The sequence below is a fragment of the Bombus bifarius genome, unplaced genomic scaffold, assembly GCF_011952205.1.
Source record: "Bombus bifarius isolate JDL3187 unplaced genomic scaffold, Bbif_JDL3187 scf7180000009739, whole genome shotgun sequence".
NCBI lineage: Eukaryota > Metazoa > Arthropoda > Insecta > Hymenoptera > Apidae > Bombus > Bombus bifarius.
Window position 1 is genome coordinate 12,744 of NW_022885307.1, and position 72,089 is coordinate 84,832.

At 35.6% G+C, this 72,089-nt stretch overlaps 3 protein-coding genes and 1 pseudogene across 3 annotated transcripts; all 4 read right to left on the minus strand.

The window, feature by feature from the left end:
• Nucleotides 1-21,913: 21,913 nt before the first annotated feature.
• On the minus strand, nucleotides 21,914-22,848 carry LOC117215577. The gene is made up of 3 exons (XM_033461928.1): nucleotides 22,584-22,848; nucleotides 22,370-22,506; nucleotides 21,914-22,064 (listed from the first exon to the last, which is right to left on the minus strand). Exons 1-3 carry the CDS (start codon nucleotides 22,611-22,613, stop codon nucleotides 21,914-21,916), a joined length of 318 nt encoding a protein of 105 aa, XP_033317819.1. The 5' UTR covers nucleotides 22,614-22,848.
• Nucleotides 22,849-26,452: 3,604 nt separating this feature from the next.
• On the minus strand, nucleotides 26,453-34,142 carry LOC117215578. Its single transcript, XM_033461929.1, has 5 exons — nucleotides 33,996-34,142; nucleotides 33,329-33,445; nucleotides 33,151-33,268; nucleotides 32,338-32,602; nucleotides 26,453-26,600 (listed from the first exon to the last, which is right to left on the minus strand). The coding sequence occupies exons 1-5, from the start codon at nucleotides 34,140-34,142 to the stop codon at nucleotides 26,453-26,455; spliced, it is 795 nt and encodes a 264-aa protein (XP_033317820.1).
• Nucleotides 34,143-43,814: 9,672 nt separating this feature from the next.
• On the minus strand, nucleotides 43,815-43,933 carry LOC117215591 (annotated as a pseudogene).
• Nucleotides 43,934-47,568: 3,635 nt separating this feature from the next.
• On the minus strand, nucleotides 47,569-53,623 carry LOC117215575 (phospholipase B1, membrane-associated-like). The gene is made up of 7 exons (XM_033461925.1): nucleotides 53,338-53,623; nucleotides 51,914-52,003; nucleotides 50,329-50,540; nucleotides 50,025-50,201; nucleotides 49,647-49,945; nucleotides 48,487-48,665; nucleotides 47,569-48,406 (listed from the first exon to the last, which is right to left on the minus strand). The coding sequence occupies exons 1-7, from the start codon at nucleotides 53,465-53,467 to the stop codon at nucleotides 48,240-48,242; spliced, it is 1,254 nt and encodes a 417-aa protein (XP_033317816.1). The 5' UTR covers nucleotides 53,468-53,623; the 3' UTR covers nucleotides 47,569-48,239.
• Nucleotides 53,624-72,089: the final 18,466 nt, after the last annotated feature.

Sequence of the window (72,089 nt, forward strand, 5' to 3'; positions counted from 1 at the left end):
TGGAAGAATACAATAACACCAGACAGTGTCACAGGATTTGCTCCGAATTACTTACTGCACGGAAAAAGAATTGAGATCGCTCCTAAAGGAACAATTGAAAATAAGATAGACTTAGAAAGAGACAGAGAAGAAGCATTTAAAAACTCAATGAGAAACTTCGAAATTAACAAACAGAAATACGATAAAAAAAAAGAGAGCATGAATTTAAAATTGGCGATTTGATCTTCACTCACAGTGGGAACAAATTAAATAGAAATAAATTGGAGGAAATCCGGAAAGGGCCTTTCAAAATTCTAAAAAGGATCTCAAATTCTATGTACGAAGTGGATAACGATAATCGTAGACCTGGAGGAAATTTCTTCCACGCGTGTAAACTAATTCTTTATGAAAAGGACAATTAGCGATGCAATTGTCAACACGAGGAGGTGAGGTGTAAACTCCCTAAGAGTTCAAACGCGGATAAATAAAGGGACTTTCTCTGTTTAACGGAAAGTGTGGCCTTATTTGTTGTTACGGACAACCGATTTGCCGAACAGTCATTTCACAGACGGGCGGTTAGAGAAGAAGAAGGATTTTGAGCGTTATAAATAGACACGATCATAAGAGAGAAATTATTATTTAGAGTATTGAAGATTGACAGAGGAAAAGTGGTAGTTTAGGACGTGGAAAATCGATTCTCGGTTTTCAGGTAGATCTTGTACAAAGCTTTGTTATTTATTATTATTTATTGTTATTAATTATCATTCATTGTTATTTACCTCTGTATTTTATTTAAGTATTGTTACAATAAACTCGATTTTTAGATTTTCAGAATCGATCCCTGAATTATCCTAGAATTGAACATTATATATGTCGGGTTATTATTAGAATTTAAGGCGCGTAACGATTCTTCGTTTGAATTAGCCATCGTTTTACGAAACAGAGATTACATTTACGCGAATATACAAGATTTTACAAAATATTATGAATAATGAGTTTAATGAATGATAAGATTAACAAACGATAAGTTTAACTAATGATTAGATTAAAGAATAATAAGTTTAACGAATAATAAGGGAAACGAATAATATGTCTTACGAATAATAAATTTAACGAATAATGAGATTAACGATTAATAGGTTTTACGAATAATAAATGTAATTAACGCTATTAACAATGTTCCTGGGTTCAAACGAATGCACGGTCAACGGGATAACTCTTTACTATGCGTAGAATAATTTTAAACACAAAAAAATACGATTGCTGAGACACTCGGTAAATTGCTCGATGTGTAACTTTCCAAGGCGATCGTACGAATAACAGACTGATGAAAATTTTCCACTCTTTACAATTGCGTTCGTTTATTGTATACGCGTTAGAAGCATCGAAAAAGCTCCAATCCCCGTTGCTAGGCAGTTTCTGCCTGGAATTTGATTCCTAATACAACGTGTGTCCCATTATATCGACATCTCCAAAGTACAATTCTATGTGATTTCTAGGGAGAACAATACAACCGATCCACACCTTCGTCAGGCAAAATGTTTATCCCGTGACCGTGGCTACGTTCGGCGACCAGTTGTCACCTCGAACCCACTTTCGCTATCACAAATATCAAACAATTACAAATGACAACAATTGCTTAATTACAGCTATGATAATATCTAGGCTAAAGCATTAGAAGACTTTCCCAAAATTGCAAAGGGAAGGCTCCGGTTTTCCTTTCATCTCCGACATATATATATGACAGAAGGCAGAAACAACCACGTCCGGGGTTTTTTTACACAATGCCGTTAAACAACGAACCTTAAATTCCCAATTGAAGCACCTTGCCTTGAACAAATTGAGCCTCGTCTGCTTATTGAGAACGTTAGTTTCGCCACGATGGTTTTTAGACCAGCTATTACGACCGTGATTATGGTTTCGAAAAACCGACAGAACGCATATGCGTGTTATTGCCTTGTGGCGGCACTTAACAGCAAATACCACCACTCGACACTAACTAGAGTCGGATGACGGCAGCGCAGTGGTTAGCGCCTTAGGTTACGAACGTTCGGGGCCCGGGCTCAAATCCCGGCGACCAGAGTCCGATTTTTCTTCCACGCATCTAAATTAGAAGAAAAATAGCAGTACCCCATCAGTGACATCTTACAGCCAGCATCTACAATCATTACGGACAACACATACGCCTCAGCCTTACCAGTCTCTCAAAGAAGAAAAAGAGAAGGTACAAGCTCCTTCAATGACGTGTCTAAGTGCCCGTTACGTATTTGTCCAGATCGGTGCACGGACACAAAGTTTTTAATATTTAGCGTAATTTGTAATGTATTTGAAATATTCTCTGTGCCACGTCTCGCGCCCCGCACGATCCGTAGCGCGAAAGTAAAATTGGTAATTTCTTTCAAATCAAGGTAATTTAAAACGTTTATTTGAAACCGTGTTTACAGTATTTGAAGTGAAAGGCAGTTAAAGCCGCTAAAAGCTATATCTTGCGATAAATTTATCAAACTATGCTTTTATAATTACCTAATTATGTTATCATAACGATATTAAGATAGTTTAAAACTGTAAACAAAGTCAGCAGTTTCAACAAACGTTGGAATCTTCCCAAACATTTTCAAAAGAAAGACCCCGACGTTTTTTCATCTCCGACGGATATAAATAAATGTAGCGACTCAGAAAAGTCAGTAATAATAATTACCGTTCGTCTATCGAATAATTAATTACCGTTCGCCAACCAAATAATTACCATTGTCTATCGAAGAGTTAGTTATCATTTTGTCTACCGGAGAGTTAGTTATCATTTTGTCAACCGAAGAATTTTATATTTGCCAGTCTGTCAGTCAATTGCTGAGTAACATTTGAATAAATCATAACATATTTGTTACGTCAGTTCGCTGTGGAGTGCCGAAGCGTGCAGACGTGTCTCTAGTGCCCAGTGTAGTCCGAAAACAACACGTGTCGCCCAACCGTCGAAAGTGAACACAGCCAAGTGTTTCCTACCCTTTAGGGAGAAGAAAATTCCACGCACCTAACCCCAACCCGAATGCTAGCCTCATAGCCTCACGACTAGTTATTCATTTCGAATTAACTAGCTCGATGATGGCCCAGCAATCGCGACCAGGCTCTCCGGAGCAGACTCGCAACTACCCCGCGCTACCTCCCCCGTGGCAGAAGTGTAGCAGAACTCTCCGCACCAACGAAGCTAATATTACAAAGAAACGGAAAATAGAAACAGCAAAACTATACACAATCGACACCCGGAACGAACAATCAACGATACAAATAAACACCCACAACAGGTTCGCCGTACTGCAATCCACTAACGACGCCATGGAAATCGCAGACCCGCCGCCAAACCAACAATCACAGAGAATCCCCCCTCCCCCACCAATATTTGTGGATGACGTCATCGACATACAGACAATGATCAAGTCCTTAGAGAGAGATATCTTCAAGGAGGACTACAACTTAAAGATAAATAACAATAAAGTAAAAATACTGCCGAGAAACCCAGATGTTACGCCCTGCGGCTTGCCATAGATCATATTCTTAACTGTCGGTCGCGGCACTATAATGTCGCGGACGGATCGTCGCGGCTGCCCGACAAACAAACATTGTAGTGGCAAGCGCATGGTTCATTAAGCAGAGCGACCTCCAGAAACGTCGATTCGTGGCCGTTATTTTATCTGGCGTAAACGAACGTGGCGTGATCCGAACGTAGTGGGGGTTGCCTTCCAGAAAAAACTAACAAATCGAAGGGCGGGCAGAACGTTTCGAGAAGCCAAACAGTCAATACATATCTTATATCGCGCATTACGTAGTTACATTTCTTTTGTTGTTCCATTTATATCTTTCTAATTAATAAGTTGTTGAAATAAACGTTAATTTATTAGTGTTAACACAGTGCTATATTCATTAAACCACCTCTGTTATCCTAAACGAAACAGGGGAACGACTATTTCGCGGCGTCGATTAACATGATCGTAGCGAGAATTTACAACTCTCGTTGACGTGCTATCTCGCGATCACGTCTCTCCGCGAACGGTCGTAACACCAGAAGCTTACAGAAAACTCACCAAGATACTTAGGACCCTGAACGCCAACTTCCACACCTACCAACTCAAACAGGAAAGGCCTTTCCGGGTGGTCCTACGAAACATCCAGCACTCAGCAGACATAGACGAACTCAAATACGAACTCTCAAAACTCGGCCACGAAGTCATCAACGTAAGTAATATAAGGCATAGAGTCTCGAAAGACCCGTTATCCTTATTTTTCATAGATATAAAACAAAAGCCCAACAATAAGGAAATCTACAATATCAGTCGCCTAATGAACGCGATAGTAAAATTCGAACCACCGCTTGTGAAAAAAGAAATAGTGCAATGCAAAAGGTGCCAAAGGTACGGTCATACGCAGAAATACTGCAACCATACTTTCCGCTGCGTTAAATGTGCAGGCACTCACTCCACTGACCAGTGCGCCAAATCACCGGAAACCCCAGCGAAATGCATCCACTGTCAAGGTGACCATCCTGCCAACTACAAAGGCAGCTCAGCCAATAAAACTCTATACACAAACAGGTACCCTAAACTCAGAGCAAAAGAGGTAACCAACCAAACACCCAGCCCGCCGAAATTCACGACTACCCCAATCCCCTCAACCAACCAAACACCCAGTCCTACCAAATTCATTACCACCTCAACCTCCTATGGCCAAGCAGTACAAGGCATCCAAAATAACCCGAATAGCCAAAGGGATCTTCCCCAAAATAGTGTCCCCAACCCACCTAACACAGACAACTTCTCTAGGCTTGAAAAACTAATAGAGAAACAATCAGAGCAAATAAATAATTTGCTATCGCTACTAACACTCATCATGGATAAATTAATACGCCCCGACGCAAAATAAAACCAAGGCGCATAGCTCTTTGGAACGCCAACGGACTAGCGCAACACAAACTTGAACTAGAAGTCTTCCTAAAACACCAGCAAATCGACGTAATGCTCGTATCGGAAACCCACTTCACCGACAAAAACTACCTGAAAACAAATGGTTACAAATTCTACCATACCCAACACCCCAGCGGAAAGACCCACGGTGGCATCGGAATAATAATCAAGGCAAGTATTAAGCACTACGAACTTCCATCATTCCAGAAAGACTACCTCCAAGCAACAAACGTAGCAATAGAAGACTGTCATGGCACAATCACCACTTCAGCAGTATACTGCCCTCCCAGACACACCATCGCCAAAGAAAACTTTGATAACTTCCTGGACACCCTGGGCAATAGATTCATAGCTGGAGGAGACTATAACGCCAAGCACATCCAATGGGGCAGCAGACTGGTTACAGTAAGAGGCAAAAACCTCTTAAACAGCCTAATAAACAACAACCTCAACTACCTCACCACATACGAACCCACATACTGGCCCACTGACACTAACAAAATACCCGACCTTTTCGACTTCTTCGTAACTAAAAATATCTCATCAAGACACGTCCAGATCAACTCCTCGGCTGATCTCTCCTCCGATCATTCCCCCGTGATAGCAACAGTCAGTTCAACATTCATCGAGAATACACCTAATGGCTCCATTCACAACCAACACACCAACTGGCAGCTCTTTAGAGAAGTCTTTACACACTCAACTTCAGCCTTAACTCCACTAAAAACTAAGGAAGAAATCGAAGCAGCCACGGAATACTTAAACACGAGCATAATAAACGCAATCCGCCTCTCCACACCGACAAAGACGTCTATCAGCAAACAAGAATATCCCCAATACATACTAAAAAAAATAGCAGAAAAACGTAGACTAAGGAGAGTATGGCAGACCCATAGAACACTGGATGACAAACGCAAACTAAATAACGCAACTAGAAAGCTATCCAAAACCATAAAAAATTATAAAGACGACTGTTTCCAAAAATACCTCGCCAGCTTATCCCCCACAGCCGACTCCAACTACTCACTGTGGAAGGCCTCCAGGAAACTCACACGCCCCCCACAAATAATCCCACCTATCCGCCGTCCGCAAGGTGGATGGGCGCGAAGCCCTATAGAAAAAGCCGACCTGTTTGCTAAATACTTGTCTAAAGTATTCAAACTCCATTCCCCCAAAGCTGCCGCGGACGTTACTGAATACTTGCACACCCCCTTCTAAATGTCCCCTCTTATCGAACCCTTCACTTCTGCAGAGACTATAGAAACAATCAGTCGCCTAAACCCCAACAAAGCAGCAGGGCACGACCTAATGGGCAATAAAGCAATCAAGGAACTTCCCATAAAAGGGATTGCACTCATCACATCGATTTTTAACGCTATCCTTCGCCTTGAACACTTTCCTAAGGCCTGGAAAATTTCATTGATTACCCTCATCCCTAAACCCGGTAAACCGATATACGAAACCAGCTCCTATCGCCCAATCAGTCTTTTACCTACCCTGTCTAAACTATTCGAGAAGATGCTCACGAATCGACTCCTTCCACTCCTAGAGGACTTGAAAACACTCCCAGATCACCAATTCGGCTTCCGAAAACAACATTCAACAGTAGAGCAAATCCACCGCATAACTCATATGATCAGCCAAACACTCGAAAAGAAAAAATATTGCTCAGCGGTTTTCCTAGACATCCAACAGGCATTCGACAAAGTATGGCATGAAGGGCTACTATACAAGCTTAAAAAGATCCTACCTCACCCCTTCTACTCCATCCTAAAATCCTACCTAACCAATAGACAATTCATGATTAAATACTTAGACGCTATAACCGCAACATTCCCAATAGAATCCGGCATACCCCAAGGTAGTGTCCTCGGACCCCTACTGTACTCCATCTACGCTGCCGACCTACCTATATCAAACGAGATAACAATAGCGACATTTGCAGACGACACAGCGCTATTAGCTACCCACGCAGACCCGGTAATAGCCTCATCCACTCTCCAGCAAAGTCTCGACTCCATGGAAAAGTGGTTTCATAAATGGGGCTTCAAAATTAACGAAAAGAAATCCTCACATGTAACCTTGTTAAGGAAATTCGAGGATTTGGGAATACAAATTATTGACTATATTTCACGCACTACAGTTATACATCTATATTACACTCTGAAGAACGTCTTGCACTCACGCTTGTCGCCAACCGACTATCCTAGATTCTTCTAACATCTGGCAACAGTCTTTTGTCTCCACTAAGACCTTGACGCCCTCTGACCCTTACACACATACTCTCATGTACAGTGTAAATGAATCACTTCCCTAACACGCCTCCTTACATTTATACTGTACACTTAATTTTATTTACATACTTGTCGAATTAACAAAATATTTAACATTTATCGCTTTATTTATATTTCTCTTATTTTACATTCATCCATGACCTAAACATTTCAAATTTCTCTCTACACAGTATATAGGCACAGCTCTATATTGTTCTTCTTAAAACCTAATCTCGTCACATACTTATCAAAATACTCATACCAGTCCCTCGGACTTTCTTTTAACCCATAAAGCGCTTTCGATAATTTACAAACTCTATTCGTTCCGTCCGCATATCCCTTTGGTTGATTTACATATACCTCCGAGGTTACTTCACCATTTAAAAAGGCAGTTTCTACATCCATTTGCTCAATTATTAATCCATTTTGACAACAATATGATAGCAATATCTTAAAGGTCTGATTACTCGCCACTGGAGAATATATGTCATCGGCTACGTTTCTTTGTTGAAATCCCCTTACCACTAATCTAGCCTTATACCTGTCCTCTGATTTTTTCGTGTAAACCCATTTTACATCTAATACTTCTTTGCCTTTTACCCTTTCTACCAATTTCCAAATTTTATTCTTATAGAGACATTCTATTTCCTTATCCATGGCCTGTTTCCAAACTTCATTATTTTCGCAACAAATCGCCTCCTCAAATGTACAAGGGATATCTACTTTACAATAATTTGCATGAATCTCGCAAATATTTTCCTTTTCTGGATACCTTACTGGAGTTTTCTTAATACGTGTAGATCTCCTAGGAGTGTTTGAGCTTTCAATACTACTATTATTTTCATCTTTCCTACCTTCTAACTCTTCCTTATCCATACCATCCAATGAATAGTTATCTTCGCTATCATTTCTATCTGCCTCTAATGAATTTTCCTCAAAACCGATACATTTAGTGTCTGTCTCTATGACCTCTACATGTCTAGCTATTGTTATTTTCCCACCTAATAAGACTCTGTATCCTACTTCACTATATCCTAATAGAATTCCCATATCTGCCTTCTTGTCCCATTTGGAAACTCTTTTTTGTTCTGGCCTTCTTACAAAAGCTTTACTTCCATATAGATGTAGATTTTTAACACTTGGTTTTCTCCCGAAGAATATTTCAAATGGTGTCTTTCTCTCTATAGTATTCGCTAATATTCGATTTTTCAAGTATACCGCTGTACAAACTATTTCCGGCCAGTACCTTTTATGTACTTTCGCTTCCGCTAACAAGCACCGCGCCATATCCATCACTGTTCTATTATACCTTTCCGCTGTCCCGTTTAATTCATGTACGTATGTTGGGCAATTATTTATTCTTATACCTTTATCCCTAGTAAATTTATAAATTCGATTATTTAAATATTCTTTACTATTATCGCATCTTAATATTTTTAACCTCTTGCCCGTTAAAGTTTCGGCTTCATTTACGAACTGTACGAAAGAATCAAAGACCTCATCTTTTGATTTTATACAATAGATCCTAGCTATTTTATTATAATCATCGATAAATGAAATGAAATATTTTTCTCCATTGAATCCGGTAGCCTTAAAGGGACCACATACGTCCGTATGAATAATTTCCATTATTTCCCTAGCCTTAGTTCGATTATTTTTGAAAGGTAAGTTATGCATTTTGCTTTCTATACACACCCTACATTTCAAAAGTTCCTTTTCAAATTCATTCGGTATGCCAGTCACTAGCTGCTCTTTACCCAAAATCTCTAAATATTTAAAATTTACGTGTCCTAGCATCCTATGCCATCTTTCCTTTTTACTCATACCACTACGTTCGGCGCTGTTTACTAAGTGCTTCTTCCCTTTCAATATACTTTTTATTCTATATGTCCCATTCTCTTTGAACGCTACAGCTGTAAGTTTATTATCCTCATCTATTACTTTCGCAATATTTCCTTTGGAAATAACCGTATTCTTATTGTCTGTTAGTTTACCTAAACTAATCAAATTTGCGGACATTTCTTTCGCGTAAAATACTTTCCTCATATTTATTTTATTTTGTTTTCCGAATGCTTCAAAATAACTTATAACATTCCCAACTTTTGTCGCTTTTATCGGTCTATTATCGCCTAAATATATATTTACCGGTTCTTTTAGGTCGATAGATTTATCGAAATAATTTATATTATTAATTATGTGATCGGTACAACCGCTATCTAATAGCCACACTATTTCGTTCTTACTTATTTCATTCGTCTCATGCTGTTTGCTGCGTGCGCCGTTGCTATCCATATGCCTGCTCTTGAGTTTCCATGCTCGCCCGTGCCGGTTGTTGATTGACGATGAAAGTTTCCACGTCCTCTGCTCGTATTGCCTTTGTTCCCTCTTCCTCTGTTTCGACCACGTGTTGGCCCATGCCAATAGCCGTTACTGCTTCCCGCTTGGACGCCATTTTGACACTCTCTCGCAAAGTGTCCTAATCTTCCACATCTGAAGCATCCTTCCTTTTTTGCAGAAAAGGCGTTGGTTTGCCTTTCTCCTCGATTGGATTTATTTTTCTTCTCTGCTATCTCTATTTTATTTTTCACATACGCTACCGTTTGATTCTCTTCTTTCAATGCGTCTATTATGTCCGCTATGTAGCTGTATTCTTCGGGTAACGTATTCAGCATGTAATTCAGCTTTTCCCTCTCACTTACTTGTGCGCCCGCACTTTTTAATTCATTGATTAATTTTTCGAAATCGTTAAAGAATGATGCTGAATCACTGTAGTTCTCCAGTCTTATGTTTTCCAATCTCCTTCTGCATACGATCTGCAGTGCCGTCGACTCTTTCAAGTACATTTCATCGAACCTTTTTATTATATCATACGCCGTTTTTCCTTCCCTAACATACTCCAATTGTCTGTTCGATATTGCACTATAAATTATATTTATCGCCTTCAAATCCTTTTTGTCCCAGTCTTCATCGTCTCTTTCGTTCTTCATTCTAGTTGTAACAACCTCGCATTCCTTATATTTGAGAAACATCGTGATTCTTTGCTTCCACATTCCATAATCCTCACCATCGAATATAGGTATCATGATTTCCGATCTCTCCATTTTAATTGATTCTTCTTTTTTTTCTTTTCTTACTCAAGCGTTCCTACGTGCTCGAAGTATATTTTTTTCCTCTGAAAGTTTTTTTTTCTTTACTGAAAACTCACTCGCAAGATCGTAACCACGCACTAAATATCTTGCAAAACTAGTAACCACGCTCTGCTACCATGTTAAGGAAATTCGAGGATTTGGGAATACAAATTATTGACTGTTACGACCGATCGCGGAGAGACGCGGTCGCGAGGAAAACGCGTCAGCGAGAGGCGTAAATTCTCGCTACGATTCGGTGAATCGACGCCGCAAAGTAGTCGTTCCCCTGTTTCGGGTAGGATAACAGAGGTGGTTGATTGAATCTGACACAGTAGTAAGTTATATTTCACCGTTTATTCCACAACTTATAACGAGGATAGTTACACTGGTGCGTATAGACGAGATTGGTAGAGAGCCAGCTCGAAGGATGCTGCTCGTTCGAAGGTTGCAAAAACACTGTACCTGGGAGACGATGATGTCTCGGAGCGAAGCTAAGGATCCGTCCCGTCCCCGGGACCATCGGCATTTTTTCGTGCCGATGTTATGTAGGAGAGCGAGGGATTAGCCTTCGTTTTTAATTGCTCAAACGAAGGGTCTTAATTGCCCTCGAGAGAAAGTGATTAATGGGGGAAAAGTTGCCGCGTACGTGACAAAAAACAACTTTCCCTTGTCCTGCCGTGGTAGACAATAGTGTTTAGAAACTCCTCGGGACCAGATGTTTGTTTTGTTTAAAGGACCTTTTCTCGTAAATCTATGATTTATGGACGGTGCTTAAGGATAATGAGGGTACGCCGTGCGGACGAGCGGACCTCTGGTGTCCGTCTGGCCCGCGGTGTGTGACCTGGGCCAGGCAGAGAGTCGCGCGGCGTAACATTGACTATATTTCACACACTACAGTTATACATCTATATTACACACTGAAGAACGTCTTGCACGCACGCTTGTCGCCAACCGACTATCCTAGATTCTTCTAACATCTGGCAACAGTCTTTTGTCTCCACTAAGACCTTGACGCCCTCTGACCCTTACACACACACTCTCATGTACAGTGTAAATGTACCACTTACCTAACAAACCTTCACGCTCCGAAAACAAACCTGCCCCCAGGTCACCATTAACAACACAATAATTCCTAGCAAGGACTCAGTCAGATACCTGGGCATGACCCTGGACAGGAGGCTAACTTGGAAAAATCACATCACAGACAAAACAAAGCAACTCAAGGACAAACTCAAGAAATTCTATTGGCTCACTGGCCGACGCTCCAACCTAAGCACACAGAACAAAATTAGCCTCTACAAGACTGCAATAAAACCTGTCTGGACCTACGGAATCCAACTATGGGGAACAGCAAGTAACTCCAACATTGAAATACTTCAACGCTTCCAATCGAAAACGCTAAGATCCTTAATTGATGCACCTTGGTATGTAACCAAGGAGACAATACACCGCGACCTCAAGATACCTACAGTCAAAGAGGAAATAGCAAAATATAGCGACAGATATAGCAAAAGAGTCAACAAACACCGAAATCTCCTAATCACTGGACTACTTGATACGACGGACCAGATTCGCAGGCTGAAGAGGCACTACCCGCTAGACCTAAACGCTTGATTCATTTAGTTATCCAAACTAAGCATATGCATTTACTTATAATACTTATAATACTTATAAATTATACCTATCTATAATAAGTATTAACTTATTGTAAATAAACAGCCATGTCACTGCGCCACGCCGGAAAAATTACTGAAAATTCTCAACGCGAGAATTGATTGTAATTTCAACAAATAAATAAAAAAAAAAAATATTTGTTACATCGCGTAACACCCTACCTAGCCCAGGCCACACACCGGGGGCAAGATGGCAACTAGATGTCTTCGGATACTCACTGCGTACCCTCAATAGTCTCAAGTACCTTCCATAAATCTTAGGAATTTCCTAGTCGAGGTCCTTCAAACCAAACAAACGTCTGTTTCCGAAGCATTTCTAAAGGCCATTGTCTACTACAGCTTGACAAGGGAAAGTTAGTTTTTCTCACGTATGATGCAACTTTCCTCCCACTAACCACTTTCTCTCGAGGGCGATTAAGACCCTTCGTTTAACCAATTAACAACGAAGCCTATTTCCCTCGCTCTCTTAGCCAAAATCGTCACCGACAAATCCGATGGTCCCGTACGCTAGACACACCCATCCTTAGCTTTCCTCCGCCACAGCATCGTCTCCGAACAGTACTGATTTTACATCCTTCGAACGGTCAACATCCTTCAACCGGGTATACACACCCGTAGATCAGTCACTCACTCGTCTCGTACATACGCACCAGCGTAACTGTCTTCGTTATAAGTTGTTAGAATAAACGGTGAAATATAACTTACTAGACTGTGTCATATTCATTTAACCACCTCTGTTATCTTAACCGAAACAGAGGAACGACTAATTCGCGGCGTCGATTAACCGAATCGTAGCGAGAATTCACGCCTCTCGCTGACGCGTTTTCCTCGCGACCGCGTCTCTCCGCGAACGGTCGTAACAATATTGTTAATTTACTTTCGAACAACTTTAATCCTCTCCCGTGCCAGTATTCCCGCACATAGCAGGTTAGCCGAAAGTAGAACTTATTGCCAGTTGCATTAAACGTCAGTTAACGCTACCGAACGCGGCAACTGAATAGAACGTGACACTCGAAAATTTTCAATTCATTTCTTTTCTATTTATCGTCCAATAGATCATCAAACAATAAATCAGCATATTTTTTTTAGCTACTTGTCACAATATCGTAAAAGCATATAACATAAAATATTACAATAAAAAATCTGTTAATGTAAAATACTGTTTCTTAACAACAATTACAAGATAAACCAAAGAATAATGCACTTTTAATTTGCAAGAATATTGAGATATCACAAATTTAAGTTATCAAACTAAGATACCGAAAACAGTGTTTTTACAGAAGTACAACCTTCCCTATGGAATGAACTAGATCGTAGAATTGGTAAAAAGCAATAGTAAAGACTTACGAAAAATGATACATTCGTCTCAATAGAGAAATAAAATACAGCACCGATTACTAGCAAAAATAATCTTTATAATAATAATCTTATTATATCTTAATAATAATCTTAATAATATCTTAATCTTAATAATTATCTTAATCTTAATAATAATCTTTAAGAACATGTTATTGAACAAAAAGATTATCGAACAAAATATTAAACTGTTACAAAAATATTGCCATTTTAGTTTTGTTAACGTCAATGTAAGAAGTATTAATACTTTGGACTGCTCAGGATTCACTTTTCTGCAACATTTCTTTTAGTATTTAAATGCCATTTATCTCTTAATAAAAGGTGCCTGATGAAATGTACATGTTAATTGAATTTTTTATATTTCTTAAAATGTTGTACAGGCAGACATAAGCACTACATACGTAATGAAAATACCCACTTTCACTATTCATAGGAGATTGAAAAAGAACGTATTTGTCGTGGGGGCACCCAAATAGTGAGGGAAATTCCATAATTCGTCATGTCTATTTGCTAACAATTCTTGCGTTTTCGGTATCTGCGAAATGAGAAGTAATTTCAATTTTCTAGGAGTAATTCCCCAGTAGAAATTTGAAATTATTTAAACCCTAGGGTATTTCAAAGTTTTTTTCATTATGTAATATCTAATTGTAACAACAATATTTCGGGTTTTGGTCGAAAGTTAATCGAAAAATAATCGGAAACTTTTAGATTTCATGCTAATTGAAATTAATATTTTTCGCATTCAAATTAGGGGTACAACTAAAAACGATGCAGAATTTTCAAAAAAAGCGGTGGTTATACTTTAAGAGGAAGTTTCGCTTGCAATATCTCAAGCGTAACAAAAAATCCTCAAGAACAAGAACCTATTCAGTGTGCAATACAAAACGTAATTATGATATATATCTTCAATGCGGGTAGAGGTTTCTATAATCAGATACGTTTTCCTTCTGTACAGACAAAGACTCAACCCTATGCAGTCTTCGTCTATCAAACAAAGATCTGCACAACCATCACCTGCTTTTTTTTGCTACTTCCACCTCTAAAATGATTTCTGTTAAAGCGGGAGATGATTTAAATCATAGAAAATTTAACATAAGTAAAAGATAAGTGTTAACATTCGTTCAGTTGGTTAATTATAAAACTTTAAATTAGAAACTGTTGTACTTCCACACAGACTGTATGGAACTACTTTGTTTTTGCAAAGATGTGTATTTTTCTCCCACATATGTTCAACCTAGTAAACTATGTTTTAGCAAAATTCGTGTCATTTCATAAGTATTGCACTCAATCCATCCACTACAAGATCTACAGACACAGTCACCCATACAACTTACGTCTATGTGCTTTGGAATCCTGCAATGACAGTTTGAGAGTTTGCTTGGAAGCCTTAAATAAAAATTGATAGTTGGTATACGAATCTCCATTCGCCAAGAAATCGAAAGTTATTGCCATTCATTCCTGGACAGTCATGACCTTTGTGAAAAAGATCAAACTCGAATTGTCTGCCCTGATCTGTTATGATCCTCAATGACATTCCGAACCATATAAGTCAATCCTCATAAAAGACTCGGATTATGGTACCTGCTTTCTGATCACAAAAGGGTATTGCCACGGGTCAACGCGCGGGATGGTCGACGTAAATCTTGTTGGTGGTCGTGAGGAGAAGACGAGAGCCGTCGATACGTTCCCAAGACCTTTAGAACGTTGGCATGGCGGGCAAATCTGAGCCCATCTTTTTCAACCTGCTATCATCGATTGTCAGACGTAACGTTGAGTCATGAGTTTGGCTGTCGCCTTGATCGCTCGATGTATTGCGTTTGGTAAGATGTCGAAAGCACGTCGGCAGAAGAATTTCTCTGAGAAAGCAATACACCTATTTCCTGGTTCCAGCCTACTTTTGCACATATCTCTTCGCCTTCTTCTTGTGAATTAATCAACACTCCAAAGTCCAACGCCGCATCGATTTCGCCGATCCTTGATAGCGCATTAGCCACAACGATGTTCTTTTCTGATATGTGTCGGATATTAATGCTGAGCTCATTAATAAAGTTTAAATGTCAGATTTATTTGGCGATGAATTTTTCCGGCTTTTGTTGAAAACAGTTTCTCCGACTATGCGCCGAAAGTGTATGATTGCAATATAGATGGCAAGCAATTCTCTGTCGTAGATTGCGAATTTCTGTGTTGCTGTGGATCATTTTTTTGAGAAAAGAGCCAAAGGATTTTCCAATCGTTGCAGTCTCGCGAGCGCGAACAAGGCTCCATGTCTCTTCGGGGGCGGGAAGGAGGTAATCATCGGGCACCTCCTGACGGACCACAACAATTTTATATTGAAATGTAGAAATGATTCAAGAGAGTTGGTATCTGCATTCACTACCTGCATTGGACGACACGATGTTTTAGCAACATACTATTGTGACAATGTTTCGGCGATGACGTTTGCTAGTTCAGTCGCTGTATCGAGATTTGCGTCCTTCTGTGTGGATTACCTGGATGTTAGTCAGCAACTTATATAGTCATAAGGTTCACACTAATCCTTCAAAAAATTGCGACCCAGTGAGACGACGCAGGTGCCAAAGAAACTGCGAGTATCTCTGGTCGCTAAGTTTTACTTGTTCTAGAAAAGCGACGTGTCTCCTATTCTTGTGACACGCCAGTGGATCAGTTCCGTTTTTAATTTCTCGAGTAGTCCCGTCGGTAGTGGGTTCTTAATAATGGTTTTCCCTCCGTTGCGTGTTGGGCGCACAGAGCACTCATGACGTATTTGGTGCTTGCCGTAGTTATTCCAAAGACGTCTAACGGTATTCCACTGATGTTCACCTGCACAAAACCACAAAACCACAAAACCACAAAACCCTGGTACGATAACGCGATCGAATGCTATTCACGTTGATCATCAAGTTATTATACCGAATACTAAATTGCACTCAAAAAAACAAATTTGGTTTTAACACGAGTCACGTCGGGGTCACCAGATGATTCTACTGTGCACTTGATTTTCTATAAAACAAGGTTTTCAATTGTAAGTCAAACTATAGATAAGACTAGTTATTTAGAACGGGTGTTTGTGCGGGTGCGTTGTATGTTTGGATAATTTCCTCAGCGGCGGTGAGATATTTATTGCCTCTGCGCCGAGAATCCCCCTTTTTACGGTTTTGCGTGGAGAATGATAAATAGGGAAAGGTAGAAGAAGGATAGAGAAGGAAGAGTACGGAGGAAAAAGTGGAAATTGAGAAAGTTTATAGGTGGGTCCGTCAGTTCCGTCAGGGTTATCAAATATGTAAGATTGATAATATCCAGGGCGGGTGAATCCTAAGAATAAAATTGGAGAAAGAATATGTTTAGGAATGTACAAGAAAGAGAATATTTCAGGATACTATGGCCAAATTTCAGAAGCAACAGTGTCATTATGGACATTTACATGGAGCACCTCGAAGAATATATCTTAGAAGAATATATCTATGTATATGATATGATGATATGACCCCATGGCACTAAAAATCTATCCAATTTTCTTGTCCTCCTCAACTCATTCCACACAAATATATATGTCGGGTTTACATTAGAATTAGGGTTAGGGGCGTGAAACGAATCTCCCTTTGGATTACACATTGTCGTTATGCAATGGAGAAGACATTGACTAGTGCAAATACGATTATTATAGAACCGGACAAGTAACCGCGGTAGTTAGGTGCTCGAGAAACTAATGACAATGATCCTAGGTTCAATAACGAATCCGCGGTCGACGGGATGATAGATGAACGTACTCACAAAATCTAAGTCGGACGCGTAATATTCACTGGTTGTAAAGAGTTACTCCTTTCATCAATGAGATCGCGAGAAAGAATGCCTTTCCCGTCCCGATGATGCCACAGAGGAAAACTATAATGGGGTGTGTCTAAGGACACGAGATCATCGGATTCGTCGAGAAAAGCCTTCGTTCAGAAAGTAAGGGAAATTGGCGTTGCTGCTAATTGGTCAATCTCCATATTGGTGGTTAGAAAAGGATGTTAGCCGCCCTCGAGGGAAAGTTGCTAGTGGGAGACGCCACTAGTTGAAAAATATGTCTCCCCTATCTTTCCGTAGTTGGGACAAAGACTGTTTGTCTGTTTGAAGGACTTTAGTTAACTAAACCTTAAGATTTATAACGGGCTCTCGGGCTAGCCGAACATGTCCTGCGGAGACGCATCGACATCTGGCAATCATCTTACTCGAAGAATAGGGTCTGCACGTGGCGAGCCACGGGACAGAAACCGTTGGAATGTTTATTGTCTCGTGTCGCCCCGAATATTTCTTTTAAGGAGAGCTATAGAATTACTCCATACCTTGTTAGGCAAAACGTTCATCCCGTAACCGCGGCTACGTTCGGCGACTGACTGTCGCCTCGAGCCCAAGCTCATTATCACGACTCTCGAACAATTACAATCGGGTTGAATAACTACAATTGTTCAATTACAGCTATAGTAGGCTCTAGGTTACAATGTTGCGGGATTATCCAAAATTCCAAAGGCTCCGGTGTTCTTTCATCTCCGACATATATTTCACTATGAAGATAAAAGCCAACCTCCAACTATGGCGACGGAAACTCATTCTCTCGTGAGGTCTCATTAGCGAGTTACATAGCGTCTTTACGCTTGGTGAATATTTTACGTTTTAAGAAAGAGCTAGTTTAGTAATACTTGTATCGTAGACAAGTAAATCGAGTCCAACTTAGACTTTGGAAGAAAGTACATTTGTTATCCCGTTGACCGCGAATTCGTTTTCGACCCTAGGACCATTGTCATTGTTGTCTAATCACCGCAGTTACTTGTCAATTCTGGAATATCTACACTTGTACTAATAATTATATTTATACTAGTCAATGTCTTCTCTATTGCATAACGACAATGTGTAATCCAAATGAAGATTCATTTCACGCCCCTAACCCTAATCATAATGTAAACCCGACATACATAAACATGATGTACATTGATACATGTTCTAGATGTATATATGTACTTAACTTAGATTCTAAATGACATACAGTGAGTCGTGAAAATCTACATGTAGCTATTTAACTTTGTGTATCCGACTTATCAAAGAAAGTAGAACCGCGCTTTGCAAAATTATTTATACATCTTTACATATCAATACAATTATCTGTACATACTGTTGCGAGCATGTGGTAACCACACTGTGGAATTCGAGCATTTGGCAGCCACAGTAAGCAATATCAGAGCCAATGCGAAACGTGACGGAATAGAAAGAGAACGATCGGTCGTCGGTGACATCCATTAAATATACGAGGACAGTGAGACATCTCTGATCCATGGTAGTGAGAGGTCGTGCTTACCAAATAGTTTTACTAGTCCAAATAGTTTTAATAGTCTTACAAATAGCTTAGCTTGCATTATCAAATAGTTGTGTAAACGATAAGTAATTACACATATAAGTTTTCTAATCCTTAACGCTCCGACTTTTAATTGTGAATATCGACCGGCAACTCCAACTTATTCTCATCATACTTCGACTTGCAAGTTTTTAAGTTTCAGATTTTAAATGCTACAATGACGTATAAATAATAATATTAAAGTCATTCAAAACAATCTTTATTCATCTCAGAAGTAATATAATTTTGATTACAATATTTATATTAATTATAATTGAGTAATGTGTGAAATTTTTTAAAACATTCATTGGGATGCAAATCGGGGTTGCGTTCACAGATCTCACAGTAGAAAAGTGTTTGTTGTTTTACCGCATTACTTCTTTTTGGTGAACAAACAAAATATTTTTTCTTTTTCCTTTTCGGCAACTGATTTATTATATGGAGTTTCGCACCGAAACGTTGTTCCTTATCTGTTCCGGAAAACCTGCCATACACATTGTTATTCCGAAAGTTACTTACGAGCTGACTTACGAACAGAAGCGAACACCTTAAATGCGAAGCCAATATGAGTTCCAACTCGAGATATGGCGCAGTCGACATCAGGAATGAACTCTCTCGGGAGAGAGAGAGAGTCTCAAAACACTCAGGAAAGCTACTGAACGGATTTTGATAGAACTACCCGTGTTATATAATTTAGCGTCCAAGAAAAAAAAACAGGCTAGATTTCATCTCGATTCATTTTGTATTTTATCCATAAAAATTATCTACTTAAAGTTAAAGTTCCATATATTAGTAGCTCACGTGAACGAAGTCGCGGACAAAAGCTAGAATTTAATAAGCGAAACTGATCAAACACTGTTCTTTAATTATGTTTATAAAAATATAAACTCGCATAAGTATCGGCAGTTTAAAAATTACATTAGATAAACTGAAATGTAAATAATACTCGCGTGGTCACATCAATGATTCTTTTCATTTGTTTGTTTAATCCTGGATACTGTTTTGTCAATAATCTTCATGTCCACCACTGTTCAAACTGCAGTAGTCGAGTAGGCCAAATTCAATTGTATAGCTTCATAACATCAATAATAGTAGTAGTTTTATTATCGTTTTAATATAAATTAATTGCACTCGCTTTCACCGAAAATTTCCGGTTTGATTAATTTGTATGGAAAATGAAATCGTTTTGTATCGGGTGATAGAGGCGGTAATGATATTCCTTTTTCTCTTATACTATCCATGCCATTGCCAATGTGAGAAAGGTTTCAAGAACAGTTTATTGTAATTTAATTTCACATAGACTGTTATGTCAAAGAAAATAATTTATTAGGTTTTCCGAAAAGTTTCTTTCGTTTCATAAGATTATAATAGATGAACAATAATTTCTGTTTTATATTATTTTATTGAATTAGGTATGATCTATTTCGTTATATTTCTATTATTATGTTCGTGCATAATTCAATAAATTAATATAAAACAAAAAACACTGTGCGTCTATTTTTTCCTTATAAAACGAAAGAAAATTTTCAAACAACCTAATATATGCGATGAATAGGTAAGTCGGTCTGGTAAGTGCTGTAGTATAGTAAGATATAGTATGACACGGTTTGTATTTCAGCAGCGATCAATCAATTTGTATTCGTTGCATTCTGTGTTTAGTCAAAGTGCTTGTACAGAAAAACCATAAACCTTCCTATGATATTTCATTGCAAATGATGACAGATATCAGTTCTAAATTCAATTCAAACTCCAATGATGTGCTAAGTTTTGTATTAGTGCGGTTCTCAGCTGTAAGGGTTAAAAATTTGTTTTGAGTGTAGTTTAGTGATCCCCATAAATTGGCATACTTGATAAGGAATTTATATATACGACATTTACATAAATATTATTGTACATCTAAAACATTGTACCAGTATTCAAAATTATTCATTGGCACTTTTCAAATCGCAGACAAGATTCTGTTTGCAACTGATGTGAGGTGATTAAAATTTGAGAACTTAAGTGGGTATACTAGTCTACAAATTTGAAAAAATCGAAAAATTTTTTTCATATTTCCAAAACTTAGATATTCAAGAATATGCCCTTAAAGGGAGTTTTCAAAATTTTAATTATTTTATGAGTTACAGCCATTTTTGTGACGCGGTATCTGCTCCGATCCGACCGGAACACATTTGTCCATTGACAGTAGACGGTAGACGTTGTCCGAGTAAACTTGTCTCAAAACTTTAAACGCGTTTTTCTCAAAACTACATTTTTCGAGTTGGCGTGCACAGTATCTCAAGTTCTAATGAACTGATTTATTTGAAATTTGGTGTGAATGTTCTTTATACATTTTTCTATCGCCTCAACCAGGGTCAGATCAAAATTTTTAATTTTACTATTTTTAAAAAATTCGGAATTGCCAAAAAAACATGTCAAAAAGGAAAATTTTTTTCAAACGGCCGCCATTTTATGAAAAAATATTTTTTTTTTTTTGCTTTTCCAAGGATCACGCTATAGCCGCATCTAATTAAGAATGCGTTCGGCTTTATTGCTTCAGATAACCAGAAGAATTGAAATCATGCACGTCAGGACACCCTTTTTTTTGGACCCCTCACTTTGCCAGTTCATAACTTTGTGAATTTTAAGATTTTTCAGTTAATTTTTTATGTAATCTTAAAGTATCAATAAACAAATGATAAAAAATGGATAGTAAAAATATTTTTTGTTTCGTTTGTACAGAGCTTCAAAAACCGCCCGAAGTTCATGTCTCTAGACTAGAATACCCCCTTAAACTCAGACGTGGTACAAATTCCCGTTGTTTAGACATTCTGAAATTTCATATCATTTCCTCACCAAGTGTTATACTGTAGGGGTGTAAAATAAAAAGAATTCGGTGGTTGAAAAGCATAGAACATCCTGATTAAATGCGTATCTCATCCGTAAAACTTTATTCATTCTGGAATTTGATTCCATCGCCTTTGTCGGATACGTTACATACTTCACGTGGTTTTTAGTACGGTGAAATATGAAAAAGATGTTTTTAGAATCTGAAAAATACGATGTCGTGTACATTGATTTAAAAAAGATATTCTTCAAATACTTCCACATTATTGGGTTGGCAACTAAGTGATTGCGGATTCTGTCATTAGGTGGTATTAACAAAATTCGTAATCACTTAGTTGCCAACTCAATAATTGTGGATTCAAGAAGAGATACTTGCCTCTGAGAAGTTTTTCAAATTGAACACTAACAGCCCTCCAGCTGATAGATTAGGAGCACTTGAGCAACTTCTTAGTACTAATACAAGCAACAGTTTCGTTCTCGTATTAGTATTATACCAGAACGTATTATATCTGTGAACAAAGTTAATTCAGTAAAAAAAGTCGTTCATTTAGGATAATGATAATGAAGGATTTAATTCAGTTCATAATTTTAGTATCAACAACACAACAGAAATAAAGGAATCCTGCAGGTTTGATAGATCGACGTATTATTCGTATAACACTGTAACAAAAATGATTTCCAGACAATTTTATAATTGACATTCTCATAACCTCGCGAATTAGAAAAAAATGTACAGACATGTGTAATGGGTTTTGCAACTATAAGAAAGTACTTAGAACAACGTATATTCTATTCATATTTACAGATTACATACATCGATTCGGCAAATTCATCGTTTGCATTCAGTACGAATTGTCCTTGTAATAAAAAAAAAAATATATGTACCAGTTGAGCCAAGAGAAATACAATATCCTTAATAAGTTGTCCAGAGATATTCGCTTGCGATGCAACCTGTTTTGAAGAACAGTAATTACGAATAATTACGAATTGATGTCGAACAGTGTGATTTTTTAAATTTAAAAGTTCACCTTTACTAATGTGACGCTAAGAGTTATCATTCCCAAGGCAACGGTGATGAAAAGATAAGCGGAATGACTGCTTTGAATAGTTCTGAGGTAACTGCTTTGAGGTCATTAAAACCGGACCAGTAGATCGTCGTCGATAAAAAATTCAATAATATACATGTAAGTCACATGCAAGTACACAAATTAAATTCTCTCAAAAGTATTGAGATTATACTGGATATTGTTTGAGAATTTTCAAGAATACGTGTTAGGCAATTGTTGTGCTATAGCGCGGTAAATGTTCAATTAATGAAATAAAATCATTGATACTATTTATCAGCAATTAAACGAATACGTCACATTATGGCGTTTGAATTATATATTTTAATAAAACAAATAAATCTTTTTATTCTTTTATATATACATGTTATACACCTCAACTATCTTCTCAAAATTCCACAGCTGTTGTCAGAGATCTCGTTCCTTTTTATTTTCCGCAGAATTCCCGTTTCTCTCGGTCGTTTAATATTTATATTTATTATTTATTTATTCGTGGCTGAGCACTTCTGGGAATTGAGCTAAATCTATCTTTTCTTTTCTAACCTTCTGACAATATCTGCTACGGTGCCCTTTTTTCAATTAAGCACATTAACAATTTTCTCGCGATGAGATACGACAGGTTCAGTCCGGAGATCAAACGAAGTATTCTTGTCTTCACGCAAAGTCGGTATACCAATTGACTACACAGTAACAAACTTGATGAAACCCGTTTATAAAGAAACACTATGTTTCGAGTCAAACGCTTTCAAGAAAATTGCGAAAGAAAATTGCGATGTGTCTGAACGTTTTTGTCGCGCTTAAATTGAATACGATCTCTCTTAATTTCTAATATTGTTTAATTATATTATGTTAACTAAAAAACTTCATCCAGATTTCAAAGTATTAGCTTATCCCAAAAGTTTTTTTCGTTTTATAAGAAAATAATAGATGCACAACATTTTTTGTTTTATATTATTTTATTGAATTATGTTTCTATTGTTTCAATAGAACAAAATGATCGTACATAATTCAATAATATAATATAAAACAAAAAGACATCTGTTATATCCTTATAAAACGAAAGAAACTTCTAGAATAACCTAATACAATAAATGATCTATCAATAAGAACATTTGCAAATTTATTAACAGAGATATAACACGTCAGAATCAAATGTGCGTTAATGTGCGAATATTTTGGGAATTCACTGTACATAATGCATTAAAAAAATTTAGAATTTTGCGAAAAATTCAGGGAACGTCACAATGCTTGTGTGTGATTACTAATGCAGTGCGTTTATTAGCATAGTAGGTACATAAATATGCATCAATAAACCAAAGTTTCTATAGAGTACTTTGATTATAAATTAATATTTACGTACCTGTGTAACAAGAGATAACACACTAATGATATATATAATTATTCGTGTGAACAGTTTCGAAACTTTACTCTGATCAGACCAAATTCCAGCGATCATACTGCATGTCTTCACTACTTTCAGATACTTTTTTTCTATCGTCGTTTTGTTCATAGTAAAATGAAAAATGGCATCGATATTAAACAACTGTATGTACGACCGACAAGTGAAGAATGGCAGTAAAGTTTGTTAAATGATTGAAGTTGACGTGTATACTCCTACTTCCTTTCAGCCATAAAAATTTATCGGAATGACGCTCGTAAATAATGCGTACTTGCTGCTATCGTGACCCTCGTAAAACGGAATGACGATTTAGTTATTCATTCCTCCCTGTTAAGTCTGTGCCTCTAATGTATACCTTAACAACCTTTCACAAAAAAAGAAAAAAACATTTCGAAGTATTATTCTCGAAGCTATTTTGTCTGAAAGGTCAATTACGATTAATAAAAATCGACTTAAAAAGAATAGATACTATAGTATGGATATACCGTGAACCAATTTGAATAATTAAAAGCATGGGAAAGCTTTTTGGCCATGAGACGTAAAAGGATAAAGTATAGCTGAATATCAGAGTGAACTGCAGATTTTGAACTCGTTATCTTTATCATCCAGCCACGAATATCCAACATACGTTTTGTCTTCCATCCGTCTTCTCTCCGCAAAAAAGTACCGCGAGCTTCGTACTTAAAGCTGTTCTACTCCCCACATTCCAGGTTACACATTCCAGGTTAATACTTTGCAACGAGATTAATGTGTGTATGAATATTCAACCTCTTGTCATGATTAATACTAATATTTTTCTTAGTGTTAGTGGTGCTACCGTATTACTTTAAAAAATGCCGAAACTAATTGGTCACATAAGCTAAATCATGCATAATTTCTGTATGTATTCTACGTATTATGCGAAACATTTTAGAATTTCATTAACATTGTAAAGGGACATATTGGTAACATCTGAAACTAATTTAAAAAAATATATGTATGGAGTTACAAAGAGTTTACTGCAAACAAATATTTAATATGACATTAATATGCAGCCTGAGATATATATGTCGGGTTTACCTTAGAATTAGGGTTAGGGGCGTGAAACGAATCTCCCTTTGGATTACACATTGTCGTCATGCGATAGAGAAGACATTGACTAGCGCAAATATGATTATCATAGTACTGGGCAAGTAACCGTGGTAATTAGATACTCGAGAAACTAATGACAATGATCCTAGGTTCAATAAGGAATCCGCGGTCGGCGGGATGATAGGTGAACGTGCTCACAAAATCTAAGTCGGACGCGTAATATTCACTGATCGTAAGGTGTTACTCTATTCGTTGATGGAACCGCAAGAAAGAATGACTTTCCGTCCCGACGATGCCACAGAGGAAAACTATGATGGGGTGTGTCTAAGGACACGAGATCATTGGATTCGTCGGGAATAGCCTTCGTTCGGAAAGTAAGGGAAATTGACGTTGCTGCTAATTGGTCAATCTCCATATCGGTAGTTAGAAAAAGACGCTAACCGCACTTGAGGAAAAGTTGCTAGTGGGAGACGTCGTTCGTTGAAAAAAATAGATCTCCCCTATCTTCCCGTAGTTGGGACAAAGACTGTGTGTTTGAAGGACTAGCTCAGGCTAGCTGAACATGTACTGCGGAGACGCATCGACATCTGGTAATCATCTTACTCGAAGAATAAGGTCTGCGTGTGGCGAGCCACGGGACAGAAACCGTTGGAATATTTACTGTCGCGTGCCGCCACAAATATTTCCTTTAAGGAGAGCTATAGAATTACTCCATACCTTTGTTAGACAAAGCGTTCAACCCGTGACCGCGGCTACGTTTGGCGACTGGCTGTCGCCTCGAGCCCAAGCTCATTATCACAACTCTCGAACAATTACAATCGGATTAAATAACTACAATTGTTTAATTACAGCTATAGTAGACTCTAGATTACAATGTTGCGGGATTATCCAAAATTCCAAAGGCTCCGGTGTTCTTTCATCTCCGACATATATATATCTTTATATAGACTTAAAATTTTAGGAATGTAATCGTGATTGTTAAGATTCGTAACAGCGTGAATGAAATTTCAAAATGTTGTGTGTGGTACACATAATATATTCACAAAAGTATCCACAAGTGTCCAGATATTTTTGTATGTTTCTGTACGTAGAAACAAAATTATTATTTTCTAATTGATTATTTCCATAATACTCGTATGTATATCGTGTATCGAGATTATATAAGAACAGTTTTATTAAGTTATTCTACAATATCGTAGTGATATTGATAAAACGATCGCTCTCAATAATGCGTCTACTGTGAATCACTGGATATCAATCCGTTTTTCATGTCGATCTCAACACTGTATAATATGAAACACATAGTTTTATCACCTGAAATTTACCAATATTGTTACAGCGGATGTAATTATTGAAGATAACATTATTGATACATTACTTCTGAAAAGCTTTGCATGTTCAATTGTATTAAACCGCCGGCAGTTAAATAGCATGGAGTTAGACTTCGCCGCAACGCTAATATGTATAATGCTTGCGTTTTTGTACTCATCTTGTACCATGATGCCTCGTATCTACGAATTTCATTATAATCTATAAATTAATATTATATTAATAAATGTTAAATATAAACATTTCAATCGTACAAACAACCATTCGAATGAAGCGAAAATAAAATAGTAGATGTTTCTTGTTTACACCACTCAATAGCAAGCATGATTATTTTATATTTATTTTAATTGGGAAAGAACAATTATAGAGGACAATTATAGAGGACAATTTGAAAAATCATAAATGAATAAAAGAACTAGCAAATTACATAACATGCTTTACACTGTATAGAAATACATGCATATTCATAATTTGTTACTCTTTTACGTTATTAATAAGCCAAGCAAGTGGTTGATAAGATTACAAGTAATGAGAATGTTGTTATAATATATGTTATACTTACATTGCATCGTAAATCTCATCGGACGAATTTATAACAAACTGACCCTGCATCGTTAGGTAGAACAGATGCAAGAATTGAATAATCAGAAAGCTGGTAAACTTATAAAAATCCATACATATTTCCATCGCAGCGATCTAATTTCAAACAATGATAGTCCATTGACGAATCATATTCAACGATACAAAGTCGATTAAAAGAAGCTCACCTGTACCATCGTAATACTAACGCACAAGACTATTATGCCCATACACATAAAGAGATATGTAACGTGTGCGCTCTCAATTTTTTCCAGAAACCTGCTTTACAAGTAAAATCAAAGAAAATATTTCTTGATTACAACAGAAGTATTTCAGAAAAATACATAATTAGAAATGAAAACGTAATACCGAAGTAGGGCCAAAAAATGTCAGTCGCTTAAAAAGTTATGAGAAGATTAATTTTTGTTTCAATGGGAGATAATTATTACCAAACATTCAAAAGATTTATTAAAAACTGAAATCATAAAGGATATCTATCTAATTCAATGTTGACGATGGTTGAAAGTAATTGAATATCAAAAGTAACCAAAAACAATTTCCGTCTCCCATAATGATTAACATTAACAGAAAATAATCAAATCATTTATCATGGTTATTCGCACCCAAAGTCATTAAAATTAAAATATGAATTCTTATATCATATTTTTTTCAATTTACGTTATAAGTCCAGAGACCAAAAATATATCCTTAAGATTTGTGAGAAAAAGGTTATTGACAAAAAATAAATAAAATCGTTGAAATAACAGGCAGCGATCACTAAATCTTGAATAAATTAAAAAAAAAATACACGATAAAAAAATAATTTTTAAGCATTACGAATAACCGTTATAAATAATCAATGTTTTTTTTGTTTTAGCGACAATCATTATTTATGAGAGAATTCTTTTTTGGTTCCTGATGATCATCATGGATAAAAGAATTTCATTTTGATTCACGATGACCATTATACTACTAAAAGTGGTCGAATGCTGTCTTGCATGAACCGCACACATTTTCCACATAAATTACTGATCACTACATATTACAATATTGACATACATACACGTGAAACAAAAACTGAAGAAAAATTGCATTTATCGCGTTGAGTAGCACTTTTAAGTTTTCGTTTTCGTTGTTGAAATCGTACTATCTTTGCAAGGCAGTTTACCCATTTTTAAACACATCTAGTGAAGAGCCTGTTTGTGTTTTCAATAGGCATACCCAACAATGCTTCTAAAAGATACCTCATATATCTGACTGTCCCTATCTAATTTCGGGAAAATGCTACGAAGAAAACGAAAGCTTTGGCGAAGAATATCATAAATTTTTTTCTGAATGAACTCTTCACTACTACCTTGTTACGTAACATATATTAACGATTTTAGAAATTTGATAGGAGGATAAAACACTTCTGGAAGGACAGAATCATTTCGAAAACCAAAGAAAAATATGGGAATTGTACAAACATAAAGTTGCACTTAATTGTAAATTTAGTATAGGTTTAAGTTATTCTAATGTAAATTTCTTTGGGTCTTTTCATTTTTAGTTCTTTGAACTTTTTTATTCTCTTCATTTTTGTATTTTTTGTTATTTTTTAAATCCTTTTTATTTAGTTCCAATACGAGTAATTTAGATGTGTAATGTGTACAGTGCGTGTTGTATCTATCGTGCTTATTGTGTATTTTGTTTGGAAGAAAACAGAGACTATATTAAGTTATGTTTACTGTAATATAAACCTTTTGCTATTTTCGTTACGATTTTTCTGTTAACAGGGAACACATTCGCAGTGGGTGTGTGATACTTCTCTGGACATCCGCGAACGGGATGATCGCGATGCGTGTGTTCAATTTGTATAAATATTAATTATTTATGAAAGGAAAGGATTGGAAGAAACTACTCGAAAATTTCATGAGATAGATTTCGATATGTTGTTATAGATGTTAATGAGTAGGCAGGTATTGCAAAACATCACGAAGAATGGTTTAAGCTTCAAATGTCATAATCCTCTCTACACCGACAAAGACGTCTATCAGCAAACATGAATATCCCCATTACATATTAAAAAAATAGCAGAAAAACGTAGACTAAGAAGAGTATGACAGACCCATAGAACACTGGAGGACAAACGCAAACTAAACAACGCAACTAGAAAGCTATCCAAAACCATAAAAAACTATAAAAACGACTGCTTCCATAAATATCTCGCCAGTTTGTCCCCCACAGCTGACTCCAACTACTCACTATGGAAGGCCTCCAGGAAACTTACGCTCCCCCCACAAATAATCCCTCCAATCCGCTGTCCGCAAGGTGGATGGGCGCGTAGCCCTATAGAAAAAGCCAACCTGTTTGCTAAATACTTGTCTAAAGTATTCAAACCCCATTCCTCCCTTCACTTCTGCAGAGATTATAGAATCAATCAGTCGCCTAAATCCCAAGAAAGCAGCAGGGCACGACCTAATAGGCAATAAAGCAATCAAGGAACTTCCCATAAAAGGGATTGCACTCATCACATCGATTTTTAACGCTATCCTTCGCCTTGAACACTTTCCTAAGGCCTGGAAAATCTCACTGATTACACTCATCCCTAAACCCGGTAAACCGATATACGAAACCAGCTCCTATCGCCCAATCAGTCTTTTACCTACCCTGTCTAAACTATTCGAGAAGATGCTCACGAATCGACTCCTTCCACTCCTAGAGGACTTGAAAACACTCCCAGATCACCAATTCGGCTTCCGAAAACAACATTCAACAATAGAGCAAATCCACCGCATAACTCATACGATCAGCCAAACACTCGAAAAGAAAAAATATTGCTCAGCGGTTTTCCTAGACATCCAACAGGCATTCGACAAAGTATGGCATGAAGGGCTACTATACAAGCTTAAAAAGATCCTACCTCACCCCTTCTACTCCATCCTAAAATCCTACCTAACCGATAGACAATTCATGGTTAAATGCCTAGACACACTAGGCAATATTCCCAACATTCCCAATAGAATCCAGCATACCCCAAGGTAGTGTCCTCGGACCCCTACTGTACTCCATCTACACTGCCGACTTACCTATATCAAACGAGATAACAATAGCAACATTTGCAGACGACACAGCGCTATTAGCTACCCACGCAGACCCGGTAATAGCCTCATCCACTCTCCAGCGAAGTCTCGACTCCATGGAAAAGTGGTTTCACAAATGGGGCTTCAAAGTCAACGAAAAAAAATCCTCACATGTAACCTTCACGCTCCGAAAACAAACCTGCCCCCAGGTCATCATTAACAATACAATAATTCCTAGCAAGGACTCAGTCAGATACCTGGGCATGACCCTGGACAGGAGGCTAACTTGGAAAAATCACATCACAGACAAAACAAAGCAACTCAAGGACAAACTCAAGAAATTCTATTGGCTCACTGGCCGACGCTCCAACCTAAGCACACAGAACAAAATTAGCCTCTACAAGACCGCAATAAAACCTGTCTGGACCTACGGAATCCAACTATGGGGAACAGCAAGTAACTCCAACATTGAAATACTTCAACGCTTCCAATCGAAAACGCTAAGATCCTTAATTGATGCACCTTGGTATGTAACCAAGGAGACAATACACCGCGACCTCAAGATACCCACAGTCAAAGAGGAAATAGCAAAATATAGCGACAGATATAACAAAAGAGTCAACAAACACCGAAACCCCCTAATCACTGGATTACTTGATACGACGGACCAGATTCGCAGGCTGAAGAGGCACTACCCGCTAGACCTAAACGCTAGATTCAATTAGTTATCTAAATTAAGTAATATTTACTTATTTACAATACTTACTTATAAATTATGCTTATCTATAATAAGTATTAACTTATTATAAATAATCAGCCATGTCACTGCGCCAGAAAAATTACTGAAAATTCTCAACGCGAAAATTGATTGTAATTTTAATAAATAAATAAATAATAATAATAAAAAAAACAGTAACCATTATTCATGGCGGAATTTTTTGTTGGTCATGGATAATCATTATGGATGATAGAACTTCTTTTACCAATAATCCTTATCGAATCGTTATCGACGAAATTCATTTTTGGCTACTTTCGGCCATTGTTCGTTTCCATTAACATTACTGATACACCACAGGTGATCGAGAATTGTATTTATCCCCTTAGGTACGGCTGAATTTAGCGCTGAGCTGTTTTTTTGTACGACAGAATTTGACGCGAATTACACGTAAATGATACAACACTCCAATGTGTGACAGATAATACTGTTCCCTAGCACATCGGAACGAAGTTTTTGATAACTAAATTATAATTCTTCTTAAAGATATGATGCATATACTTTAACTTTAATAATTTACTTTAATAATTAATAATATAATTGAGTTTGATATATTTTAAAGCACGGTACCACATAGACCCACGTCACAGTTTTCACACTCATAGCGCGATAGTGTTTTTCAAATTGCTCTTCGTTTTCTACTTTGAATCGACATTTTGAGGTTGAAAATTCTAAACAATTAAACAATTATAAGGGCATGTTAATAAGAGCATCTAATAATGGTATATTTATATTAAAGAGAAGCAACAATTGATACCTGACACTTGCGTAAAGATTATATATTCTGTTTGTATATTGTTAACACTGTTATAAAACGTTGTGAGGGCAAGAGAAGTGTGAGGCAAGACTAATGAAAGAGATCATTTACTTCAAACGATGAGCGAATGAGCCAGTAGGATGAGCTAATATAGTGGCGCATCGTAATATAATGGCATCCGCGAAAGCCACTATAGTGGCGCATCGTACCTAAGAGGTTAAAGCTCTTCTATCCAAATGTTAATAAAAATTAACGATAGTCGCAAGTAATTAAAAAAAAAATTCCGTCACCGATAATGGATATCAGCACACAAAAAAGAATTCTCTCATCTATAATGGTAGTCGCTAAGTAAGAAAAATTTCGTTAGTCGATGTTTATCGGTAACCAAAAAAGAATTCTTCCGCGTATAATAGTTATCGGCAACCATATTTATGTTGATCATATATTGCGGGTATTCGTAAACAAAACCAGATAAACTTATCTACTAATTCTTATATTGCAATCTTTAGTCTTTTGTTTATAACTGTCCCTGGTTATAACAGTTAGAAACGCTGGCTAATACTGACATTATTGCCCGTTGGTGTCCCTGTATAGAGAAGCGTACTCTGTCATATGTCTCCTTCGCCTTCTTTTCAGAAATCTTCGTATTGAAAGAAAAGTCATTGATAGCATTCTTGAAGCGATATCTAGAAACAGTACAATTTATTCGATAACATTTAAAATATGCAGGAAATTTTCGATTTGCTTACCCAGCCACAGTCAACAGTCCGCAAGCATGCTGCACGAGGACCATGTAACAAGTGTCACAACTGACGAATACGATTAGTACCACATATATAGCGAGGCCCAGATATATTTGAATGTAGTAATAATATTTGAGGTCATCCTCGACAAAATAGTATGCTGGTATAGTGTATAACATGGGTGGCGATGTATTGTGTGGTTTTATCATGTGTACCAGACGCATTGTCCATGGCAGTTGTACGAAAAGGAATGCGCATATACACGCGTTTACTGAAAACAAATGATTACTATCTTAATTCACTACGGATATTTATGCAAATACATAAATATTGTTGCAAACGTATGTAGAAGGATAGGACATAAAAAAAGATTTGTGTTACTCATGAAATTGCAGAGCATTGAGTGCTGTTCTTTGGACATATTCTATTTTTCTACATATTACGTGCATTTCATGCATTTTAGCAGCTCTGAGTTTCCCATTAATACATAAATATTCGTATTCTATTAATTAAATTACAAAATATAAAATAATGAACAGTGTAGACAGTCGGCATCCATTTTTATATTATTCCTGTCAAGTATTTTATCTTCTAATAAATATATCACGAAACGACAGCGGGTTGTTATTCATTACGTATTTTTACATCGAAAATGCAACAGTTTTCAATATTAACCCTTCAAATTTTCTTATGCATTTATTGAATAATCGCGGCATTTTACTTATCTATATGAGTGTTAGCCAGATCAATCCGTTGTATAATAATGAGATTGTCGACTAAAGTTGCGATTGACCTTTGCAAGTACATATTTTAACTTACCAAAGTAGAACATGGCAAGAATGCTTCCTCTATTAGCGTATGTCGTCATAATGGAAAATTCTTGTTTCAATCGATCGATTGCCCAGTCCTCGGACATATCATTCAAAAGGGACTTGAGCTATAATATTTATAAGATTAGTATGCAAACTGAAAGAAAGGTAAGAAAGTACTTTCTTACCTTTTCAGCGTTCAGAACATAGTTACCATGTTTTATGATCATAAGAATTGTCGCACCTATTAAGGACGACTGCTCTATCACGACTTCCAAAGTACCTATATGTACGACTCTTGCTACCTTGGATTAAAGTTAATGGTCTATTCTTAATTATTTTTACCTCTATCTTTGGCCCTTAAGAGTTATTATCAAGGTAATCGCGATGATGCTATTTACATCTTTTTATTTTAGAAATCAATCGTTTAAACTTCAAACAAATGCAACTTTTTTTATTATCCTTCATTATTTTGTTAAAAGTAACAACGTTCTTTTCTTTTCCGAGTGATGTCAAAAAGAAAAGTTCGCTTGGTGTGAAATTTTATAGCATAATAATTATAGCATCTAATTAGTGGGTTAATCGTGTCTTCCTAAAATTATCTACGATATCCGAGAATTTTTTTATACGATCCTACAGGACCCCTTCTTTTTTGTTTCATACAACTCTTTTAAAATCGAGAGTTACGTTTTGAAATGAAAATCATTAGGACTATCTATGGATTTTATTTGTATTTCATACCAGCTATAACAGAGGAGCAATGGAAAGTGATTTGCGTTACTATCATAGAACGTTTTGTTACCAATATGATGTTGTAATATTGGTGAATTGTTATATAAATTGATAGATATGTACCTGTACAACGACAAACGATCCCATGGTAATATGCACCATGGCCCACAAAATAAATTTTACTTTATTTTGATCTGGCCAAATCCCGCCCAGTTTCGCAAATATTTTCGTTATTTTCAAGAATCGCGTCTCTAATGTAGCTCTGTTCATGCTAAAAGCTTGATCTCAATCAACTCAACGCTCGACAACTCCGGAGATCATTACTAACACACTGTAAATGGAACCTTATAATGTATATGAAAAATGTATAAACGATAAAGTTCTCCCATTCTTAAATTACAGTTAATCATACGTCACTAATGCAACGTATATCCTCCATGCACTTTATAAATATTTAATCACTACATTTGGAGAAAGAACCAGCAACTGTTCTCATCAGCTGTCTCGTCATTCTTATATTATGTATGTATGTCACAGATGTTAGGAACGAGCGATATTTAGGTATACAATTGTATATCGACAACATGGAGTTTTAGGTATACCGTGAAAAGCAACATAATGTAATGTAGTAGGTTGCAACAGACCAACGAAGACAGTGAAATTCTGAGTGTCTAGTTGTTTTCACAAACTTCATAATCGTAATTTTATTCCGTGTTGAAACTTCGTTAAGTAATAAGTAAATTCGATAATAAGTACACGAATAACAATTATTGTATACACTTCATCGGTGCAATGCATAATAAATTGATGTTTAATAATAAATAATCAATATATCACCATGATTTACAACGAATTTCATATAACATATATTTCAATTAGCTAACACGCAGATTAATATTATAATAACGTGCTTTATATTAATATGAGTCTCATACTAACATAACTTGTTTTATTTCACTCTAATTTCGTGGAAATTGCCGTGTAATAAGAAATTACTTTGATGATCCTAAAATAAAAACACCGCTCATATAAACATACGTTTGAAGTGTTTAAAATCAGTTTGATAACAGATTGTTCTATCACTTCTCGGAAAAATTGGAAATTCAATATTATAAGGTGTGTTAATAGAGAGGCACTTAGACAACTACTCAACACTAATTTAATGCTCGAATTTTAGCTGGTGAAGTGTGCCATAGCGATTTGTTTCTGCAAAGAACAATCTATATTAAATAAGAAGAATTGAAGACGAGGATTGGAAACTGGTTCAGACAGTCAAATATTTTCAATGTACTGAAGGAATTCACAGCCGCGATACGAAGATATTAATTCCTTGAGAGAAAATGAATTCGTAACGTACCTAAAAATTTCATTATATTTAACATATTCAAGACAGGTGTATTTGGATGATTATTTCCAATGCTCAAGTAGTTTCTGCGTTTATAATTAGTACTCGGGTGTATATGCATTTATAGAATATTTACAGGTGCAAAAGTTTGCGCGCGTAATAAGAAAAAAAATGTCTAAAACATCCATACTATTTGTTTTATTTATATTATTGATATTTGTGATATCTCAATTTATTTAAAATAAGTCTCTATTTTTATGTGTGTTTCACATTTTTAGTCGCTTTGATAAAAATACAAATTTGCAATAAACATCGGAGGTCTATTTATAATTTCTCTGTATTAATATATTAACAGTCAATACCATGAAAGATCCAATTTTTTTTATTTTAGAACCAATTACTATTTTATATTTTAGGATTAAATGATTTATATAGTATGAGAATAAGTTCTTATTAGTATTCATTGTTTATTTGCATGGAGTCATAAATGCCTTCTAATTCGATTCTTACAAACTGGCTTCGGCCAGTAAGATTCCTGAAGAAGAAAGTAAGAGTTAGATCTGTTAATCTCTTTCGAAATTCTCCTTCTTTTATAACGACACTGCATAAAGCTTGCGCTAGCAGCATTCTATTATACAATAGTATATCCGTACGTAGATGTAGGTAAACACAAATCACTAATAACAGACATACTTTTTACGTCTAAGTAAAGATTTATTGAAATTGGAATATTCGTGGTTCTTTAGACTTCGATCATATTTTTAATCCTCTCCGCACTTAACAGCCGAGATGTCGACTCAGACGAATATTGCCACAAATATCTCGAGTTGATATTCCTTCTTTTCATATGTAATACAATTTTAACACATGTAATGACAATTTATTTTCATGAAATGGTATTTAAAAACATATTTCCGAGGAGTGATGTAGACAGTATAGATATAGTAAGGTAAGTATAGATATAGTAAGAGGACTGATATAGACATGTTTAACATTTTTCCAAAAAAAAGAATTATCTTCCAAAAATTAAAGCTTATAGGAAATGATTAAATAACTCTTTTATGCAGAACAAGGTACGCTTTACGATGAAATACAAGAAAAATGTAAAGACATCTTTATTTAAAAAAAAAATGTATTAATTTTAATAAATGTCTTTAAAATGTATATTCTTTAAAATATTTCTAGATGCTACATAAAAGAGTTACAAAATTCTACAAGAGTTAATAGTGTCAGATGGAGAAATCAACTTTTTTCCCTTTTTTTTTTTTTATACGGGAGGAAATCTTCATAGACAGCCCCGACATTTACCAACTTTACCGACTAAAACCCCACGGTGGTCCGCCTGGTCAACAGGGGTGTCCCGGGACCTCTTTCGAATTACTGCTGGAGCACTACTGCGTCTTCTCCTATCTGAGGGAGTCGTTCCTAGGTTAGTTCGGGCATTGGGAGGGGCCACCTCTCACCGCTAACCGTTGGATCATCGTTCAAGTCTGAGAAAATCCCAGATCCTCCTCGGCGTGTCGGACCCTATGACCACCTAGGGCGGCGGAGGGCCGCCCTTTGGCGCGGAACCCTATAAGAGTGGGATGTTCTCACCCTCTCCCATTCTGTTCGATCCTTTACGAGCATTACTCCTTCGCAATAGGAGCGGACTGTGTAGAACTCTTGTTGTCCCCTCAGCATCGATTTCACAACTGACGAGGATGGAAAAATGAACTAGAGTATTCGCAAAACATCGAAACGAGTCGTATTATATATTGAACATACGATCGAAATCCAAAGGACCACGAATGTGTCATCTACTAATCATCGTGAAGGTTTAAAATCTATAATATATTGAAATTATTTTACTACAGTGATTGTGACTGTTCGAAATTACCATTTTGTAAATAATCACTTTCAACCTTCAAATTAATATTTTTCATGTAAGTTACACTTATAAACATATCGTATCGACGATAAGCCGCTTATAATGTAAAATTGAATTCTCAAATTGAAGGTTCAAAAGATCTTGTCATAAAAAACTTAAATACATAGAAAAGAATAGAGTTTCATTTAACGTTAACAATGGAAAAAAATGTACAAAATTAGAAATTATTACAAAATTAGAAACAGTTCTGCCCGAGCAGCCGAGCTAAACGGACGTGTAAAACAGTGCTTCAGAGAAAGTGCGGCAAGTGGGGAAAAGAAAGTTACGAACGACAACATTCATAGCCAAATGGTGGAAATCCGTGTCTTCTACTAAGAAGACTATTATTAAATCTAAAATGCAAAATCACATCCCACCGATAAAAATAATTAGTAAAGATGAAACATACTACATAAACAAAGCAACAAACATATCAAAACCAAACCAATCACTAAACGAAGAACAGGAGTGGTCAATTACAAACGAAATTGGAATCGAACCAATACAAAACAATGAAGAGAATAAAACCAATAACGAACTAACCCAGCAGGATGAAAGCTGGAAGGTGGCAAGTTACAACAAAAAACGAACAATAACACCAAACACAAAAGTTAAGGGGAGGGGGGAAGGTTTTAAAATTTTTTTCGAATTTTTTATTTTTTTTTTTAATTGAATGCATAATATTTTAAGAATATTGTGTCAAAATTTCAAGTCGATTGGAGCAAAATTGACGAAGTTACGAGTATTTTTATACATGTCGGATTTTATTACCTACCCGAGCCGAGCGTGCTATTGTTACCTGGCAGACGTTTTTCTCTCTATATAATACCTAATTTTACCCCCCAGATCTATTTATAAAAATTTCGACGTAAGTACAAACCTCCTTATACCTGTACTGCATATTTTGTCAGTGTAGAGTATAAAATTTAGTGTAGGAGTATTCTATCGAGCAGACGTATAGGTGCGTTCCTATTTTCGCATCATTTTGGCTCCGTTTTCATTAAGTTTTGTGTTAAATTATTACTAAAATTCCTAAAAAAATTACAAGATCTGATAGACAATCAACTGGTTCGAGATTATATCGACCTAGAAAAATTATACCTCCGCATAAACGTACAAACGAAGGCATTTCAACAAGTAGCGCGTCAGCTAAAAAAATAAAAGTGACCGTTGAAGATCAAGTTACGAAGGATCTTGAAAAACATTATAGGATAATTGATTTTTTATTAGTCTTTTCAACAATTGCTACGCTAGTGAAGTGTGTGAAATGTGATGGAAAAGTAAATTTTCATTCAACTAAGAAAGAAGGCCTTGGATTTAACATCAAAGTGTCGTGCGAATGCTCTAAACAGATTACAAATGTTCCGTTTAGTGCAAGAATAAACTCTGGTACTTTCGATGTTAATTATCGGTTTGTTTTCGTGATGAGGATATTAGGTCTTGGATTAGTTGGCTGTGAAAAGTTCTGCGGTTTGATGAATTTGTCTAGTAGGTTTTTATCAAAACCGGCGTACAATGATTACGTGAAAGAAATGTGCTCGACTGCGAGAGAAGTAGCGAATCGATTTTTTTAATCTGCTATAAAAGAAGAAAAAGCAGCAACAGCCGAAGAGCTATCATGGATGATAGCAACATCCTTTATGGACCTGGCATTGATGATTCAGTGTGAGGTAAGCCGATAAAATTCGCTTATGAACGTTTTATATCAGATTTTTTAATGTTCAAAACATTAAAGCGTTTTCCCCACAACTCACGTTTTCAAAGTCGATGTCCCTCATAACTTCAAAACTACTACACCGATACTTTTGAAATTTTGAACACTATTTCTGTACGTAATTTACGAGGTAACGCTGCAGAGTTTTTTCACATTTGTTAATTATTTTTATTTTACGATAACAAATTAGCCGCAAATTTTCGCACAAAATCGCGTTTTTCCCTTCAAAGTGTTCCAAAAAAGTAAAAAATTGAAATTTCGAAAAACCCTCGCAGCGTTACCTGGGGAAAACTATTACCTAACGAATGAACTTTAACTTTTTGATTTCAGATGATCCAGCACCAAGTTATGAGAGGCACCGCAATTATACTTTTTTCCGAGACACGTCCGAATAATTGCTACCATTGCCGTATTTTTTAATATCTCTCCGTGAAAATTTTATACAATATTCTTCGAATGTCATACTTTAATGTAATATTGGTTTTAAAAAAGAGATTTTAACTGTGTCTTCGCAAAACATTCACAAAAACATGCCTTTTTTTTTGTACGAACTAACTTTATCCCCCCCCCCCCCTTAAGAAAGCTATAGAAGCAGAAAAACAACAATGGCTACAAAAAATTACACTCCGAAACTCCTTCAGCGCACTGCCAGAAGAGAAAGAAACAGACCCGGCCGGAAAACCCACATCGCTAAACCACCACCAATTTACATTGAAGCCCAAATAATAGACCCCCTCATTGAACTACTTAACAACACGGGAGGAAAAGAAAATTACAGTATAAAACAATTAAAACAAGACCAGGTAAAAGTACAAACGAACACCCGAGAAATTTTCAGAAAAGTGACAAAAGCACTAAAAGAAAAAGACGCCGGATATTACACTTACCAGCTGAAAACTGATAAAAGTTACAAAGCAGTAATCAGAGGATTACATCCAAAAACATACAAATAACATATGCGAGGAACTAGCTAAAATCGGGCATCATGTAAGAGCTGTGGCGGATAGGTATCAATACGACGCCGACAGGTCGAGGCATCAACGCGGCGCAACACCTCCCGGGCAATCCATAGGTACCAACCGCCAACACTAGAGGGCTACGATGACAACGAGTCTGTCTAACTCGCTAGCGGTCGAATATACGGACGATTGATACAAATACCGCACCTAGCGAGACTCGCTCTACGTCTAAGGCAGGGACTACCGGGCATAGCCTTACTGACGAGTCCACCAGTAGTCCCGGGACGAAACGCAACCTCTCTTTTCATCCGCCACATTGGTGACCACCGACGACGAACACGCCAAGCAGGTGACCGGATACGAGACGACGACCAGGCCAGGAAGTGATGTAGCCATTGCAATAGTTCATGGGCATCACCTCCAGCAGCACGTCAGAGAAAGAGACAACCATCTCGTCCCCACGACGATCAGCCTTCCATCATCGACGACGAGCCATTCCCTCTAACTTGTATCGCACTATATAGCTTTGGGGTCACGCTATAGCGCTAGGGGGGGGGGGCTGTGTGGCGGATCGGTATCAACAGGACGCCGACAGGTCGAGGCATCAACGCGGCGAAACACCTCCCGGGCGATCCGCTGGTACCAACCGCCAACACTAGAGGGCTACGACGACAACGAGTCTGTCTAACTCGCTAGCGGTCGAATATACGAGCGATTGATACAAATACCGCACCTAGCGAGACTTCCTCTACGTCTAAGGCAGGGACTACCGGGGATAGCCTTACTGACGAGTCCACCGGTAGTTCCGGGACGAAACGCAAACTCTGTTTTCATTTAGTTCGAATCACACTCCCTACATCTCTATTGTAGTACTGCGAAAAAATCGCCGACATACACACAATGTCGACGATAAAGCGCAAATGACGACAAGCCGAAAAGGTCAGAAAACTTCAATAGGCCTAACGGCCATCGAGATACCATATATTTTCGGCACCCCAGTCGTTGGTCGTCAGTTAGCTGCCGAAGAATCAATAGTCAAGAGTCGTTAATCGAAAGTCGAGAATTGTCGTAGTCATATCACATTACTGCAGTAAGTTCACGTTAAATAATCATCGTTTTCTGTTTAATCCACTGTAATAAATCCATGTGTTAATAAATTATCGTATAGTATAGAAATCACTAAGTCCTAACTTCTAATATTTCTGATAAAGAAATCCTAGGATACATTCATCCGCGCATTTTCTGTCTCTATTCTGAGATAAAACCTCAACAGAATTGATAGCGTAATTGATTTAAATTAGTAGTAGAAGTATTATTTAATTTATTAATTAGCATTACTGTATTAATATTAATTTATTAATAAATAGCAGAATTATTTTAAATTAATGGTATATTGTTATCGATTGTTAGAATTTAATCTTGGAATTAGGATTAATATTCTGTGGAAGACACAATGTTTATGTTGAAATAATACAATGTGATATTTATTAAACAATTATTTCGAGAGTTATAAATGTGCGTTCTGGAATGTAGACAGTTGGCTAGTTATTCACAGACTGGCTTAGTGACCCATGGCCCTTGAAAAGGTTTAGAGCCCCACTCTCTATGCAGTAATGAGTGTGACCTGTGTGAGTGTCTGTGTGGCGTCACATGTGGCACAAAACCTTCTAGTAGCTTCTCGACGTGCCCATCTAGAATGTTCCATCCATATCCTCACGCTTCTTCCGGCGTCCTTTTGAAAAAGCATGCACGTGCTAACTGCCGTGGTGCATCTCACGAACGCACGCTGGTGGGGATGGCGCTGGGCAACGAATGGAAGAATCTGTACGATCAAACACTCTATCCGCATGCGACTGATATCGTTGTATTCCAACAGTTATAAATTAATAGTTTCAGTTTTATAAATTAATGGCTTAGATGACACAAATTAGTAGCTTAATTGTTATAAACTAATGTCTTAAATATCATAAATTAACAATTAACACTGTTACAGGAGTTGAAGCAAAGACGAACTCGCGTATGAGCGAGTGTTCTTTATACATACTATGTATACCCGGTGATAAAATTCTTACAAGGTTCCGGAAAGTTCGTCATAAGGTAAAGATCTTCAATGATGTCATGAAAAGTGACTTTTCCATTATAACACAATCATATACCATAATTTTTAAATTTTTATTGTAAATTATCGCCTTCAATAATTTATTATAATAATTACTTCTATATCTTTTATATTTTTTTAAGTCAGAACTAAATTTACACTTTCGTAATACTAATATTTTACTGTATTACAACTGCATTAATTTATATTAAGTGCCAATTTATGAAAAAAATAATTGTACTATAATACTCAAATATAAAGTTGACCAGTAGTCACCCATTCCAAAAGGAGAAGAATTTAAATAATATTTCAACTTATAATAACATACTTTTAGAATTCTTTTTTACAGAATTTTTAATTTTTGCAACCCATTATAATAATTTATAACTATTCTTAACTTAATTCCAAGTAAAGTTGTTCAACAATCAATTATTAAATATATAAATCAAATATATTTTAACACACATAACTATATTTTACTTTCTAATATAAGATTATGTTGAAGCATTGTTTTAGTTCAATTATGAATTTTATTACTTACGTTATTTCATTTAATAACGCCTGTGTAATTTGTATTTGTATGTAGTATGTGTGGAATATGTAGAATTGCGTTTGTTTGAACCTGTCGTGCGACAAATATTTATTGTCCTTGCTATGTATATACTATTTCTCGTTCACATAATAGTATTTCACGTTCACATAAATGAATACAATGAACTTTCTTTAGTCAAACACTAATTAAAATTTTGCCGACATTAACGGAGTGCGTTCAAACAGTCGACATAATTTTAAGAGTATCCCCACTTTTTGACATAATTACCATCCCATTACAAACCTATAAAAACTCGTCTGGGCTGGTTGCGTTTAAATTATGTTCGGATTTTCCAATTTCCACGTATTTTTACCAGGGTTATGACTGCAGTTTGTGCGTCTACACATCCTAAAAACCATATCTTACTCACTATAATCTGTTAAATCATTTAAAAACCCAAAAATCGACATCAAACGCAGAAAAATGCTATGGGACTGATTGCGTCAAGGTTACGTTAAGGTTCGATATTTCGATTTTATTACGCCATTGCCAATAGTTTCCGCCAAGCAATGGGTCAATCTAGGCTAAAGGAGCAGCTCGAATGATTGCAGCGAACCAATTGCTGGCCCTTTTGCCAAATTGAACCTCTGTGCAAAGATTCGGGCTCGCAACCCTTATCAGAATAATGCCAATCGCCATCGGAATGTCGCAAACTGTCGTTGGAATTGGGCAAAAAAACACGCACGTTACGCCTAAGTGATCATTTCGGTCTCACTTATCGCACACGGATAAAAAGAAGACAGATGTACTTGTTAACTAGTCGAAATTCTAAACTCAGCGTAGAAAACAAATTAAAAATTTACAAAACGATAACAAAACCAATTTGGACGTACAGAATACCACTATGGGGGACAGCAGCAATGAGACACATAAATAAACTAGAGTCGCTACAATCAAAAATACTCAGAACAATAGTTAACGCCCCATGGTATGTCAGAAACGAAGATATACGCAAAGATCTAAAAATACCAACTGTCAAAGAAGAAATCGGCAAATACGCAAAAAGATACACGGAAAGATTGGCAACACATCGAAACCAGCTAGCTGCTGAAACGAGCAAAACCCATATAAAAAGAAGACTAAGAAGGAAACATCCCACTGACCTCGTTAAAAAAATAAAATAGACAAACTGGAAGATGGTATATCTCGTTTGGGGCTAGCCATCCACATGTTATTTAGTAATTACCATTGTCACACCGCGCCTCGTCGCCGGAGCCGCCGTGCCAGGCAGCCCGGTTCCCCCATCGGACTGCTTGGCTGCCCCGAGGCGCTGAGCCGCCAAGCGCCCAGCCCGAGCCCCATGGGGGGGGGGGGGCAGCGCGCTTCGCCAACGCCACACGGAGTCCCAGGCGATCCACTCATCCAAGTACTATCCGTGTCCGGCGCTGCTTAACTTTCGTGATCTGACGGAAACGAGTGCACTCAGCGCGGCCAGGGCGTTGGCAGTCAATTAGCAATCTAAGCCTTCGACATCTCGCGCAATTGTGACATCAATCACTTCTCAACCTACATCAGAAATAAAACATCGACCCCCGACTTTCGAACGCCAAGGCTGCGACGCACCTTAGTCTCCATCAGAGATAAGATCTCAACCACCGACTTTCGGACGCCAAGGCTGCAACGCATCTTAGTCCCCATCTGAGATAAAATCTCGAACCCCGATTTTCGGACGCCAAGGCTGCGACGCATCTTAGTCCTCATCAGAGATAGGATATCGACCCCCGACTTTCGGACTCCTTTGGAACCCACACCAAACCCCTCAACATCCTCAAACCAAAACGTATATAAACCGAGACTCCACCCAGCTCGGGCAGTTTTTGTTCTAGTTGCTGTTCTTGTACAACACCCCTTTTTTGGTTCAGCGTTATTCTATTATTCTAAGTGTCAAAATTATAATGAAGTTCGATAAAAGAAAATTAATAGTTGGGTTACGACTCAGCTTTCTTTTCTCTTACAATCCAAGTATCAATTTTACGTGACAAAATCATCGTCCGCACTCGTAGCGTATATCGAATCATATCTACCCGAGCTTGAACTTGTAACCGCGCACGGCGAACCGAATTTAATAACCGCGAGTCTTGCGCCAAGTGTACTCATCGAATATTACTGTTAATAAATATTTGTTGTTGAATACATCTGAGTATTCCTTCCGCACCTATCACGACATTCCACCTCACCGGCAAATGTGGTTACAATAACAATACAATCTTTTTCATTTACAATATTATCTTTGATAATAAAAAAATAGAAAAAATGGCTTTGTATTTGGTAATTACTGTGGAAGTTTGTATTTCTCTGAAACTGAATAATTTTGACTTGGCTGAATAAAATATACATAATGTTTAACAAATGAAAAGTTCAATTCTTCTGAAATATATTTCATAATTAATTTTTTATTATATTATAATGGTAACAAAGATGAAAAAACAAGTGATCAAGAACGAAAGAATAGAAAATAAAGAACAGATAAATAATTAGAAATCACATTGCTCAGGATTTTGGATTCTTCAGTTTGCAGTACGGACGGCACATCTATTTTTTAGGAAGTTGGAATTTCCCACACTACATAAGGTTTACAATTCGGACTGCGTCGAGAGAATAATTCGCATCCTAAGCACTCGACGGGTCCTCTCAACACACGTGGTATAATCCTTGATATGACCATCATGCTTTCCTTGGATTTTGTTGCGCCATGCTGATGTTGATTGAGATATTCTTTATCCCATATGCTCCACCAGTGTTGTCTCGGTGGTTTTATTTTTTGCCACGCGGACAATCGTCCTGTTTTTAATGTTGTAAGATTGCACTCTGGAGTACTTGTTAATGAGTCACGTTTTAGGAAATGACGTGTCAACGGACTGAGGTCATTGGGATCCGAGAATAATGGGATCAATGGTCTGAACTTCAAACTCGCCTCAATTTCTATCACGTTAGTGGATAATTCTTGGTATGCGAATAATGTGTTTCCTACCATGAGAATCACGATGTGTTTGAGTAACTTAGCGGTAGCTTCCTATAGTCCATCTAAGAGTGGTGCGCGAGGTAGGATGAAGTGTCAATTTATGCGATTGTCTAACAAATAGTTTCATGATTGTACACTTGCCTGCCAGTTGAATCGCGTATGGTATGTACTATGTAGGGTGTTCTGCGCGCGTGTTCTTCTGTATAAAGAATTCTCGTCGAAGAGCGTTCCTCTATGTTGAGTGCCTTGAGTATTGTATTGCAGATCGCTTTGCGTGATTGACTATTTCCTACCGTTTCGCTCATGATGATCCAGCTTACTTCTGTGTTATGTAATTGAATTTCCTCGTCCGCTAGGTTAATTTTTCCTACGCGAACCAAGTCCCAAAACAGATGATCTCCAAAGAGACCATCGACATCAGACAGACATCGATCAAATGTTGGATCACGTGCTATTTTTAAATTGTCGCGATTAACATTTTCTAGCGAAACTAGTGACGACTGCCGTATTATTTATTTAGTTTATTTAAAGATGTTTATCACAATTTTAAATACATTTAGTATTCACAATAAACGGTGAATTTTTGTAGTGATGTTTTAGGCAAAAGTACCGATACGCAACGGTACGACGTAGCCATGCTATAATATGTGTCGGCGCTTTACATTTTTCGTGTTTAATATAATTTTTGGGTTTGAGCTGTTGGGGGGGGCGGAGCTTCTATGTGATTTTGTTTTTATTTGTTTTTTCTGTCCTGAAAACTTGGTCGCAAAACAGGACGCTAACGACTGCCGTATAATTACTGGCGCGTGACTAGATTTTCGCCCGAATCATTTGATTGATCTGCGATGTCATTTGATTGGAACCGCGTAATAGTACGGCAATTCTTTGCGTATTTAAACCGTGACGCTTTTACATTTTTTAGGTCGGAAATGTGTCTCGGAGCAGGAATTTCGTAAGTCTATACACGGTTGTGCGTCTCCGTTCCGATCGGTGATGTTTATGGGAGAAGTCGACAAAATAACATTTGAAGATATATGGGACGAATGACATATTAGATGTGTTTGAGCTGGCTGTGATGAATTAACCGTATTCAAATGCGGAAAAGAATGGTGCCGTTTATGGCATTGCGTGCAGCTGCTTGCTTGACATTCATAAACGGAATGAGTCCTACACAGACAATTGAGGCAAAGATTTTTTTATCTCACAATGTTTATTCCCTCCGGTACAAACATTGCCACTAATTCGTAACACGTGAAGACTATTACAAAAACTACACGTAATTCGCGTCTGGTCGATGAATGATTGACGTGGAGTTCGATTGAATTCGCAGAATTCACGTATGCGGATATTATGACTGACCATCGTCTATATCGTCCAATCTGCTTTGGACTTTTTTAAATGCGGCAAATTCTGGTTTTAATACTTCCAAATAAACCCGAATGATTGTTGCTGACGCTCCTTCACTATAGGTATCAAGTACCGCTTGAAACGATTCTAATTCTATCTTGAACGCTACGGGTTGCAGTTTTAAAATTTTAATGCGTTCTTCTTGATTAGGAGCCATGATAGACTCGCGTGAATTATGGCTTCGATAATTTAAGTAAGAATATGAGGGAGATTTATAAAGGTGACTCAAAAAACAAGTGTGCGACTTACGTTTCGGTGTGAGATCAGTTTGTTTCTTAATAAATTTCTTAGTAAGCTTCTTAGTAAATAAGCTTGTGTTTAGTAGGTTTGTTTGAACTATTTAGCATAAACGGGAGAATATGAATTCTAAATAACAGAGTTTAAACGTAGGCGTGTGTGTGATAAATCTGTTGTCTCTTGAAGCGCCTGGTGCTTATACTCTAACTCTTAACGCTCCGACTTTTAATTGTGAATATCGACCGGCAACTCCAACTTATTCACATCATACTTTCTCCTTTCCTTTCCTGAGAAATCTTGTAAAGTATATAAGCATTTATTACGCTTGTTTCTAATTCCCAAAAGAACAATTTCCGCCACCACTTCAACGATTTTCTCAGGAAACAATGTGTTGATGCTTTGTCTACAGTGCTTGAGAGGCACATTTGGAGCGTTAAGGGCTAACTGTCAGTCTAGGGGGTGTGTTTTAGTCAACATTTCCTATGAAGTGGGAACGCGTTTCTGCCCAATCCTGTAACTGTCGAATTGTCGTGAGCATTGCGTAACGTCCAGTTGATGCCATCATCCTTGGTCTATTGTCGAGTTTCATCTGGTATCGAGGTTTATGTCACGAGATTTGCTGTTGAGAGGATCCGTCAAGTGCTTAGGATGTCAATTATTCTCTCGACGCGGTCCGAATTGTAAACCTTACAATAGATAGTGTGGAAAAGTCCAACTTCCCAAAAAATAGCAAATGTGCCGTCCGTACTGTAAACTGAGGACCATCCAAAATCCCAAACACACATTGAGTATCTCGGAAATAATATTAAAATCATCCTTCGTTTGAAATTTAAAAATTCATCGACGTTTACACTCTTTTTTCTGCGTATATCAAAGCATATATTGTGTATATCAAAGTGTTTAAAAAATAAAAAATTAGAACGCTAATGAAAATTAATATGACATATAAAGTAGTAAGTGCAGCTGTGAAATAAATAAAGTTCATGATGAGATCACATGCAATAACAGAGATATCTAGAAAAATAGCTTTGTTAATAATTATAAATAAATATTTACTATATTAGAAAAATTTAAATGCGGACTAAAATGGCACTTTGTGTCTACTATACCAAATTTCAATGGTTACTATTTCTATTGTATAATATCAAACTAGAGGCGTGTCTTTAATGTAGGAAAAATTATGTGAATTTTCGCGTGTCATCAAAAACGGTCTTTCCGAGGTGGGGCACAAGAATCTTTCGTATAGTGGAGTCCAAGTGGAAGACTTGTTACCAACTGGTTCTAGCAAATTGTTCCATAGATTATTTGCCACTTGGGATACATGAAACAATTTTTATTCGATTACTTATATAAAGGTTGTTGAATTATATAATTTCATCCATTATACTTACATAGTGCATTAGATTTTTGACTTAGGTGAAAACAATCAGCTGAGAGATATGACAAATCAGCAAATCCATCCTTGGCAATTGGTACCTTTGCGTGTTTCAGAGTTGGTAAGCTCACTACAGTGAAGTCATTTCTATGAAATTCTAAATAATTAACCACTTCTTCTTCTAATTGTTGCCACCTAAAATATGGGACAAAATGGTATCTGCATGTCCTTCATACGCATCTTAGAATCGACATCTTACTTAAACCTAATCTACATAAAACCTATCACAGGAATATAGCAATGTTATGGTTAAGTTATCTAAGATGTTGAGATACAACATCTTAGTTTTGTACTTTGCACAGAACAATCAAACTTGTTATACATATATTATCAAACATCATATATTATAACATAGCCTTTTATGTATAATTTAGGGCTAGGAAGAGAATATATCAAAAATGAGAAAATGATTCGAGTAATCGCAAGACTATAGGACACGGTTATTTGAGTCAGCGAATAAGTATAAGAAGTAAGAAAGTAAACAACAAAATAACTTGTAGAAATAACATACACACGCTATCGTATTATGATAATTACAACTGCGAATATTATCATTAAAAAAATTTTCTTTTGATGAATAGAAGTTCATCTAAGTACACGATATAATTCACTGTTTGTCATGTCGCTAATAACGAGTCAAGTAGCCTATTTGCAAATGTAGGATTTAAGGAGTTTAATAACCTAAATTAAAAAAGGGCTTCTGAATTTTGCGAATTGCAAATCAGATTTACCTTGCATTAAATATCAAATATCCTTCTGACTCGAGTAACCCTACCTTATCGTAATATCGTACGCATAAAGATAATGTAATGGATGGTAATTAATATAATTTGCATTAAAATTAAACACTTTAAATTAAAGTAAAAAATTAAAGTTAAAATGAAAAATAAGTCTACAACTAGAGGTAACTAATTGTTGAGGATCATTTTAAAATAAGTCAATCTCTATAATGTTATAACCACTTTTAGCAATAAAATTGTTTACAAACATATAACAAAAATATAAAATATAAATATAATATATAATATAAAATAAATATTGCAAATATAACATAATAAAATCTTGACAAATATAAGATATTTAAAAAACTTTGAAAGTTGCCTGAATTATACAAACCTCTTTATTATTTCATAATACTCCTCTCTTCGATCTCTGAATTGCAAAGCGAATAAACATGAGCATTCAATGGTAGTCATTATATAGCATTTCAAAGAGTTTCTTCCTTCACGCGTAGCAACGAGTTCCTTTAAGTGAGGTATTACCTGAATAGCGACGAAAGTTCTGGGTATATTGTCTCTTAATATCCTAAGGGTATTAATTAGATCAGTTTTGTGGTTATCCAAAACAGACCATGGAGAAGGCAGTGCACATATATCGGCACAAAAATCATTGTGTCCAATGAACAAGAAAATCAACTATAAAACATAGAAACAAAGGTTTTATTACTTAATCAATGAAATTGATATTTATAATTATTCTATCTAAAACACGAACCTTCCAATGTTTCTTCATATTTATCCTCGGGTCATTTCTTATTTTATTGATTAGATGTTTGGCCATAAATGGCATATCTCTGGACATTGCGCCAGTTTCAGCTACGTCTAACTGCGAAGCTGGTTGAGTAGTCAGAGAATCTCCAAGTGCGTAGCCTATTAATTTGGGATTGAATTCCTATATATAGGAAGAGCCGGCTATGAAAGCAATACTCTCTTTTATGATTAATATAAATTATAAAAAGATAGTAAGTATATTAATGATTGTATAATTTATGTATGTGATCAATTTTTGAGTAACATACTTTGAAAATATTGGGAAGCGTCAAATATGTACGCCAAGTTCCTTGACCACCAATACTCGCTGATGCACCTCTATTCTCAATGGGTAGCTCCAATAAATTAGTTGCAAAAATTCCAGCTCCGGCTGTTAAAGAATCGCCCATCGCGGCAATAACATCTATGTCCCCTGGTCTCAGATGATGAACTGAGTCGGGAACTTTGGGAGATCTACCATCTAAAAGGATTAGTGTAAAAAGATTAAAATACTAAGTTATTATAATTATATTGTATATTCTCGTAGGAAGACACAAAATAATAATGGAAATATTATTTATTTATGCGCTTGTTTTGCTAAATCCAAGTAATGTGTGTTCTATTATAATATCATATTATTATGTAAAGTGAATATTACAAAACATATACATAAAATATAAAATTTAGACTAAAAAATCACAGAACATATGCTGAATATAAAAATACTACATATTATCACCTTACACGTATATCGTAATAGGATACACATTACTTGGATTTAGCAAAATCCTGAAATAAGTGCAGAAATTAATAATATCTCCATTACTATTGTGTGTCTTCTCCTACATCTAATCGATATTACATATATCTCAATCCATTCTATTAGAAACATGGAAATAGAGATTAAAGGACCTTCTAATATTTTTCAAATATAAGTCAAGTGTCCCACGTGCTTAGCAACATAATTGCTGATTAGTACCGCAATCCAACGCAGAGCGCGCACAAGTCAGATAGGTGTATATAGACCTACATAACGTTATGTCTACCCTACGCTTGGCGACTCTGCTCCCGAATAATACAAGTTAAATGTTCACATACCATTCTTTAAATCGCTTCACGCTTGCCGTATGTGAAGAAGAATCGTGTTCTTGTATTTGTTAAGTACTCAAAGCGGGGCCACATATTGAATAGTATGCAAACAGAGAACTGTCCCATTCGAAAATAACTGGTTTGATTCACTTCTCTGCTGAATAACTACTGTTATTTTTGCGATTCTTAACAAGCAGTGCCAAGCTAATAAGCAAGTTCTATACAAGTTGCCGACAACAGTGAACGTAGAAAAGGACAGCAAACGAAGAAGGAAGACTCATAAGCTGAATCAGCATAACCAAATTCTATAAGAGTATCGTTTTTGGCCTCATTTTATTAAAAAAAAAATCTTGCCAATATATGAATGAAATTTTTATTGACGAAAAATAAAAAATATGGAAGTTTTGTCGTTGCATTAGTGTTGTTTCACTGATACGAAGGCGATACAGATCTTGAAAAAGAAGCTGCTATCGCATCATATTATTCACGTCACTGGTTCAAGGGCAAACCACCCCAATGCAAAGTGGTGGGGACAAATCATGGACAGTTATTGAACAGATCTGGCAATTTGTATCAGCAAACGGAAATAAACGCTCCAGGCATATTAAAATTTCTAGATGTTTAATACAAATTTCACAAACATTTAATTTAAATTTAATTTAAATTAAACAGTGATTTTAGAAAAGTGAATAAGAAGAAATAATATTTAAACATGATTTTGTCTTTTTTTTTGGTAATAATAATAGATAAAAACTGTTTAACTACCTGTAATGTTACAAGGAAATGGAACGTCTGTTGGAACTTGCTTTTGAAATTTTCTTTGATTTCGTGCTGATCGTCCCTCATTTCTTACACCTAGAAAATATGTTTGATTACGTCAAGCGACTCACTCATTACAATTTGGGCGAATGTCCATTCTGTGATTTCACATACGCAAACATAGAATCAAAACTATTTTCTATTAATGCAAAAACGACGAAAAGTAACTTTCAGTTCGTTACCGATATAATTCTGTCTGAAAACTAGGAACCTATTTTCATGTTTGAGCATTTCAAAACAAAATTTTGATTAGTAAAATTTTACAAAGTGATTTAAGTAGCACAATATATGTATAAAAGGCAATTATATTGATAGAAAAGTTAAAATTATTTCTACAATGTTTATATTGATAGAAAATAGATCTTTAATGAAAAATATTTTCGCTGTGTTGTTCGTTTATCATCTAAAATAACAAATAGAATATTTATCAAGTCAAAGCATAAGTAAAATCACACTTAAACGTCCATAATTAATGAATCTCCAACATCGACTTATTAGAAGGATCAAACGTAAAAATGTTACTTTACATATTTGTCATATTTTTCGTATAGGTTTGTCTATACAACTACTTTCGGGTTTTATCATCTTCTTACATAATAGAACAATTTAGCAACTAGTAATATTAATACATTAAAGTGTTCCACTTATTGTTAGTGTTACATATACATTTTTACAACTTCTGTACCACTTTTACTACTTTATAGCTTTTAAAGTATTTCTTATTTCGTTCCGACGATTCATATCGTACATTTTCTGTTGGATGTCATTACGTACGAAGTGTCAACACACATGAAATATCATGTTCGAAAATGACATATTTTTATTGTTCATAAATTTATATTAAACGTATATTTCTAAAAGATATGGAAACATGAAATGCGCAAACTAGCTCCAAATTCATGTTTCGCACATGCGAAGGAAAAATTGAAGGGACATCATAAATGTTAAATAAATACAAATGGGTAATTAATATAGTATTTTAAAGTATGTTGCATAGAGTATAAAATTTTGTAATCTTGATAACGGGACTTATTACACATACAGATTATATCTCTATAATCAATATCGTAAACTGACCAAAAAATAATTAAAATAATCGAATATTAATCGATGAATCTTCAAAAAGCAACTTGCTCCTAAAAACATTGCAAACTCTCTACACATTGTAAATCTAACAAGAATTACATACACTTTTCCTAAATATCACAGAACGAAACAAGCGCCATCACATTTTCACAAATATTTCTTTTTTTCTGCAACTTTTTAAAAACACATTAACTGGGAATTATACATCATCCCTTTATATTATATATATTTATATATACAAAAAGAATATTGTTGTAAACTAATCACATTAAATAAACACATACCGATATTTTCGAAAAACCAATTACGAATTTGACGATAGAAGTATAAGTTTATCGGTGTGTCTAAAGCCGTCTTCTGAGACGCGGTCAGCACGCACAATTGTAACAAAAGATACAAACAAAACTTGTTCATCGCACGTTTTATTGAGCCAATTGACGCGGCGGTAAGGATTTCGCGAACACTCGTGTTTTGTAATTTTTATAACTTTATAACAATACCGAATGGATTCGAGATGGTATCCTTCTTTTCCCTCTCAAAGTTTGCGACGATCTGAGACAGGTGTACGACACAAAAGCTTGTGCTGGCTGCTGCGTACGCGTATCATTCGAAACCTTGATCGTACTGTAAGTAGCTGGTTCTGACTTTTGATGATGAGATTCAATGATCGCTACGAAGGTTGTCTTATCTGTGATGCGATTGGGAGGAAATGAAGATAATTGTGATGTTGTTAACGTAAACAAAATTGGATTTAGGAAAGATTTGGCAACCTACCTTATCCCCTTGCCAATCAAGCATGAGACGAGTCGATGAAATATTAACGATCCCTTTAAAAAGGACGATTAACTATGCGTGTCTCCATTCAAAGGATTCTGTTTTTTAATTTTAAGCATAAAATAGTAAAATTACTATTTTACTTTACTGAGATAAATTACACATACATTTTTAATGATATACCGTTTTTGATGAAAAGATCGAAATTGTCACAGTATATAATTCCATTAAATCGTCTTAAGTGTTAGTACTATTAACGTATTACTAAGTGAAAATTAGTTACTAAATGTATTAATTTCATAATATTTAAATCGAAATGTACGAAAATCTCGTAAATTCAATAATTTAGTACATGTACATGTCAGAAAAACTAAAATTTGATCTACAAATCTCTAAAAATAAATTATTATTATATATAATTGCATAAAATAATGTCACAAAATTTGAATAAAAATAAAATGTAACTTTCCAACTATAGTAATATTATAGCGTATTACTGACAATTAGTATTCTACAATAGAATAGTATAGTATAGTGTTCTACTTTAATTCTACAGTAATTAACTTGAAACTTATGTTATATAAATTTGGTAATTCTGTAATTCTTTAATTTCTTTACATAATATTGTCTATTGAACGAAAATAAATCTAAAATGCTGATAAAAGGGCAATGGATAAAAAATGTCAACACCAACATTTTACAACTTAAATGTAATACATATGTATATATACGTAGGAAGCATAGCTTTTGAACTTAGGAACCATACTTGTGCCTGCTATAGATTCAATGAATCATTGTTCTGACTCGAAATTACACCACAGAACATTTGTAATTGCGACGTTGGTAAATGATATCACGATGTCTGCCCGATCGGATCTTTTTATTCTAGATGTAGCCGACGAAATCGAGGAACGTGACAAAGAGGCTGGCGTTCCTGGAACGGTACCACGTACCACCAGGAAATTCATGATCTGCATACGAATCGAAATCGCGTAGTGTAGCGCCAGTATCCAAATTAGTTGTTCGGTTTTTCTTCAAAGTAAAGTTGCTTTTAATTAGAGATTCTCTTTCACAAACTTTACTCTTCTATTCACTTTGACATATCCCCTGATCAAAAACGATATATGCCGTAATATAACGTTTATTATATTTGATTATGCTGTTCGATGACGTTCCATATACAATCTGCGCTGCTTTTCATAAAATAGAACAGATTATTGAATGGAATTGTATTTGGACCAATTTGAAATGCTTTTTGGATATGTCGTTGTTGGCATTTATAGACTGCAAGGGAACTACAAATTACATCTCGGAATTATCAATCATCAAGCCTAATCCGTGACTTACGTATTCCGTTTGATGATAATCCGTATGATATAAAGTGATATTAATTTGGTCTTATCTTGCTGTTAATTACTAATTCATCATTAATTTGCATATTTTGATAAAACCCATACACTGTTTGTGCAAGTCGAACAAAGTATGCGGATATATATTCATGAGCGATAGTATACATACATAATACATACATGTAAGTAAGGATATAAAGTATATAAATACGTTTCTTTGTCGTCGTTATTTTCTACAAAAGAACTCTGATTTGTTTGCATTCTTTTATCCTACAATAAGACCGCATAGGCATATTTGAACTGTTAGGGAGTCAATGACTTTAACAAAGAGGTTAATAATTGATCGAAACCAAAAGTGCAATACTAAAAAATGAGGTAATGTAATAGTGATGCTTAGATTTTCAATGCTAAGTTTGCCTAAGTGCTACTTGTTGATTTTCATATTAACATACTCGCTTAAATACTCGCGAGATCTCATGCCAAGTCACGGAAACTAAACACTTGTAAAAATTATCATAAATTGTCTTGTAAATTTAACATCGTGGTACATGATGTAACGTCATGTATGTTTACTCTTCGTATTATTCGTATAGTGGACACATAGTTCGTTAATTTTCAACAAGGCGTAGTACGTCTGTGATAATTTTAAACACAAATATTTAAAACTTTCCATGATATTTCTATTATTACCGCGAAATATTCCCTGTGAAGACAATAAAAATTAAGTGGTCACTGTTATATCGTAAATCGAAATGGCATGCACGATTCTCGTACGCAATTCCTCAAATTGTCGATGCTGAATGCTACACGACAAATGCAAATATTCTTGAATAATTACATGTGCATAGTATGTATTTTAATCGAAACATTTAAAAAAAGAACTGGCGGAACAGTCGGCTTTAAACATCTGCGCATCTTTCAAACAGAATGTTCTATAACAACGACTAACGATAAGACATATTTATTTCCGGCACAGAAATAATGTATAGAATAATGATTTGGACTTGAAGAATAAGATTTAAGATGAGATTCTCGTATAGCAACAATAAAATGTAATTTTTTTATTTTAATTACTTCTTATTGTTTATTAACTTTTCAAACTGTCACGTTTAATAACTTTTTAAACTGACATGCACGCTAACTAATTGATTGATCAATTTCGGACAAGGCTCGTTTACTCTGTTACAAATTTCTCCAGGGATTGAAATTCGTATTTGATTATTTATTGTTGCTCGAACACTATTTTTTATATTTTATAAACTCTGTTATTATAAACTAAATTATATTTTTTAAACTCAATTTGTCTGCCGAAAAAAAGTTTTCTTCTAAACGCTAGAATTCTTTCATGTTCTTTTTTCAAAAATGACTTCAATCTCAGCGTCGACTACAGAACTTTAAAAATATTCCTTAAGTTTTGCATTCTAATGACTGTGACTATACTGCACGCCAATACACTTCACACCAATAATGGTTACATTGGCAGAAATTGCATTTCAAGACTATCTATTTACATTCCAAAATGGTCTAGTTTCATATAACCAGTAGTTAGTCTAAAAACAATCCATAGAAATCACTTATTTTTATTGTTGTTACACGAGAATCCACCCTTAATTGCTTCAATAACAATCTTAAGTACATTACTTTAGTATTGATTCTTCCTTCCGAAGCGATATTCTTTTATTTTATATTACCGGAAGGACAATTCATGCTCTGTTGGCCTCAGGGGTAACTCATCAATGCATAGAGCTCTTGCAACATACGAAACCTGTATTGAATTTGTCAATAACTGATGACCTTCAGGACACTTATTTTTCCCAAAACTTGTTTCAAACGCACATACTTACGTTATACATACAAGATGTGTTCAAACAGTTCGGAACATTACGTTATAAAACGCGATAAATGATACTTCAGAATGTGGACTGTGGAGAGAGGGTATTATCTAATGTATAAACGACAGACCCACTAAATACCATCAACCATATTCTACGTTTAGTTGGATTATCGCTGTTCCAGTCCCGTGAATAATTATAAAACTCAACCCCACTTTTCATAATATTAAAACAAAAATTGACAAAGGTATATAGATATATTCAAAATTATATTAATATATATATATATATAATATATATAATTATATATATATATATATATATATATATATATATATATAATTTCATATTATAATAGAAAACAAAACTGAAAATGCAACAAGCACAAATTTTCTTCTTATCAAGTTTGGAAAAAATTAAATTTTTTCTTAAAATTGTGTTTCTGGCTGTGAAAAAATACAAACTCAATGTTAAGTTTGTTACGTCTTCGTTCAATATTTAGCAAATCTTTCTTTATTTTTTATTACTTCTATTAATCAATTAGGTACACTATCCTCTAACTTATTTAAAGTGTTTTTTATTCTATTCCTTTTTGAGTTCAGCGATTCTATAGGTGGCTTTTCCTGATTGTATACCTTCCTTGCTAGGATCTAACCAGGACTGAATACTGGTTACAGTAATAATTCTATCCCGAAATCTTGAAACCATCTTTTCGTAGTAGTGACTGTGTGAATAGGAGCATTGTCTTATTGAGAAGGTGCCTTTTCGTCTTCTATTTCAGTTATGAGAGGCAATAATTCACCACGTAACATCTCTTGATATCCTACAGCGTTCAATTTACCTTTTACCTTTACAAAATTTCGTTTAAATATCCAGGCATGATCAGTGGATTCTGGGAAATATTAAAAAATTATAAAGAAAATGTATTTGGACCTATAATTATTCCCGACATTGTATACCAGAATAATGTTTTGTATTTTCAAAGAACAAAAATCGTATATTAGATTCTAACTATATTTCAATGTATAAAAATCTTTCGATTTATTATAATCATAGACCCAACCTCAGGAAAAGCTGCCATTTTCACTATTTTTAACTGTTTATACCTAGTAACATTAGCTGATTTCAATGAAATTTTCAACATAAAAACGTCGTATATATAACTAATATAACTGACATAAATCTACTAAACCTGTATTTTGTATGTAGATATATAACTTTTGCTTTGTGCTATAAATACATTTGTCCTCTATAACTTGTCCAGGATTTGGTATGGTTAAATTAAAAATAGCCTTTCTTTTTTTTTTTTTCACGTGGAGAAATCCTCATGGACACTCTGCTGCTGCTAATAATCGGTAACAGCAGAGTAGTGTCGGACTCTTACCGACTAAAACTCCACGATGATCATCCTACGCGTATGACAGGAGTGCTTCAGGAACCTCTTATGAATTATCTTCTGTTCGAGCCAGTTCTAACAATTCCCTGACTGTTGAATTTGGCGTTAGGGGGGGGGCCATTGCCCCTAGCGCTATCCCCCCTTCTAGTCGCGGTCCGTTGGGACGGAAATTAAAAATAGCCTAAGCCAAGGCTATCCTTCCAAGCAACCTTTTTCCTACAAATATAACAGGTGCTCGACCTGAGTTTTCGAGTTTTACAGAAAAGTATGTTTGGTACCATATTACAGTCAAGACTCGATAATTCCAAGCTCAATAACTCAAAGACCCCTATTAAACTACAATTTTGCTTATTCCCCCCGCTCCGCTGCGAAAACCTTTAAAAGTCAAACTAAAACTTACTTTAGGTCGAATTACTTGCCACACATCTAGATACATTATTTTGGCTCTGTAAATCGAGTTTAGTATAGCCAGATCTCTACAGGTTGAAGTTTACCTCCATAAGTTAAACTATCGCTGCTGCCTCTGCAACTTAAAGCGTGCTATAGCTACGCTATGTAGCTCCTTTCTTCCAATTGTTCGATTATCTCAAATAACATACGACGGGAAACATAAGACGAAACAAGTCATTACTTCTTTACTCTTCGACTACGTGCATATTATGCAACTTCCCTTTTTTCTGATACAAGCTTAATTTTGGATACAAAAAGCGTACGATTGAAAATTTTAAAAATTATAAAATAGAAGTTTCTTCCAAAAAATTTATTTTAAAAGATATAGAAAATTATGTGAAAATCGCCATCGAGAATTTAATTTTAGAAGAGAGCCAGAAATTTTTTATTCAGTTAACACTTTGACTGCCACGCCGAAATCACATGTTTCGTTCAGGACGCCACGGGAGTATTTTTATTGTTCAAAGCATATAATGGCAAAATAATAATAAATTGATGATGTAAGATAACATTCTTCCCAATGGACTGTTTATCTTATTGGTGGTCACAGGTGACCACCGTAGCGCTTTGGTAACAGGTGATGTCGACATATTATAGCAAGGCTTCGTTTATTTCAACAAACCATTCGCTTTCGTTATTTCGTCGTAACCGAAACGTCCAAAACATATTGTTGAAACGTATAGAAGGGTAAACAGTATTTGCTTATTCTATATGTCGGAAATAAAAGGACATTGGGACCTGATGTTTACGACAACGACATTTAGTTAGTTAGTTAGTTAGTTAGTTAGTTAGTTAGGTTGGGGTTAGGTTGGGGTTAGGTTGGGGTTAGGTTGGTTGGTTGGTTGGTTGGTTGGTTGGTTGGTTGGTTGGTTGGTTGGTTGGTTGGTTGGTTGGTTGGTTGGTTGGTTGGTTGGTTGGTTGGTTGGTTGGTTGGTTGGTTGGTTGGTTGGTTGGTGGGTTGGTTGGTTGGTTGGTTGGTTGGTTGGTTGGTTGGTTGGTTGGTTGGTTGGTTGGTTGGTTGGTTGGTTGGTTGGTTGGTTGGTTGGTTGGTTGGTTGGTTGGTTGGTTGGTTGGTTGGTTGGTTGGTTGGTTGGTTGGTTGGTTGGTTGGTTGGTTGGTTGGTTGGTTGGTTGGTTGGTTGGTTGGTTGGTTGGTTGGTTGGTTGGTTGGTTGGTTGGTTGGTTGGTTGGTTGGTTGGTTGGTTGGTTGGTTGGTTGGTTGGTTGGTTGGTTGGTTGGTTGGTTGGTTGGTTGGTTGGTTGGTTGGTTGGTTGGTTGGTTGGTTGGTTGGTTGGTTGGTTGGTTGGTTGGTTGGTTGGTTGGTTGGTTGGTTGGTTGGTTGGTTGGTTGGTTGGTTGGTTGGTTGGTTGGTTGGTTGGTTGGTTGGTTGGTTGGTTGGTTGGTTGGTTGGTTGGTTGGTTGGTTGGTTGGTTGGTTGGTTGGTTGGTCGTTGGACGAATTGCTGATTGAGTTATCGAGAGAGTTATCCGAATCGTGTATTACGTTGGCATTCGTCATCCCGTGGACCGTGAATTCGTTGTCATCGGCATCTCGACCATCCTATCGCCGCTATTACTTGTAGCCTCTTGTAGTACTCACATTTGTACCGGTAAACATCGGCTATATCCGCGATGGTAAATTTGAGTAAAGGTTCATCGAACACCCAAAATTCCAACCTTGATCCGACATATATATAATAGTAAGGTACGTGCACACTTCTAACTGTGTGACACGAACTGCAGAAGAAAGAAGGCCAAGCGTACTTGGTACGAAAATTTTGCAGAGAGCGCTATAAAAAAAATGTTAAACAGTCGGTCTGGAAGAGGGATGAAACATATAAAGCAGGGTTGTAAATAGTGCAAAAATAAAAAATTATTAATTTTACTGTACAACAGAACTTAAAATTAATATCAGAGTATAGTAATTTATCAACCGAAGAGGAAGAAAATAAACATTATGTTCTACGAATATGCAAGTAAATCAAGCTTGATCAAAGATATTTACTAACAAATATGTAGTGTTAAGTTCTTCTTCCATATTTATTTTTCGTTATCTATTAAATACCTATAACAAAGTGTAATAATACCTTTGTCATAACTATATAAATAATTAAAATTTTAGTTAATAATGACGTACATAATTAAAAGGAAATATCAAGTAATACAATTTTTGTAAATAAAAAATATCGTAGCTGTAAGAAAGTACAACTCTCGTAACTGCGTTAGTGGCTCAGACGTTGTCATATACTAATTTTATAAATAAAATACAAAGATTTTGTACAATATATATTTTTGATAATAATACATAAAGTCCAAAACGTACTTTTTTATTAGAAAATATTCAGTAACTCTTTTCAAAAAACAGACCATATTTATGGCATGGGTTCCCGATGCCTAATCAATCTCAAATTTTGGACACATTATTTTCTTACCAGATATCATAATTTATCAGGATAAGACCAAACAAAATTCAAACACATAATTACTATCATCTCCTGCGTCTTTAACTTTCGCATGTATGTGGGTCGAATAAAGGAGTTCTAGGAGGAAGCTTGAAATACTAATACTTTCTGAAAAGGTGAATGTAATTGTGCGTTCGTATGAAACTTCTATATGTTGAATTTTCCTTTGTTAAACGTCTTTTACCCGGAGATTTTAATAAGTCGAAACCTTTGTAAATCGAAGATTTCAGCTCTTCCCTTGAGATTCGAATTACCGAGATTCGAATGTATTCATATTAGACCTTAGACCTGCCGCGACCGTGCTTCTGAAAGTCGCGAATGCTATAGTTATACTTGCAGGATGCCGAGGTATAAATAATTCAGAGACACTCGAGCTCACGGTGTTCGTAGTACATGGTAAGTGATAAACTACTGGAGATGTGAAAAGGGAGAAGTCTACTGGTGGGCCTTCGTGAGGTCTTGAAAAAATTGCTCACGAGGCAATTTCATGCTAGCTCGAGCTAAATGGGTCTTCGAGGCACTTGAACTTAGCTTCATTGATGTACAGAATCAATTTCTTAAGCGATTGGACCAGTTTAGCCTACCAGTGAAAACGGTTCCATATAAATGCATTGAATCAAATGTCAAAATTTCCAACTTTAGGGTCTTCTAGAAGATTACATATCGTGTACAGGACTCGATTGTATGTAATGGATACATTTTACCGAATTTAGAGAAAGACAGCGCGAGTGAAAGAGAAAGGATTCCGAGAGTCGACTGGATGAAAAGAAACACATCAGTTGGACGATGTTAATGCAACAACGGAACTTTTTTATTTTCTACCCTTATCGAATGAAACTTCTACCAATGTAATCCTGGGGGGTTTTCTGATTAGAACAAGGACCAAACGCGATATAATTTGAAACATATTTGCTTATTTAGTGATATTAACTTATTTTCTTTCGTCTATTATATATACGTGTAAATGTGATTTAAACTACATCGTGTTTGGTCTCATTTTAACCAGAAAAATCTCATAAATACGATAGTAAAATTTTAATTAAAAAAAATTCAGAAATAAAAAAGTTTCATTATTGTCTCATAAACAATTAGTATTTTTTCATGGACGATTCAATTTGTATCAGATTACGCTACTTAGCGTAATCCCTTTGGGGATGACAACCGATCAATTATGGGAAACATAGTGGCGATCAGTTGTGGAGAAAATACTGTATTATCTAATATGTACTAAGATATAGTATAATACAACATTTAAGATTATAATAATTAATATTATTTGACGTTAACAATAAGTAACGAGATAACAGACATATCCAGGTAAAATTCAGACAATACAATTCAAAATAAAGAAGGCGTTAACTCCAAATACAAGCATGCTATACTCATAATGACCATCAAAAGTCTCTGCCTACATAAAATATGACATAATATTGCTTTATTGTATCGTTGAAGTAACGAAATTTAAAAAAAATACGAACTGGCTCCAAATAAAGAATTGTATAAAAGTATTAGATTATTGCATAATAAATATCAGATTTCAATGAGTTTTCGTTTAAATCATTTTAAGATCAAGATATACATTAATTTAGATAATCATTTTCCTTTTATATCGTTCTATTTCTTATCTATTTTGCAGTCTATTATAACTTTCACTTTCCTTACTTTCTTAAATCAATTACGTTTTATTTTTCTGAAAGTGCGATATGCAGAAATGCAATTTTTGAACCATTAGTAACGCAAACGTGGCCGAAGAAACAGAAAACATACATCTTGCATTTGGTCAAGGATGTATTACGTTGGAGATACTTCCTATTACTATTTGTATTACATTACGGATACTTTGATTCAAAACATTTCGTAATAACATGATACGATGATATCTCGGATAATAATATTGACTAATGACCAATTTTAAATCTGATTATTCTAGGAATAACGATGAGAACCAATTTATAGAATGCATAACGAATTAATAAATCTAAATTCTGCAATTCAAGATTATGAGTGCAACATTGAAGATAATAGAACTATTAATGCAAAAGGAAACTATTGCAACGACGAAAACGCAAATTATAAAAAATTAGAATAACAAAGACAATTAAAGCCATGAAAAAGTACACAAGTGAATAAACAACGTTTTTTTAATCTTAATATATCTAATTACATCGAATAAATAAAATACAGAACAGTGCAAATTAAAAAATTAAATTAAAAGATTAAACTAAAATTAAAAGATTTACATTTCTAAGAAGCATTTTAAACATTATGAAATTATAAGAATAATAGGTAAACAGAGGAAGAAGAAAAGAAGGGAAGAAAAGGATGAAATTATTGTAAAAGGTAAATTTTTCGAGGAAGATGTAGAATACATTGAATATATTATGTACATATTCGTTTTTATAATTGCGAAAAATATATTTATAATAAATGTATTTGTTATAAACAATGTTTGTTTATAACAAATACAGAAAAGATGGCATGTCATAAAAGTTTTATCATGTGAGATGTGATTACAATTGCATATTATGTCAAGAAAGCAGTTGCGCAGAAAAAATCGGTCAACATTAAATTTCTAAACTTTCACAATAATGTTAAACGGTTTACTTTTTAAATACAATTTATATTTTTCAGAACTATTCTTTCAATGTGTTTAATAGCTACCTTTATTATGATAATCTGTTTCTGTTTCGTTGGAGTTAGTTCCTTTTTTTCATTTTCTTAATACATAAAACTTCAGTTCTCACTATATATATATGTCGGAGATGAAAGAACACCGGAGTCTGTAATTGAACAATTGTAGTTATTCAATCCGATTGTAATTGTTCGAGAGTTGTGATAATGAGCTTGGGCTCGAGGCGACAGTCAGTCGCCGAACGTAGCCGCGGTCACGGGATGAACGCTTTGCCTAGCAAAGGTATGGAGTAATTCTATAGCTCTCCTTAAAGGAAATATTCGTGGCGACACGCGACAGTAAACATTCCAACGGTTTCTGTCCCGTGGCTCGCCACACGCAGACCCTATTCTTCGAGTAAGATGATTGCCAGATGTCGATGCGTCTCCGCAGTACATGTTCGGCTAGCCCGAGGGCCCGTTATAAATCTTAAGGTTTAGTTAACTAAAGTCCTTCAAACAGACAAACAGTCTTTGTCCCAACTACGGGAAGATAGGGGAGACATATTTTTCAACGAGCGCGGTCTCCCACTAGCAACTTTCCCTCGAGGGCGGCTAGCATCTTTTTCTAACCACCGATATGGAGATTGACCAATTAGCAGCAACGTCAATTTCCCTTACTTTCCGAACGAAGGCTTTTCTCGACGAATCCGATGATCTCGTATCCTTAGACACACCCCATTATAGTTTTCCTCTGTGGCATCATCGGGACGGGAAAGGCATTCTCGTTCGCGATCTCAATGATGAAAGGAGTAACCCTTTACGACCAGTGAATATCACGCATCCGACTTAGATTTTGTGAGTACGTTCATCTATCATCCCGTCGACCGCGGATTCGTTATTGAACCTAGGATCATTGTCATTAGTTTCTCGAGTGCCTAACTACCACGGTTACTTGTCCGACTCTATAATAATCGTATTTGCACTAGTCGATGTCTTCTCTATTGCATAACGACAACGTGTAACCCAAACGAAGATTCGTTTCACGCCCCTAACCCTAATTCTAATGTCCGCTCCGACATATATATATATTTCCGTATACCTATTTACATATATATATGCGCATATTAAAAGTAACAAATATAATTTCGTATAATTTTCTATACGAAACGATAAAATAATACACAAAGCGTTTTTAAAATGCCAAGATAACCCATGAAAAAACTAATTTCTTTTCAATTCACTAATTACAAAGAAGATTCAAACTACCTACTAACAGCCTACTAACTCAGCACGTTGTATGTACAGCGTACAAATGATTTAACAATTTTTTAAAATAAAATTAATTTTCATATATATTAAATCATTTTTCATACACCTAATATATACATTATTTTACAATTATTATTCAACCACAGTTATAATTACAGTTATTCTAAATGTACAAGGTACATAAAATGATATAGCTCTATTCAATAAAATTTGATACAAATTATTAAATACATATTCTTTGTGCCAGTTAACAATGTAAAAATATAAAATGAAAATAATAAAATACATACAATATATTTAGTTCATTTTTATATTTATTAATATTACTTTTCTACTTGTATTACATATTGTCTAATATCTGTGCTTATGTTATTCTGCATACACGCTTCGTTTTTACAAGCACAGTTTTCTACTTACCGTCTACGTTCGAAAGGTTTACAAGAAACGGTTTGTCGTTTCAACCGCAAGATTGCGATAGCTGCAAAGCCAAAGCATTCGTTGTCCAGTGGAAAATATATAAAGTGGAGTCTTGGTTTTCTGATTTCCGTTTAACCAAAGTTCTTTTATGATCTATGTTATCCGAAGCTTTGAGCTTTACTATGACTTTATTTTTTTCAAAATTTTAACACGAAGAGTACGAAAGTGTAAACAGTCAAATATTGTGAAAGCAGTTGATCAAACTTTCAACCGATTAAATAATTAATTAAACTTAAATATCAAGTTGTCAAAAAGGTTCTTTCCTTTTATAACAATATGCATCATACATAATTCAATAAAATAATATAAAACAAGAAATTTTATGTATCTGTTATTTCCTTATAAAACGAAAGAAACTTTTGGAATAATTTAATACAATTACAACATTAAATTATCAAAATGTTTTCTATGATTTTATTATGGATTTCTGAACACTAATAGATCTTTCCATATTATCTGAGTTTTCGATCACCCGAGGTACACCCGGTCCATATTATCTCAAATAATCGACGTTCTATTGTATTACTATACATGACGTCAGAAATACTTTTACCGTGACTAAATGTATCGATGAATCTTATCAACATACTAAAAGTAACAAGAAAATAGGAGGAAAAGGATACGCCGAAAACACGTGTAACGCTTATTGTTAATATTACGATTATGTAAAAATATAGCTGATGAAATATTTACACGATTACGTAGAATTATATATAAAGATTTAATGTACTTCGCAATTGAGACATCGTATGATTCGGCGTACTGTTTATCGTTCGATAACCCACGATTCTAAAAGACATAAACTGCAAGATCATTCATTTCGCAACTTTCTCAATGTTCAAAATTGAAATTAAACATATCAATGTTACGTGAATGTTTCGTCATTATATGCTTGTGTAGACATTCATGCGTACATTAGAAAATCAGGACTAATAGAAAATATTCTTCATACGTACTAATTGCAAGTAAAGAATCTTACAGTGATTTTATCTTCACCGAATGTAAGAAAATTAAAACTTAATAAACATTTGATTCGGCTTAAAATATTTTAAGTATTTAATTCGCTATTAACATTGCGGAAATAAAAATATATTACATACCTTTCTCTGTTCATTCCTTTTAATCGACTAACACATATGAAAGCTTATTTTTTAAAAGTAAATGTGAAAGAGAAATATTAAATACTAACTCTTGAAGAAACCTTCATTCCTGAAAAACACACTTTTCGATAAGTTTCGTGGAAAAAAAGTGTAATTTTACTTGTTTCCCAATTTGGATATCAGAGATAATTATGAGAAATAATACGAAGTATCCTAATTACAGAGAAGAAGATAACATATCTACCAATATGTTCGCATTGTAGAATTATTCAAGAAACCTAACTCTAACCTTAACTCTAATCCTAATAGGAACTTGTAACTTTTTACTAACTACAAGAAAATTCAATATAGTAGTCAAAATAATATTGTACAAAGGAAAGCCAGTAAAATTAGTAGTTCTGCATTATTCGACATAAGTAATATGAAATTTAAATGATTTTTTCGAAACGTTAAAAGCCGGAATCGATTAAAATGGGGAGAAAAAGCAGGAACTGTCGAATAAACAAACACCTTCTCATCTCCCGAGTGTTTACAAATGTGAAACGAGTTAAAACAAAAGAGCGGAGGAAAGAAAGGGTATCTAACGAAGACACAAAAAAGCGATGAGGGAAAATCAATATTGGTGGATGGTGGACAGCCCTTTGTCCCTTGCTCGACGAATACAGAGGACAAGCTAAACCAGGGTAAAGACTCCTTTAATATTTAGGAGGCTCCTCATCTATTTCGAGCAGCTGGCCTCTCGTTGAGCATCGATCGCATAGTCGGCTTTTTCCGTATAGAAGACATTAAAATACATATATAAAGAGTGACTGATTGATACACGACAATAAGAAAGCAGAAGCAGCAATGAAAGAAAGGAAGAAAGAGGCAGAGAGAAGTAGCAAAGATGTTAGAGGAAAGAAGGAAAAGTGAGGAAAGAGACGGAGTTTACGTATATCTCTTGTGGACGAGGCGAGGAGTGACGGGACCGAAGGGTTGCAGGGTCAAGGTTAAGGCGAACCACTCTTTCCTTTCTCTGTCATTCTCCTTCTCTCGCCGTTTCTATTATCCTCTCGGTGTTCACGATATTCTCAGTATCATATACTTACACGAGTCAGTGTCAAGGGTCACTGAACTTCTGATTCGGGTCAGCTCTGTTACCGTCTTTGCGCGTGAATACTCTAACTTCCTGCTAAACGTAAATAATATGAATGATAGCGCATCAGTTTCCCTGTTTTTGTTGGAGGGATTACATTCTTCAAATTTAAGCGAACGCGAATATGTTAAATTCATTAAATGATAGCCAATATAGACATATAGCTGGCAATGAGAGTATATTGTATATACAGAGACTCGCGAAAGTATTTTAGTACTTACGGAGCATCTTTATGAATGTATTACTCGATGATCGCTAATGATAGTTATCAGAAGAAAAAGAACCTGATAAATAGGTACACTTCTTGATTTTTTTTCCTAATGCCACTGTACGTTTAATTAACAGAAATATTTGAATACAAAGTAACTAAAACTAGAAAGAACTCGTTGGGTCAAAAAACGTAGTTAATGAAGTATTATAGAAGCCAAAAGTTTGACTCTTAAGACAAATAAAATCTTCATAATTCAATATTTGAATATTATGACAAATTATTTAAAATACTTTTAGAATTGTAAAGAAATATACGTGGAAAATACGTGTTTAACTCTAAAATCAAATAAACAGGTAATTTGGGTAACGCTAAATTGAAAATAATTGACAATATAATGAATATGAAAACTGCTTCCTTATAAAAAATGAAAACTATAACGATGTGATATTCTTTTCCTGCGGCCTTTATGTGTGTTATCATATTATATCAGTAAAATGTTGAACTTTCGTGAAACACACGACTGTCGTCAATGGACGACATAAGATTTTCGTCGAATGTAATTTTAGGTACGAGAATCACTCATTGATCATTTTGTTTTATGATTATTTTACTATGCGAATAATTATAATTTCACAAATGTTTCTGCTACACCTATCCTTTTTTTACAAAATAAATATTTTTACTTGTATGTTAGATTCTGAGCCGTTACCACGTTATCTGATAGAAAGAAGGGAAAAAAAGACAGGTATCTATTGGTCAGATTTAGATATGGAAATGAACAGCGCTGAAGAGAGATGGAAGACAAGATGTGTGGAATTTATGAGAGAGGAAGAAACGATAGCGTAGCTATTAGGAAGATGCGGAAATATCAAGGCATGTAAGGAAGGAATATCAAGGATTTTCTGGATTATGTGAGCACAAGGCAAGAGGAAATGGAAATGATCATGTGTGAAAAGGAGAAGAAGGAAGAAAGAGTCAGAGAGAGAGCGACTAGTAGGTAAGGCAGTTGGAGTAAGAGAAGGATAATTATATGGTAACTTAATGTTTAGTAGAGTAACCTAATATAATCGAACTTCGATAACTCAAATCTCTATAACTCGAAAACCTCTATAAGACTAAAAATTTGTTCATTCCCGCTGCAAGGTCTCTAGAAGTAGAAATGAAACTTATTTTAACTCGAATAATTTGCCATATATCCAGATGCATTATTTCACTTCTGTAACTCGAATTTAGAATAGCCAGATCTTTATAAGTCGAACTTCTATTGCCACTGCTTCTGCAACTCGAAATGTACTTATAATTACGCTGTGTATCACAAGTAGAGATGGCGCGAACTGCTACTTGTTAATCACGAATGACTTCATCACGTTCATTTTCAATCATGATGATTTTTCAGAGTGATTTGTGATTTTTCGTGCTCGCCACTGATTGGTAGAGAGCATAACTGTTCTTCTCAAGCATCCCATAACCTATATATTTTATATTAATGATATATTTTTATATTAAAAATATTACGATTTTGAAATCGAGAGGAAGCATTAACATTTTACTTTTTAAGAAACTGCTATGAGATAAAGAACAGAAAGTTGAAATACTTTTCGCTTTTAATATTGAATAAAGTAAATTTAAGTTATATGAAGAAAACATAATTTCAAATTAACATTATATAAAGATATTTTTATGCAAGATATATTAAAGAATTTTATAAGAAATAATTCAATCAAGATCGAGAACTACGATCACAGTGAGCAAATTCAGTCAAAATAAAAGAATCACAATCGCAGCCGTGAATGAAGCTGAACGTGATCGTGATTTTGTGATCATTCTGTTAAATCATTGCCAGTGATTTTGTACGCTACCTTTAGTCACAACATGTGAAAAACGAATCATTCGATATTGTCTCCTTTCTCTTAATTGTCATGGTTGTCTCAAATGACACAAGCTGTATCTCTACTTCTTTGTCCTTCGATCATGTGCATATACATGCAAACTAACCTTTTTACTTCACTCTAACGCGTAATTGCCATCATTTCTCACGCCTATAACTTTTACATTTATGTACGTTGAGTAAAATAAGTTCTAAAATGAAGCTTAAAATAGCAACATTTTCTGAAAAGATGAATGTAATTATGCCTTCGTACAAAATATCAAATTTTTGTTCATTAAACTTCTTTTACTCGGAAATTGTGATGAGTCGAAACCTCTATAACTTGAAGATTTTAGTTCTTTCCTTGAGGTTCAAGTTACTGAACTTCGACTGTATAAGACAATTAGTTTGTAGAACTCTCAGATAGAATGTAGGTAAAGACATAAAATGAGGATGTAACCGGAAGTCATCCGAAGCCGAAAAGCATAGATAGAATAAATATAATAATATAATATATAATACATGTAGTAACTTGTGGATTCTTAGAGTAAGGACAAGTGATTGCTGGTAGAGTTTAAAGTTTAAGGTATTTTAATGAGTGATATTCGATAACAAAAGGACAGACTACGATATCTTCGCACGCCGACTCACACTCCGTGTCCGCTCAACTCGCACTCTGCTTCTCGACTGACTCTCTGGCCGTTGTAGCACTCTATTGTCTATTGCTGGGCCCACCGCACACGTGTTCTACAGACGCTCGTAGCCAGGGTCACGTAGGTCTTTTCGGCTATTTACCTATTTACCTGAAGGACCCGGTAATGCATTGATGGAGCCGACAGCGCCTCGGCTCTCGCGACATTGTCTGTAGTTAGCTCGACATTTCTTGGGCCCTTCTCCCCGATACTACATACATGTGTTAGCTAGCGTATGTATTTATGTGTGAAAGTTCGTAGAAGCTTATATCTCAAAATAAGAAAATTGAATTCAAAATGAAATTATTGGCATGTATTTTATTGGTAATAGTGCTGTATTTTGCTTTGTCATTTTTTTGCGCTGCAAAGAAACAATTTGTCAAAATGCACCTGCATTTGAAGGGTTAAAATATCTTATAACTTCCATGTGTATAAATTCTTATATTGGTTTCAAATTTGACCGATGTAATCGCGATAATCGTATTTTATTACAGTATTGATCAAATTTCGGAATTTATCTGACACGTACAGTATACACATAAAAATATTTTACGGTTGGTATTCAAATATTTTCGTGCAGCATCATACAATGTACAGTATACGTACGTTATACAGTGTACGATTTGTTTGACGAGTCGTCAATGACGACTCGTTAATCGGTTAATTTACTCTATTGAAGAAAACAATATAGTGTTTTGATCATGCTGCATTCTTTAGCTTCTTTTTATAACTCAAGCATGTTTTTCTGTTGTTAAAGAATCTCTTAAGTTTCACAAATATTATTAACACTCATGCATTTTCGTTTCAATTTTATGTTAAAGAACTGTTCTTAAACATTGTACGACTAGCGCTTGTTGAAACAAGTGTAAAGTAAGAATATGAAAGTTCAAGGACTCCAGTAGTTACAACCAAGTTTTATTTAAAATTCTAATGTCATTAGAACTTAACATTTAGATTGACCTTCTATTCAAAATTTCATTTTATTTTTCCACATCACCCACATACTTATAAGAATTTTTGTAATTACTATCACAAATTTTTATATTTATTTTGTGTCATATAGAAGAAATATATTTGAAATACCGTTAGCTTATATTTAAAATAACTGTTTATTTAAATTTTGTATTTCATTTGCTCGTTGCAGTTCGCTGTGGAGTGCCGAAGTGTGCAGACGTGTCTCTAGTGCCCAGCGTAGTCCGAAAACAACACGTGTCGCCCAACCGTCGAAAGAGAACACAGCTAAGTGTCCCTTACCTTTTAGGGAGAAGAAAATCCCATGCACCTAACCCCAACCCGAATACTAGCCTCACAGCCTCACGACTAGTTGTTCATTCCGAATTAACTAGCTCGATGATGGCCCAGCAACCGCGACCAGGCTCTCCGCAGCAGTCTCGCAGCTACCCCGTGCTAC

Bases quoted from the DNA above. Each gene is read 5' to 3' on its own strand.
- LOC117215578 (XM_033461929.1), bottom strand. From the start codon at position 34,142: ATGAACAGAGCTACATTAGAGACGCGATTCTTGAAAATAACGAAAATA. The intron at 33,446-33,995 runs GTACATATCTAT...CTTTAATCCAAG, and splicing joins GATCGTTTGTCGTTGTACAG to GTAGCAAGAGTCGTACATAT. The intron at 26,601-32,337 runs GTAAGCAAATCG...TGAAATTCGTAG, and splicing joins GGACTGTTGACTGTGGCTGG to ATACGAGGCATCATGGTACA.
- LOC117215577 (XM_033461928.1), bottom strand. From the start codon at position 22,613: ATGATAACTCTTAGCGTCACATTAGTAAAG. The intron at 22,507-22,583 runs GTGAACTTTTAA...TCTTCAAAACAG, and splicing joins TTAGCGTCACATTAGTAAAG to GTTGCATCGCAAGCGAATAT. The intron at 22,065-22,369 runs GTATGTAATCTG...CTTTGTTCACAG, and splicing joins GATGAATTTGCCGAATCGAT to ATATAATACGTTCTGGTATA.
- LOC117215575 (XM_033461925.1), bottom strand. From the start codon at position 53,467: ATGAACAAGTTTTGTTTGTATCTTTTGTTACAATTGTGCGTGCTGACC. The intron at 50,541-51,913 runs GTAGTTAAACAG...TAATCCTTTTAG, and splicing joins ATTTCCTTGTAACATTACAG to ATGGTAGATCTCCCAAAGTT. The intron at 49,946-50,024 runs GTTCGTGTTTTA...TATGTTTTATAG, and splicing joins ATATGAAGAAACATTGGAAG to TTGATTTTCTTGTTCATTGG.